A 70,284-nucleotide genomic window follows, 5' to 3' on the forward strand; every position below is an offset into this window, starting at 1 on the left:
TGGCCACGACTGGACCTAATGGTAAGGGGTCTCTTTACCTTTAACAACTTTTAAGACCCTTAAAAAACTGCAGTTCCCAGGTTTTTTGGGGGGGAACACCATGGCTGTTTAACATAATATGAACAAAAAAAATTCCTTCCAGTAGCACCTTAAAGACCAACTAAGTCAGTTCTTGGTATGAGCTTTCGTGTGCATGCACACTTCTTCAGATACACCTGACTTCCATTTCATGCGGCTCAATGTGGTGCCTTCCATAGTTCCAGTTACAGATAGGTAGCCGTGTTGGTCTGCCATAGTCAAAACAAAAAAATTCCTTCCAGTAGCACCTTAAAGACCAACTAAGTCAGTTCTTGGTATGAGCTTTCGTGTGCATGCACACTTCTACGAAAGCTCATACCAAGAACTGACTTAGTTGGTCTTTAAGGTGCTACTGGAAGGAATTTTTTTTGTTTTGACTATGGCAGACCAACACGGCTACCTATCTGTAACATAATATGACACTGCTTTAAATGAATTGTTTAGATGAGGCTCCGACAAACCCATACATTTAAAGCATGACTTCTCCACTCCCAAAGAATCCCTGGAGCTGCTGGTTGTTCAGGGTGCCAATACATAGTCTTTACCTCGCATTTGGTAGCTTCCTGTGTTTACTAAGGAAGACCTACAAGGCCATGAGGACTAGTTTCTTGCGTGCCAAACCACAATTTGGCAATCTGCCTTGTAACCTATTCACAGGATTTTATGCGAATGAACTCAGCTCCAGAACATCTGACAAAGATGACTGCAACTTCACACTTCAGGCATGAAAGTGCCAAGGTCTGGCCCCTCCCAGGAGCAGCCTCGGGTCATAAGTGTCCTCTCAGCTCTAAAACATTCAAATTAATTACCAGCTTCCTTGAGGAAGTGGTGGAGACTGTGGAATGCTTACACTTGAAGCAAACTAGTCCCAGCAGAACCCCTTCAGGGAGTGCAGAAGCACTGATTGGCATTGCCCTCTGCAGATCGCACAACTTCTGATTGCAGGGATGGGGGAGAGAAGAGAAGGCAGGCTGGTGCATGAATGCTCCCCGCATGGAAAGGCAATCTTCATGCAACAGGGAGAGGCTGAGGCAGAACCTTCCCCCCCATTGCACCCCCCCCCAATATCCCAGTTTGCCAAGTGTGCAGAATTTTTTTTATATGGAAAGTATTGATTCATTCTTTTAATTTATGCTAGTTTGAATGTATACACATGTTTTTTGCTTAAAATATTGTAAGATGCTTTGAGTTGCCATGGCAAAAAAGTGACCAATAAATTTAATTAATAATTATAATTGGAACAACAAGGGATGGGTGAATATGCCATAGTTGGTTTCTCCAGTTTTCTTTTTCCCTGTCTTAAACTCACTTCTCCACATTTCCACATGAGCTTGCAATTTATTTATTTACATTTAAAAGCCCTCATTTTAAAAACCCGACATTTTAATATTAATTCCTTCAACACACACACCCATTTCTTCATGAAACTTTGTCAAACTCATTATTCTTTTCTGCAAAGAATATTTCCCCATATATTTATATCCCCCTATATGATACATTTCCGCACATTATTTTTGTGAACATATGCATTTCTTTGCATGTTTCCCCCAGATGTGGGAATTTTTAGGCAGATTACCTGGCTGGGAAACTGCAAAAATGCAGAGATGTGCAGATTTCAAAGGACTGATGTGTTTTGGTTCCCATACTGTTTGTAAAACACACATTAGGTAGATTTGCCTTTTAAATGCAAACAGAATTGAAATTTCCCCCCATCCCTACTCTGAACCTGCTACCGTCCCATGCATGTTGAAGTAGCATATTTCCGAAAAACACCGCCAGCTGGTTTTACAAATTGGCCAAATACAGTTTATGCATTCAGTGCAGCAAGAGATGGTGCCTCTGAGTTATTTTCTAGCATTCTACATGTGGGGAAAGGCTAGGTTGGCTTGCAAGTTTTCTACAAGTGTGGGGCTCTGTGTGTGTGGGAGGGGGGAGCAACTAAATATGTAATCCCAACCAGCTCAAAGTTTTAGCCCTTAATTCTGTTCATTTTGTAACTCAGCCTCAGAGACAGAAGATGTGAGATGTCTTCAGACTGTGCTCAAAGACGGATGTTTTAAAGTATTTTCCCCACTCCAGGAGATTATGAGCTTTACAGAGAGTGTATAATAAAAAGCGAAGACTGCTTCTTCCCATTCCAACAGGCTTTTATCAGCATTTTGGGAGATTTAGTAGAACATTCCACCCAACGTCACTGGCTGCATGGCTGTGTCTGTGCCTGGTGATTTCCCACGACTGTCTCAAGTTTGTTGCACCACCTAATGCAAGGTGGCAGTCTCTTATGAATAAACCCCAGGTTGTGAAAGGAGTTCCATAAGCCATGCTCTTTAAAACATTCCAAAAGAATATTAAAACAACCACCACCTCCAATAAGTCCACAGCTTAAACTGCAGTAAAATCCTGTTTTTGGTATTCCAGTTACAGTCATCATTTTGGGTTTCTTAATTTGAAACAGTCAGGATTAGATTATTTCTGGTTGCTTTTTCATTAAAAGTTCCAGGCATTGCTCGCATCACAATTGCAGAGGTTTTGGCATTGGATCACTTCCAATTTCTTAAAAGATCCAGCACCTAATCCTTGATGTTGCAACGATCTGTTTTGAAAACGGAGAATGTACAGACCCTGTTTGGAAACTAGCAAGTGTCCATTGGAAGTCAGCTCACTATTTTGAATACAAGAATCTCAACTCCTTTCCAAGACATAGTTCTTTTAAAAGAATGATGACAAGCATGATTTTGAAAGCCTGGAGCCATCCAAGGCCATTGGCTGACCCTGGTTGACAATTGTCCAGATCCCCCTTCAAATCCCTGAAGGAGTTGTTTTGCAATTTGGGATTTTTCTAAAAATGAATTATAATGTGAATTATTGATGGATAATTTGCATCACTTTTAACATTTCAGGAAAGCACTTGAAACCTGGAGGGAGTGGTCAGATATCAAACAAAGAGTCTACTGAGAATGGACCCACTGAAATTAAGAGATCTAAGTTAGTCTAAGTTAGAAGGCTGATTGCCGAAGAATTGATGCTTTTGAATTATGGTGCTGGAGGAGACTCTTGAGAGTCCCATGGACTGCAAGAAGATCAAACATATCCATTCTTAAGGAAATCAGCCCTGAGTGCTCATTGGAAGGACAGATCGTGAAGCTGAGGCTCCAGTACTTTGGCCACCTCATGAGAAGAGAAGACTCCCTGGAAAAGACCCTGATGTTGGGAAAGATGAAGGAGAAGGGGACGACGGAGGACGAGATGGTTGGACAGTATTCTCAAAGCTACAAACATGAGTCTGACCAAACTGCGGGAGGCAGTGGAAGACAGGAGTGCCTGGCGTGCTCTGGTCCATGGGGTCACGAAGAGTCAGACACAACTAAATGACTAAACAACAAAAGTTAGTCATGGCCATTATCTTCAATGGGTCTACTCTAAGTAGGACTAGCATTGACCACAATCCCTGAAGTCTAAACTTCCCTTTCTCTCTGATGGGTGATGTTTTGCAGCCTGAAGGTCACATTCCCTCCTGGGCAATCTTCAGTGGGCTGCATACCTTTGGTGGGCCTGGACAGAGGGAAAAGTGGGTGCAGAGACTGACTTTCTTCAGTAGCCTAGGTTCAACTCACACAATTTTCAGAGACTTGTATATGCAAACACACATCACTCTCTTCAGCACCCACACAAAAGCAATACAGATTTATGGTTCCCCCACAATGAATACTGTATTGTTTTGGTGCGGGTGCAATAGGAATAATAGGAGATGGAAAAGATTGTCAGGAAAGACTGGGGGATGTCACCTGCTCCTCAGATATGTCCCTGTTACCCCAAAGACTGTTGGTATGGTGGGCTTCTGCCCACTCTCCACAGTGGAATTTTTGTGGGAACTCTGCCTCCTTTCCCTGGAAAACAGATCTCTCCATTTACTTGCATAGGGAAAGGGGTGTTGGGGTGAACCTTAGCCCCCCCCCAGCATAATCCACATGGGGGAGGGAATAGTTTTTAATCCCTCCACCGAATCATTAGGTGGAAAATAGTTCATTGTGATTAAAATCTAGAGCTGTTCATCAAACAGTTTTCTGCTTCACTACTCCTATTCTGGTTGAGCTCAGATAGCTTTCCCTAGTTAGCTTGGTTTTGTTATTACTGAAAACTAAAAATTAAATTTCAGACATCGCATAAAAATGGAACATTTGTTTTATCTCCTAGCTCTACAAAACAACTTTGGACCTTGGGGAGACACAATGCCTGGTTAATGGCTTGATCCAACTTTGACACACAGAAACCTCCACAAAATCTCCCTATTTGCTTTTTAATTTAGAAAATGGGCAGTTGCCCATGCACCCCCTCCCCCAACACTCAGTGCAGGTTTGGGCACCATCTGGAGTGGGTCCAAAAAGAGATCAACTGTGTTCTGGTTTGTTTTATTGCATCCTAGACAACCACCTATAACTGCAGAACACAGCAGTCAAGTTTTCTTTTTCCAAATAACAAGAAGTGAAAGCTAGATTTCCAAGAAGTACTTGAGAAGGCATTCCTTCCCTCTAGGGAACAGGAAAGAAACTACAGCTTTTTTAAAAAAAGAGAAAACAAACTCATTATTTTTAACATCACACAAACTTCCGCTAAGCAGAAGTCCCGCTAAGAACATCAGAATTATGGCCTGGATCAGGCTAGCAGCCCATCTAGCCAGCCACCTGCTCTCTCAGTGGCCAAAAAGATGTGCATTATGGGAAACCTACAAGCAGGACCCGAGCACAAGGAGGGCACTCTCCCCTTCTGTGGTTTCCAGCAACTGAGACAGAGAGAGACATACTGCAGCCCAAGGCAGCAGCAACAATTCTAGGCTGAATCAAGTCTAGTACAGTGGTACCTCTGGTTGCGAACGGGATCCGTTCCAGAGGCCCATTCGCAATATGAAAAGAACGCAAACCGCAGCGGCACTTCTGTGCACGCATGGATTGCGACTTGCTACTTCTGTGCATGCGCGTGGCATCATTTTGCGCTTCTGCGCATGCGCGAGCGGCGAAAGCAGGAAGTAACCCTTTCCAGTACTTCCAGGGCGCTGCGGGACATAACTTGAAAGAACATAACATGAAGCAAACGTAACATGAGGTATGACTGTATCCAGATCAAGGAAAGTAATAGTACTGCTCTATTCTGCCTTGATCAGCTCCGCTGCTCCCACTGGAATCTTGCGCCCAGTTCTGGGCAACACAATTTCAGAAAGATATTGACAAGCTGTGAGATGAGGCAGAGGAGGGCGACCAAGATGATAAAATGTCTAGAAACTAAGCCTTACAAGGAACATTGAGGAAGTTGGGTATGTTTAAACTGGAGAAGAGAAGACTGAGAGGTGACCCAATAGCTATCTTCAAATACAGTGGTACCTCATGTTACGTACTTAATCCATTCTGCAGGTCCGTTTGTAACAGGAAACGGCTCGTAACATGAGGCACGCTTCCTCTAATGGCACCTCCCGCTGCTGCTGTGCCGCTGCACCACGACTTCTGCTCGCATCCCGGGGCAAAGGTCACAACAAGGGGCATCTACTTCCGGGTTAGCGGAGCACGTAACCCGCAGCATTCGTAAGGGGGATGGTACATAACACGAGGTACCACTGTATCTGAAAGGCTGCCACATGGAAAATGGTTGAAGCTTGTTTTATGATGCTGCAGAGGGCAGGACCTGAACCAACAGCTTCAAATGATGAGAAAGGTGATTCCAACTAAACATTAGGAAGAACTTTCTGATGGCAAGAGCCATTTGAGGGTGGAACGGACTCCCTGGGAAGGTGGTGGACAATCCTCCATTGGAAGTTTTTACACAGAGGTTGGATAGCTGTCTGTCAAGGGTTTCTTTGGCTGCGAGTCCTGCATTGCCGGGTGTTGGACTAGATGACACTTGGGGAGTCCCCACGGTTCTATGATTCTATGATCTGTGCACAGGATAGTAAGGGTAAGGTAAAGGGATCCCTGACCATTAGGTCCAGCTTTCAATACTGCAAAGGTTTCAGGGTGGCCAGACTGCTTCATCCCCAGTCAATGCTAAATATCTAAAGAGTGCCCCTCCAAACATCAATAAAACTGCTGGGCAAGCATAGCAAAACAACTAATAAGGTAGAATGATGTGTAGACAGTCATTTCCCCCCTGCAAATTTCCTTTGTTAGTGTTATCATTACTACAACTGTAAAGGCATTTGAAATCCTCCTTCTTGGGGGGAAAAGAATGCGCACCACAGATGCTGTCTACCAAACTGGCTGAAGGAGTTAACTTTGCACAGCAATCAGAAGAAACATCACCCATTTAAGATTTGGAAGAGCTTTCAGCAATGCTTTTCTTCAGGCTGCTCACCACTACTCCGCCTTGGTCATCATTCTAAGGGGGCTGATTTATCTCTGCGTAAAGTTGTCTAGTGAACACAAAAACACATTCGGATTGTGTGGCTTCTACATTACTGGCAATTCTGTTCCAATGGAACAAAAATCAGATTGAAAACATGAGACCTGGTTCTAAATTAGTTACAGGAGTGTCAACTTCACCATATACTGGCAAATTAGTCACTTAAAATGCCTGCTACTAGATCCTTGACTAATTTTGAATCTACTGAATTGAATCAAGGACACAGAAGCAAAACACTGGTCTCTATTATTTATGAAGAGCTCCAGGTGCTCACCATTGGTCCCTTGGTGGGCCTTAAAAGTTACTGGAACAAGGATTTAAATATTCAAATAGAGGAATCTGAAAGATGGATCAGCTGTTCTTTTTTTATTTTAACACCTCAAAAAACCCCATCAAATTCCGATTGGGAAGTCTCTCATAAGAATTCCACAACCTGTTTAACATTTCTGGTTTCCCTTTTTCTTTTTTGCAAAGTGTGTTCAAAGCCCAGTTTTGGGGGAAATGTAAACAGATGCAAGTCAGAGAAAGCTAAACAGTAGCATCTATTAAATGCGCAAAATGAGATCCCAACTTGCTGCGAAATACCAAAAAGTTAAAGAGAACCATTTTCAAAAGCCACATGGAGGGTAAAAACTCCTTCTACAATCACACAAGTGCCTTTAAAAAAAAAAGGGGGGGGGGGGAGAATGACTTGCCTACCTTTTTGCGAAGCCTCACTTGCCCTGTTATGACGGCTATGGCATACATCTTTATGACCAAAAGGGTGCCAAAGAATATGAAAGACACGAAGGCTTCATTCTCCATCATTTTCTGCATGGGAAGCGAAGGATCGATGCTGTTTCCTGAGAGTGTGGGGTGGGGTGGAGAGAGAGAGAAACAGACAGAGAGACAGAGATCTGGAGCTCGTTTTTCCTTCTGAGGTCTGAAAACTAGTGCCAGATTATATCATGTAAGAAAGGGGTTGGATCAACATTAATCACCAGATCTACTCTTTGGATGGAGCCTTTACCAGTCAGCATTGCAACATGCAACCCTTTGGATTTATATTCAGAAGTTCCATTATTTGTTTATTTGTTCCTGCTGCTGCTGTTGTTCCCCACCCTTCACCATCAGGTGAATTTAAAATTCATTATTACAAACCGTTTAAAACAAGTTACAATCACAGGAAGGGGGTGGGTCCTGAAAACCTATATTCCAGATGAAATGGCTACAAGCCAGGATAACTATGCTCTGCTTCCACGATCAGAGGCAGGAATGCTTATGAATAGCAGTTGCTAGTCATAACACAGGAGCCGAGTGAGGGCTATTGTGCTCTGATCCTGCCTGCAGGTTTCCCATTGGGGCATCTCACTGGCTGCTGTGAGAACTGGATGCTGGACTAGATGGGCCATTGGCCTGAGCTAGTAAGGCTGCTCATATGGAAGTCTATTGTGATAGCAGAACCTCCATGCTCAAAGACAGTCTACCTTTGTATACCAGATAATGGGGAACAACAGTTGCACTCAGGTCTTGCTTGGGGACATCCCATAATGGGCATTTGGTTGGTCACTATGAGGACAGGATGCTGGACTCGATGGGCCATGGGCTTGATCCAGCAGGGCTCTTCTCATGTTCTTAGGTGTCCAAGGTTAGGGTAAAGAGGTAAAGAGTAAAGAGGGGTATTTTTGGCATGATGGACACTGTGATGCCAGATGCTAGATAAAGTTCCACAACTTAGGTGCTGCCACAAATAAGTTCCTCTCTGGGGCTGCCACCATCCTGAATGCCTCAGGACAGTGGAACTACCAAGAGGACCCCCTCTGCTGAGCTTAACACCCAAGAGGGTGGTGGTGGAGGAGAACTCTCAGATCTTTGCGGCCCAAGTTGTTTAGGGCTTTAAACACAAATGTGAACACCTTGAATCGGGCCCAGAAATAGACTGGCAATCAGGAAAAGAGAGCAGAGAATCACTACTTAAGGCAAGCACCCCCAAACTCAGCCCTCCAGATGTTTTGGGACTACAATTCCAGTAGCAATTCCAGTAGCAACTCCCAGGGATGATGGGAGTTGTAGTCCCAAAACATCTGCAGGGCTGAGTTTGGAGATGCCAGGCTTAAGGCAAACAAACCACACAGGTTTAAGATTAACCACCACATCCTTTAAGTGTCAGGGGGTTGGGCAAGATTTAGAGGCATGGCAGTTCTATAGCATACAGACCTTACAAGTGTCCCTTTTTCAGGGTAATCCCAGATTTACAGAAGCCATCCCGGTTTCTGATTTGATCCCAGAATGTCCCGCTTTTCATTAGGATGTCCCTATTTTCATAGGAGAAATGTTGGAGGGTATGGAGGTATCTGACCCTTCCAGCTATCCCTGTATAGGGAAGGTTTTTATTTTTAAAAATGTTTAATGTTTTATTATGTTTTTATATATGTTGAAAGCCTCCCCGAGTGGCAACCCAGTCAGATGCGTGGAATATAAATAGTAATTCCTCCCCCCCCCCTTATTTTTATGGAATAGGACTTTCCTATTTTCATCAGAGAAATGTTGGAGGGGAGGAACATGTTGCTTGCAAACAGCGATTCTCTTAAGAACGTTGTGGTTTTTTGAGAAACTCCAGGTTAATCACCGAGACTCATGAAATTCTGGCTAGACCATGGTTGCAGACATGCCAGTCACCTTTCTCTGAAATCTGTAACTGCAATGGCAATGGAGGGCATTGCGCAATTACGGTACATCATGCCCACAGAGAGAGCAACATCAGGTTAGCATTCCCAAGATGTTCCTTCAAACAGAGCTAAGGAACATTTAGACCTCAAGAAGTGGGTGGTACTCCATGCTCCCCGTCCCTTTTCTAAGAAGGAGCACCCCCTCCCCTTCATGCAAGAGATGCTCCTGCTTTAAAAAAGGCATTCCCTCATGGGGGGTGGGTGGGGGCGGGAAATGCCTCTTCTAAGGTGGCCCACCACATATTCATTGGAACCCAATTCCCATCAGCCCCAGCCACCATGGCAAACAGTCCAGGAATGATGGGAGTTTGAGTCCAAAGACACCTGGAGAGTCATAGCTTATCCTGTCCTGCCTGAAAATCCTCTGGAATGCATCGGGGCTTTGTGGCTGCAGTTAGGGGGCTCTTTAACAAGACAGGGCTTGTCATGGAACAACTTGCAAAGAATTCCCAGAAAATCAGCCAACACAGAAGTTCCTTAAATAAATCTGCATATAAGGTGTGGAGAGCCTCTGGCCCAAAATACGTTGCTGGACTGCAACTCCCATCAGCCCCAGGAGACATGGGTCCCCACACCAGTGGCAGACCTTGGGGTCTCAAATTTCAGTGCCCAGTACAGCTGACACCTGGCCTACAGGGACAGCCAGAAGCTCACCAGGATGTCAGGCAATAGTACTGTATCTCCTAAGCCCGGCTTCTTCTGCATGTAAAACACATTATCTGCCACTGAGCTATGACCCTTCCCATGAAAATAAGATTCTAGTCCTCATAACAGTGGCACCCCCAGAGTCTCTCACCACTCAGAGATCTGGAGCAGGCTACAATGTGATTTTATGGGAAAGGACCATAGCTGTGTGGTAGAGTATCTGCCTCGCATGCAGAAAGTCCATGATTCAGTCCCCGGCCTTGCCAGGTAGTTCCAGGAATGTTCCCTGCCTGAAATCCCAGACAGCTGCTGCCAGTCAGTGTAGACAATACTGAGCTAGATGAACCCAGCCATCTGACTCAGCTTCCTGTGCTGATTCAGCTTTTTATTCAGAACAACAGGGACTAGAATTTTACTTTATTTTTTTAAGAGGAAGTGCACAGCTCTGCGTTAGAGCACCTGCCTTGCTTGCAGAATGCCCCTGCTTCAGTCCCCTGTGGCATCTCCAGGTAGGGCTGGGAAACATTTTGCCCCATCAACTTCTGTCAGCCAGCACCAGACAGCCTCCTTGATTACAACCAATCAGGGAGCCACTCTATTAAGTAGTGGGTGGACATAGCAGATGACACAGAGCTTTCTCCAAGTAGTTCTTTATAAGTACAGTGGTACCTCGGGTTACATACGCTTCAGGTTACATACGCTTAGGTTACAGACTCCGCTAACCCAGAAATAGTGCTTCAGGTTAAGAACTTTGCTTCAGGATGAGAACAGAAATTGCATGGCGGCGGCAGCAGGAGGCCCCATTAGCTAAAGTGGTGCTTCAGGTTAAGAACAGTTTCAGGTTAAGTACGGACCTCCGGAACGAATTAAGTACTTAACCCGAGGTACCACTGTAAGCTGGAACTGAACTGAACAGCAAACAGCTCAGTCGGCCTGCTTTTATAGGCAGCCGCCTGTCAACATTGTAACAACAAAAACCCAGGGTTTCCTGCCTAAATTAACTTACGTGGACCTGAGTGAAAACTATATACAGTGGTACCTCTGGATGCGAACGGGATCCATTCCAGAGCTCCGTTTGCATCCTGAGCAGAACGCACCCCGCGTCTGCATGTGCGTTGGTCATGATTTGCCGCTTCTGCGCATGCACGTGCTGTCATTTAGAGCATCTGTACATGCATGAGCGGCGAAACCTGGAAGTAACCCGTTCCGTTACATCCAGGTCGCCGCAGAACACAACCTGAAAATGCTCAACCTGAAGCGTATTTAACCTGAGGTATGACTGTACACAATACCCCTGGTGGCTAGGGTGAGAACTTCAATTCATAACCCACTCTCCGTGTCATTGTCTCTGACTCTTCTTACTGGCCTGCTTTCCAGTCTACTGGTCCTGATGGGCACCAAGAGAGCCTCAGAGAGAGCCCACCCATAGGGCCCAAGTACCACAAACCTCACTTGGTGCAAGAACCCAACAGGCAATACAATCCTGACATGTTCTGCCATATAGTCAGCCAATCCTAAAAGGAAATGTCCCATAAGGAAAGGGGGGATATGGATGGAGGGAAAGAAATAGACAAGCTTAGATGTTGGTGGAAGGGTGGCAGCCAACAGCTGAGAGAGCTCCTGCCCCTTTAACAGATATGCAGAGGAAAACCTTACAGCAAGTGTGGCTTTCCACCTACTGAAAAAAAGTCCTGTTCTGCCCAGGTGTTAAAGGGGCAGGAGTGCTCTCTGCTTTTCACACCTGGCCAGTTTCCTTGATTGCATGCATGGACACCCCACTTGTTCCTCCAAGAAGCTCAAGGTGACACCCATGGTCCTCCTCATTTAATGCTCACACCAACCCTGCCAGGTATTGTAAAAAGTCATTGGAAGGGCAAGGTCCAAGTTTGGGGTGTGTGCTCTTTGGTGAGAGAACCCCGGCAGAGGTTTAACATGGCCAAGCATGCAGCAAAGAAAAGTATGGAAATATAAGCTGTAAAACCTTTAACACATGCCTTTAACATATTCCACTTGCCGAGCACAGATAGACCACATGTTTAGTCCTTTCCCTTCACTCGGACAAAGAGATGGAAGAGGCAAGCAACAGCAGCAGGTGGTTCCAGAGGGAAACAGGACAACATCTAACTAGCCCAGGGAACTTGGCAGTTGCTCAACAATGGAAAGCTCCACTGCCAGCCCCAGACTGAACTTCCAGAGGCCCCAAGGTATAAACTAAAACGCTGAAGCTTTACAATTCACACACCCATAAAGAACAATTTCTCTCTCTAAAAGAGAGAGGAGTCAGAAAATAGGGGGTGGCCCCTGGTCAACAAAAGGCAGTTATAAAACAGGGAGTGGGGGTGTTTGCAAGATTGCAGCATTTTGGAAAACACTGCCTTGCTTCCGGCTTGGAATGGAATGCTAATTTGTTTTGCAAATGAATTCCTGATGTGACATTCTGGAACAGAGAAAGCATCCCTTATGCTTGGCTCCCAGACAAAAGTTGCATTCCAAGACTGAGGGTTGGGGGGTGGGGGAGCAAGTGGATCCCAGCCAATAACACACTTACCACTAGAATGGATTGAGAGTAGGAACGACAGCAACTTTCCTATAAGAAGAACCACATCCCTGATTACTTCAGGATAAACACAGCTCAGCCATTCAGCAAAGGACTCCTCCAGCTGCTCTGATAGCAGGCTCTGATATAGGGGTGGGAAGCTGTCACGTGTACCTCTTCTCCAGCCAAACAGAAGAAGAGGGAGGGGCACCGCTGAGATACTTGTCATGCAAAGTTCCCATTTGCCTCTTCACAGGGGTGCCCCCCCCCCAAACCATAGTTAGTTTGGGGTATCGCCCATTTGCATAGCTCACGCAGGAGCCCCAGGTTCAGCACCCAAAGCATTTCCAGGTGGGGCAGGGAATGAACCCTCTATGAAACCCTGGAGAGCTGCTGCCAGTCAGTGTAGGTAATATAAAGCTAGATGGGGAAATTGTCCAACTTTGTGTAAGGCAGCTTCCTGTGCTCCTGTTTAAAGCAGCCTTTAAATCTGAACCATAAGGACTTTCTGCTTGGTGTACATAAAGTCTCAGGTTCAATCCCTGACAACATCTCCAGATAGGCCTGGGAATGATCCCTGCCTGAAACCACAGAGAGCCACTGCCAGTCAGTGTCGACAGTGCGGATCTAGATGTCATAACAACAGCAAGTGGACATTTTCACCTCTGCTCTTTAAAAGCAGGAAGAACATTGAACCTGGTACCTTCTACATCCATTCCAGATGCTCTATCACTGAACAGATCGAGCAAATTAGGTAGATTTCCACTCGTAGCTGTAAACTTTTCCTTTTTCTTGCAAGGAATCCTATTCGGAATAAGATAATTTACCTAAAAAAAGGGAAACGTTGACAGCTATGTTTCCACTAATTTAATCCCCCCCACCCACACCTAATACATTTAAGTGAAGATTGAACCTGGAACTTTTTGTATGCAAAGGCTATGCTGCACCACTGAGCTACAGTACTTAGAAAATTAAATAAGATTTTAGTCCTCATGTTTCTGAACCAAAGGCTGAATTGAATAGGAACATAGGAAGCCACCTGATACCAATTCAGAATATTGGTCCATCTGACTCAGTATTGTCTGCACTGAATGGCAATGGCTTTGGGGGGGGGTGTTAAAGCAGGGAGGGTTCTTCCAGACCTACCTGGGAGAGGTTCTAAGAGCTGAACCTGGGGCTTCTGCATGCACAGCTCAACAGCTGAACAGACTGGGGGTTTGACTCAGTACAAAGCGGCTTCCTTATCTGCTCATCTCTCAGTAGATCACAATCTAACTTCCGCCCCTCCCCTTCTGGATGGTGTTTGCCGCTTCACACACAGCAGCTGCTGGTGACTGTTTTGAATCCTGGCTAAACCTGTCCTGGGACCATGTTTTTCCAGCTTATCTTTAACAAAATGAACAATCACCCTCTTGGTGTTTATATCAAGGGAAGACAGGCTATTGGAGGGTGAATGAACAGAGGGGTCGTTAATTTGCTTTCAGCAAAAAGCCTTACTATTCTGTATATATACACACACCAACCCCTCTCTTGAATGCCTTGTTATTACTGCATTATGATGGATATCGATTTCAACGCTGCAAAAAAAGAATTGCCGCATTTTTCGCACCATAGGGCGCACCTGACCATAGGGCGCACCTAGTTTTTAGAGGAGGAAAACACACAAAAAATATTCTGAATCAAATGTTGCACTAAACTATTTAAAGCAGCAAAGCGGGCGGCTCCTGTCCGCTTTGCTGCTTTAAATTGAGCCTCAGAGGAGGGTAGGAAGGGGAACCATGGCTTGTCTAAGTCCAGTTAATAATGAATTGCCTGACTTATGGCCATCGTGATTAGCCTGGCCGTCTCAGTGGAAATCTGGGGAGGCTGAGGTGGACTTTCCAGTGGTCAAAGTGTGGTTGTGTCTTCCTGCCCTCTTTTCCCCCTGCACCCCCGCACCCTGCTTCGAGGGAAGGAAGCAGAGCCATGGATCCTCTGCTTGCAACTGCAGTGGATTCCCTCCACTTTGAAGCAGGAAAGTGGGAGAGGAGCTGCTTACAGGAGTGTAAGCTGCTCCCCTCCCACTTTGCTGCTTCAAAGGGAGCCCAGGAGGAGGGAATCCTCTGCAGCCGCAAGCAGAGCATCCTTGGTCCCCTTCCTTCCCTCCTCCATGATTGCTTTGAAGCAGGAAAGTGGGAGAGGAGCTGCTTACAGGAGTGTAAGCTGCTCCCCTCCCACTTTGCTGCTTCAAAGGGAGCCGGGGAAGAGGGAATCCGCTGCAGCTTCCCCCACCTCCCAGAGAGCCTGCAGAAGCCGTGAGCTCTTTAAAGGGGCTGCGCAGCTTCTCCTGGCTTTTCTACAAGGTGGGAGAAGGGACTGCACACACATTTTCACTTGCTTTTTAGGAGGGAAAAAGTGTGTCCTATAGAGCGAAAAATACAGTACAGTAAGCTACAGGAGGGGCCGTTCCTAAAACTGCATTCCTTAATGCTGCCACCTGTTGGAGAAAGCCCTCCTTTTTAAAATTGCATCCACTTCGGCTCCTACCTGTTAGGAAAAGGAAAGAGTAGGTAATCAGAACCTCAGGGTTCAGGAGAGCCTTGCCTGGGTTTATCCCCTCGCCACAGCTCCATTGAGGATGGGGGAGCAGGGCCCAAAATCATCCAGCCGAGTTGATATAGCTTTGCAGCTAACAGAGCGAGTTCCGCATCAATAAGTCCCTGTTTGAATATTGCTGCTTCTGTTCGCCTCGTCTTTGAAAGGATATTGCAGAGTTGGAAAATGTTCAGAGAAGGGCAAACAAAATGATTAAGGGGGTGGAGGGACTTCCCTATGAGGAAAGGAAGCAGAATTTGGGACTTTTTAGTTTAGAGCAAAGGCGAGTAAAAGGCAACATGACAGAAGTGTATAAAATTATGCATAATGTGGGAAAAGTGAATAGAGAAATTGTTTCCCCCGTTCTCTGATAACACTAGAATGGGTGGAGATCCCATACAGAGGAATGCTGGAAGATTCAGGACAGGTTTTTTAAAAAGCCCTCCACACAGCATAGAGGCACTCGCTCCCCCAGGAGGCAGTAATGGCCACCAACCTGGATGGCCACCAAGCTAGATGCCTACTGGTGACGGAGCCTCAAGAACATCTTATAGGACGCTTATGAAAGCCTATGAGATGGCTATGAAAGCTGCTAAGAAATCTTACTTTGCAGCTTCCATTGCATCCGCTAGCTCTCACCCGGCACAACTTTTTAAAATAATTAGGTCAATAACGTCCTTAGGAGGACAACCAAATTTAAGCACAAATTCGACCCACAGCTGTGAGGCATTCGCGAGTTTTTTTGCGGAGAAAGTCCTGTTGCTCCGCCGTGACCTCCCTGCCAATTTAGATACAGTGACTGAACTGGAGGCCCCTCGACTGACATCAGGTCCAGTGTTGGACCATTTCGATCGGATACTCCCTACTGATGTGGATAGATTCCTCCAAGTTGGTAGGCCCACCACCTGCCTCCTTGATCCGTGCCCGTCTTGGCTGATTAGGGAGTGTCCAGATGTTGTGCGGACCCCCCTGGTTGAAATTATCAATTTGTCCCTTGACACAGGGACATTCCCAGGGGAATGGAAGGAAGCAGTGGTGTGTCCACTCTTAAAAAAAACTTCATTAGATCCCTTAGACCTATCCAATTACCGCCCAGTTTCAAATCTTCCATACCTGGGTAAGGTAATTGAGAGAGCGGTTGCTGAACAGCTTGGTAGGTTTCTGGAGGAAACATCGGCATTAGATCCATTTCAGTCCGGTTTCCGTCCTGGTTTTGGGACGGAGACGGCTCTGGTTGCCCTAACAGATGATCTCCGTAGACAACTGGATTGAGGCGGGTCAGGACTGCTGATCCTTTTAGATTTGTCAGCAGCCTTTGACATGGTCGATCATGATCTTCTGGACCACCGCCTTGCAGACGTGGGGATACAGGGCATAGCCTGTAACTGGTTGTGCTCTTTTTATCTCTGGTCAGGGACAGAGGGTGGCACTAGGGAGGGAAATGTCGTCGCGCCACTCCTTGGTGTGTGGAGTGCCGCAGGGCGCAATTCTCTCCCCGATGCTTTTTAACATCTTTATGCGCCCCCTTGCCCAGATTATCCGGTGCTTTGGGCTGGGCTGTCACCAATATGCTGATGACACTCAGCTCTATCTGCTGATGGATGGCCACGCTGACTCGGCCCCGAACACACTGACCAGATGCTTGGAAGCTGTGGCTGGATGGTTTCGTGGGAGCCAATTGAAACTAAATCCTTCGAAGACAGAGGTCCTATGGCTAGGTCGGGATGGCATGGGGATGAGGGACCAACTCCCTTCTCTTGCGGGGGCCCAATTAGTGCCATTGCCTTCCGTTAAGAGTTTGGGTGTAATCCTTGATGCCTCCCTTTCCATGGAGGCGCAAGTTACAGCAACAGCCAAGGCAACATTTTTCCACCTTCGCCGCATCAAGCAGTTGGTCCCTTACCTTTCCCGCCCCGACCTGGCCACAGTGATCCACGCGACGGTTATCTCCAGGCTTGACTACTGTAATTCGCTCTATGCGGGGCTGCCCTTGAAGCTGTCCCAGAAACTCCAGCGGGTACAGAATGCTGCAGCGAAGCTCCTCACAGGGTCTCTGCCATGGGAGCATATTCACCCAGTGCTTTTCAAGCTGCACTGGCTCCCGGTGGAGTACAGGGTCAGATTTAAGGTGCTGCTTTTGACCTTTAAAGCCCTTCACGGCCTAGGACCCTCGTACCTACGGGACCGCCTCTCCTGGTATGCCCCACGGAGAGCCTCAAGGTCCATAAATAACAACACCCTAGTGGTCCCAGGCCCTAAAGAAGTTAGATTGGCTTCAACCAGAGCCAGGGCCTTTTCAACTCTGGCTCCGGCCTGGTGGAACGCTCTGCCTCATGAGACCAGGGCCCTGCAGGATCTGATTTCTTTCCGCAGGGCCTGTAAGACAGAGTTGTTCCGCCTGGCCTTTGGCTTGGAGCCAATTTGATTCCCTCCCTCTCTCTTATTTATTTATTTATTTATTTATTTATTTTTCCTTCTCCTGCGATGAGGCTACATTTTAATATTTTAATGTTGCATTATTTTAACGTTGTATTTTATTTTTGTTTTTAAGTTGTAATCATTCATCTTGTTTTTATTATTGCTTGTAAGCCGCTCTGAGCCCGGCCTTGGCTGGGGAGGGCGGGGTATAAATAAAAAATTATTATTATTATTATTATTATTATTATTATTATTATTATTATTATTATTGCTGGCTACTTTGCCAGGGGCAGCAATGCTTCTGAATACCACCTGCTGGAAACTGCAGGAGGGGTGGGGCTCTTGTGCTTGTGCCCTGCTTGTGGGCTTCCCGTTGGGGCATCTGGTTGGTAACTGGGAGAAGCGGATGCTGGATGAGATCAAAGGCGCCCTTTTGATTCAGTCAAGCTGCAGGGCTCTTTGTCCTTTGCCTTTGTCTTTTGCCCTTGCGTCCTAGGCTGTCATGTTGATCTTTGCCACTGTTGTAGTGGATGCAGAATCCAGAGGAGATGCAGTCACAGTTGGAACCTCTTCTTCTTCTTTGCAGCCATCTGAGAATGAAGAAATGGGCAACCCCTCAGAGGTGGGGTGGCGACAGCGAGGTTGGGCCTTGGAGAAACTGGAGAGTTCCAAGGAATCAGAAGCCACCGTCAGCTTGCTGGTCACATCCCAGACTTCTACCAAGGGGGAGCAGATGGCACTGCCCATCACAAGGTCCTAGGGGGCTATAAAGTGAGTGAGCAACTGCCCCAGGGGGGGTGACTCTAGTTGGGACCAAGTCCCCAGTGCTCCCTTTGCAGTTATGTGGGTCCAGGCAAGAGAAGCTCGTGCAATTTTATGCCACGTCAACAGAAGTTTAGAGTCCCAAGCAAGGGAAGTGATAGCACCACCCTATTCTGCCTTGGTCAGACTTCGCTTAGAGTACTGTGTCCAGTTCTGGGCACCTCAGTTTATGAAGGAGATTGACAAGCTGGAATGTGTTGCAGAGGAGGGTGGCCAAGGTGTGAAAAGGTCTGGAAACCAAGCCTTATGAGGAACAGCTGATGACTTTCGGGATGTTTATCCTGGAAAAAAGGAGACAGAGAGGAAATAGGATAGCCACCTTCAAATATATAAAGGGCTGTTGCATGGAAGATGGAGCAAGCTTGTTTTCTCATCCTCTGGAGGGTGGGACCTGAACCAATAGTTTCAAGTTAGAAGAAAGTAGATTCCGACCAAACATCAGGAAGAACTTTCTGGTAGTAAGAGCCGTTTGATGATGGAACTGTCTCCCTCAGGAGATGGTGGGCTCTCCTTCACTGGAGGTTTTGAAACAGAGATTGGGTGGCCATCTGTCAGGGATTCTTTAGCTGCGATTCTTGCCTTGCCCAAAGTTGGACTAGAGGACCTTTGGGGGTCCCTTTGAACTCTACAATTCTATGATTCTATGACTCCAAGGTCTCCTTCCAGGCCTGGAAAGGTCGTGCGAACGCACACCAACCTACATGACTGTGTGGAGATGATTCCAGACCAGGCATGTGGTGTCAAAGGCATGGAGACACTTCTTCCCCCGTGTCATTATTGATGACCTCCTCTTCCTTCTCACCTGCCTCTTTTGCTCAAGACCCTCAGGTCACCTTGCAGCACAAATCTGCATTGACACCACAGCCTGGATCCTGTCCTGAGGGGAAGCAGGCACACTCTGCCAAAACAGAGCAAGGTAGCAATTAGGAGTCGGGGTGCACAGATCAGAAACTGGTTACTTTCTCCTGGTGTGTTGCTGTCTCTTTTCCTGAAACCCAAGTAGGCAGGCTGGTTAAATCCACAAGACAGAATTCATTGCTCTGCTGAGGACGAGGTTAGCTACGATGCTGGCAGAAAAGGGCTGTCCTGTCCAGCTAGCACCTCCACTCACTGCCTCCACTCACTTTGGAGACCTGCAGAAACTGAGAGGTGTTTGTGAGAACAGAGGAAGTAGGAAGCTGCCTTATACAATCATACCTCGGGTTACAGATGCTTCAGGTTGCGTTTTTTTGGGTTATGGACCCGCTGAAACCTGGAAGTACCAGAACAAGTTACTTCCAGGTTTTGGGGGTCGTGCATGTACAGAAGTGCTAAATCGTGCTTTGCGCATGCGCAGAAGCGCTGAATCACAACCCACGCGTGCACAGATGCACCGCTGCGGGTTGCAAATGCTGTGGGTTGTGAACGTACATCCTGCACAGATCACGTTCGCAACCCGAGCGTCCACTGTATCAAGTTGGACTGCTGATCCACCTAGCTCAGTGTTGTCTACCCTGACTGGCAGAAGAAGCTTTCCAAGGTTTCAGGTAGGGGACATGCCCAGCCTTGCCTGGAAATGCTGGGGACTGAAGCTAGGATCTTCTGCATCCAAAGCTGATGCTCCAATACCAATCTGCAGCCTTTCCTCTAAAAGAAGAAGAAAGATGCCAGTTGCCATGGTTCTTAATAAATGTGCATGGGCAGAATTAAACAGGGACATGGAAAGCTGCTGTATGCTGAGCCAGACCCTTGGTCTGCCTAGCTCAGTATGCTCTACACCAACTGGCAGTGACTCTCTGTTTCAGGCATTGTGGGGATTGCCTTTGATATTATTCCACCCTCCACCAAGAAGTCTTAAGCATTTAAGGTGCCCCTTCCACAGGTTGCTTCTGCAGCATCTTCTCCCTCCCTCTTACCTGGCTCTTTAGCACAGCATCCATTCAACATGCAGAAAAATAGGCGGTGGCGGCTGCTTCGTATACCTGCATCCCAGTTTGCATGGCCCAGAGGTAAGCTGATCGCTGATTTGCATCCCTGGCCTGGGTGATGCTATCTGATATCCAAGCTATCAGCTTTCTTTGCAACATGAAATGCAGAGCCTACTGAAATTAGTTTCCCAGAATCAAGGAAACCCAAAAAAGTGTGCTGAGGACTGAAGTGTTAAAGTTAGGTACAGTGGTACCTCGGGTTACATACGCTTCAGGTTACAGATGCTGCTAACCCAGAAATACTTCCTTGGGTTAGGAACTTTGCTTCAGGATGAGAACAGAAATCATGCCGCGGTGACGCAGTGGCAGAGGGATGCCCTATTAGCTAAAATGGTACCTCAGATTAAGAACAGTTTCAAGTTAAGAATGGACCTCCAGAACGAATTAAGTTCTTAACCCAAGGTACCACTGTAATTTTACCTGACTCTGGAGTTCATCGTCAATACAATAATAATAATTATTACTCACTTGTTACTCAAAGACCCTAGGCGAATTACTAAACATAAAACCATTGATAAAAATGCATTGATACAATACTGTGCATGGTTCAGGTTGCCTTATCTCAAAAAGGCTATTGCAAAGTTGAAAACAGTTCAGAAATGGGCAACTGAAATTATTAAGGAGATGGAATGACTCCCCTGTGAGGAAAGGTTGTGGGATTTGGGACTGTAAAGAAAAGACGGGTAAGAGGTGATATGATAGAAGTTTATTAAATTAGGCATGTAATGGAGAAAGTGGAGAGAGACAAGCTTGTCTCCATCTCTCATAACACTAGAACTTGTGGATATCTAATGAAGCAGAAAGTTGGGAGATTCAGGAGAGATAAGAGAAAGCACTTCTTTACACAGTGCAGAGTCCAACCATGGAACTTGCCTCCACAGGAGGCAGTGATGACCACCAACTTGATTAATGTCTGTGAAAAAGGACTGGACATATTCATGTAGGAGGAGAAGGCTATCAACAGCTAGTAGCCATGGTGGGGACTGAACCTGGGACCTTCTGAATGCAACACAATATTTCTCCACCAAGCTATGACCATTCCCCAGCAGTTTTACAGGGCCCCCTCCCTAGATTATAATGCATGCTTCAGATTGTAGTATGTTGGCCCTTGTTGCCTTTGGGCCCATTTCTGTTTATTCTGTTGAGTGCCCCCTGCCCAAGTCCAGTCCTGATGGCATCAAAGCAGCTTTTCTGCAGTACTGACCCAGAATATACACTAAAGATTGTGACAGATAGGGAGCTGTCCAGAGTGCTGGAAGACAGCGCAGCCCCCCTCCCCAATCCATCCCTGTCCACCCCAGACCCTTCACGGCACTGAGGGCATTGCTCTTTGCTCAAAGGCATTTGGGTCAGGACTGGAAGATAAGAATTTTTTTTGGGGGGGGGAGGAGACGATGTGGGGCAGAATGGACTTTCGCCTTTGTGCTCTTCTTGCACAAGACCTGGCCTGGTGGCAAATGTCAGGATATTCCTTACCTTGTTTAGTTGGGGGCCAAATGGGTGGAGAAAGTCAAGTCCTTTTTCATGTGGTGCTGTCAGGTGGCAGTAAGCAACTCCCACGGCCGGTTGCCAGGAACGTATGAGACAAGGAAAAGTTATTACCACTTGCTTTTTATTCAATGTTTACAGAGAGAGGCTTGGAACATAGCCTCTTGGGATAATGGCGTTGTCCCGAATGACTCTCCACTCCCCCTTTCTCCCACTTCCTTATTCGTCATTATCATCATCATCTCCCCTACAGGTGGCTCTGAAGGACCTCTGCTTCTGAGCTCTTTGCTCTCCTGCTTTCAAGGCTTGCCAGGTTCTAGGAGGGAGGTGGGTCTGGAATGCTTTCTAAAGACAGTGGCCATCAGCTGTTGCCCTCCTGGCGTGTCCTCTTCCTCCTCCTCTCTCATTATTTCCCAGCTTTCCCCCTCTTCTGCCTCTGAGCTAAAACCCCTGTTGTAATTCTGAACTATCCTCTTCTCCTCTAGAAGGCTCAGGCTGGGGAGGTGGTCTCCACCATTCCTCCTCTGCCCAGTCCCTGACAGGTGTGGAGTTAAAACTATGGAACTCCCATCCTCAGGAGGTAGTGATTGTTATGTACTGAAGTTCTCTCCCTGGGCCAGCAGGGGGATACTGTAGATAGTTATGCAAGTAAGGGATCAAAAGTGACGTTCAGTGATTGGATAGTTTTAGAAAATTGTTACAGTTACATTGTACTGGAGCTCTATATAAGCAGGCTGACTGAACCCTTCAGTTCAGCTCTGTCCTGGCCTGTGAATAAACAAGAGCTGTTTGAAGAATCGCTGTGTCGTCTGATATGTTCACCCACAACTTAACAGTGATGGCCACCAATCAGATGGCTTTGAAAGAGGATTGGACAAATCCATGGAGGAGGAGAGGGCTATCAATGGATATTCATGGGAACGAGTTTCCATAGTTTGTGCAACATGAAGACGTCTTTCCTTTTATCTGACCTGGATCCTCCAACATTCAACTTTATTGGATGTCCATGACTTCTGGTAATGATGAGAGTGGGAAATGAACCTGATAACAGTTGATAACTCTTTCCTTCATATGAGATTGATGGTGGGGATGCCATTTTTCACTGTTAGCCATGGTGGCTGAAAGCTCAAAATGTCGATGGAGCCAGAGCCTGTCCAAGGCAGTGAATTCTTGCTTTGCCCCCATCTTCCTCCTCCCTGCTGAGTGAAGAAAGGTGGTTTTATTTCAGGTTAGGTTTTATGTTCCGCGTGTAGTATTTCTTTGGGAGGTTGGCAAATGCCCCTGCTGTTTTGGAGAGCTTCCTCAGTAGAGTTTACTTAGGGCTTTCTCAATATTTGCTTTTGGATGACAGAATTTGCACACTGCTTAAGGGTGAAACGTGCTTGGCGAGGGGGGAACAGGACCTTTGCTCCAGCTGGTTTGGTAGCAGGCCCAGTGAGATGAAAGAAGAAACACTAAAAACATGATCATTAATAATATTACATTAATATTTTCATTAATTTCAGTGGGGCTGCTTTGGGGAGAGCTTGGATACAATCCTGTTTATACTGTATATGGTCTGCATGCTAATAACGTTTAAATTAGCAAATTATATATATGTTTAATATACACACACATAAATACTACATATAATATACACAGGCATATATATTCAAATAGAATACATTAGATCTCTCTCTCTCTCTCTCTCTCTCTCTCTCTCTCTCTCTCTCTCCCCCTCTCCCTTCCCTCTCTCTGTTTCACCAGTGCTTTTCATCTAGGAAAAAGGCACCACTGCTGTGTACCCTTGAGTACCCCCAGAAAAAGCATTATTTCTCATGTGTTTCACTTACTTATTGATTGATTTTATATCCCTTCCTCTCCCAGGAGCCCAACAATGGCGGACAGATAGGAAATTTAAACCCAAAGCAAAAACCTTCTAAGACTATTACAATTAAAAGCATTTGAAAGCAATTACACTCTTGTCTGTCTCTCACTCACACACAGAGCATGCAGAGATGCACACACATGTGCATGTTAATAATGCCTTAACCATCACACATATTTACTTAAAATGTCTCTGTGTGTTTATCAACACATTATTTATTCCTTTGTTACATTTACACCCCATTTCCCCCCCAGTATGTGGGCCTCCTCCTCTTCATTGCACACCCCAGGGCCACCCTGTGAGGTAGGTCAGGCTGAGAGGCAGCTACTGCACCCCAAGGCCCCCTGATGAGTTTCATGGGCCAAATGTGTGTAGGACATTGTAACACTACTAGGCAATTGAAACCAGAATAGATAAATTTTATGATATGGTTACAGATTTTTTTCAATGAATCCGGGGACACTTTTTTTTTTTTTAAAGCTGAGTAGCAACAGGGAGTCAGTAGTGGGGATGGTGAGGCAAAAGACGCTGGGCACAAGCACACATGCATATTGTATAAAGGTGCAAAGCCCTTCTTTCGCACCCTGTGAAACATAAATGCCCGGAGTTTTTTAAAAACTGGGCAACGACTCCCAAGCCTCCACTGTTCAGTCAAAACAAAGGGGGAAGGGGGCAGGAGATCTGTACCGCCAGACGTCCCTGGTTCCCCCTCGGCAGTGGCGGTGGCAAAGGCAGTCAGCAGTCCGGAGCCAGCCAGGTAGCGCAGTTGTCTCTGGCTGGCTTCAAGAGCTGCTTGCTACCATGGCGCCTGCCATTTTTCCTCACCGGAAGCCCCACTATGATGTGTTGCGACAAGGAAATATGGCGGGCGCCACGGCAGCGGGCAGCGAGCAGCTCCTGAAGCCAGCCCAGAGACAACTGTGCTACCAGGCTGGCTCCGGGCTGCTGAGGCTGCCACTGCCTCATTTCCCAGGGACAGATTTGCAAATCTGGGGACATTCGGGGAATGGAATTTGTCTGGGGACAGATTTGCAAATCCAGGGACTGTCCCTAGGAACCAGGGAGGTCTGGTAACCCTATTTTATGAACCTCCTTCCATTGTCTGCCCAGCAGGACGGCGCTCAAGCCACCCTGCAAATAAAATGTTATTTCATTTGAGCATGCATTTCATAGTTGATTTCTCAGAAAAGAGAGGCTTTGGGTTTGGGGGGTTAGGTCGTGGTTGTGCGTAGGGTCAGGGTCATCGTCCTGGCTTTAGGTCGAGGCTGTGCTGGGGACTTTGGCGCCACTTCCGGGGTGTCACACCTCCTGCCCTGACCTTATCAACTCTAACCACTGTACTACACTGTTTATATATTTTAAACTTGCACGCGCACGCGCGCTTTATTATATTATATATTGTATTTACACACACGCACACGAAAGCAATCCACGTGCTTGTTCAGTAACTCCCCTAGCAGCAGCCAATGAAACCGGCTTAGCGGTTGCTAGGATGGAAACTCCGCCCCAAACAAAGATGGCGCCGGGGCTTACGGGAAAGGGAAGGGGTCCTTGCGGGGGCTGCTGGGAGTTGTAGTCCCCGCGTCGTGCTTGCGAAGGTGGGAGGTCGGACTTGCAAAAGTAGCCGCCAGCGCGGGACATTGCCGGCCCTTTTGCCGGCGCGGCGTCCACCATGCTGCGGCTCCGACTCCGCCTGCTTTTGCCGCCGCCGGTACTGCTCCTGCTGCTGGTGGCCGCCTTGGGGCCGCCTGGATCGGCGGGGCTGGAGCCCATCAGCACCGGCATCGCCATCGGGGCGGCCTCGGCTCTGACCGGTTACCTCTCCTCGCCCCGCTTCTACTGCGCCTTTGTGGAGTGCTGCCCCGGCGAGGAGGAGCGGCCCAACAGCACCGGTACCTGCAGGCAGGGAGGGTGGCTGGCTGGCCCCATAGGGGGCAAAAAGCGGGATGTAGCAGCCCTAGCCCCACCATAGAGAGGCAAGGAAACAGGGCAAAAAATAAGGCAGGGCTGCCCCCCTAGAGGGGACCCCCCCCTTATAGGGAAGTTGGAGTTTTTTTGTTGGGGGGTGGAGAGAGAGAAAGAGAGAGTGAAGTAGTTTTGGCCCTATAGAGTTGTTCAATTTGGTTGTGCTGTGTATTTAAGGAAAGAAGTTGCCTTAGAGTCCATCTAGCATAGTATTATCTACACTGCACTCCTGGATTTCTGAAGGATATTCCCAACTGTAGCTCGATAATGCCCAAGGTTTATTTATCTATTGCATTTATATCACACCTTTTTCTCCAAGGAGCTCAAGGTGGCATGGCACACACAGTTCACCTTTCCTAATTCAATCCTCACAACAACCCTGTGAGGTAGGTCACACTGAGAAGCTGTGACTGGCCCAAGGTCCCCCGGTGAGCTTCAAAGGCCAAGTGGGAATTTGAACCCTGGTCTCCTAGGTCCCAAGCCCAGCACTCTAATCCCTGGACCCACACTGAGGGTTGCAGGAGTGCCTCTCTGAAATCAACACTCTCCACCTTTGCCTCTCTGCAGCGCTCCGGCAGAATCTGGACAATAAGCTTTTCGGACAGCACCTGGCGAAGGACGTGATCCTGAAGGCGGTGACTGGCTTCGTCAACAACCCAAACCCTAAGAAGCCCCTGGCACTCTCCCTGCATGGTTGGGCAGGGACGGGCAAAAATTTTGTCAGCCAGATTGTTGCCGAAAACATCCACAAGGCCGGGCTGAAGAGCAAATACGTCCACCTTTTCCTTTCTACACTGCATTTCCCCCACGACCACCAGATCGCACTGTATAAGGTGAGGGTGTAATTGGTTGAGTGTTTTTGCAAGGCTTTATGTTGCTGATTCTAGGCTTATTTTGTCCTCGTTTTACAGAGTGGGCAAAGTGAGGCAGCTCTCAGTCTCAGCTGGAGCTGATGGGAGCTGTGGTTAAAAGCATTTGGCTATCATTGGGTTAGTGAAGGCATTATAGCCAAGAGCACTGAAATATCTGAATAGTAAAACTCAGTGGTGAAGCACATGCTGCCTCCACTCCAGATACCACCTGCTGGGAATCTCAAGGAGCTGCTGTTGTGGTTAGACCTTGCTGGTGCACCTCCCACAGGCATCTGGTGGGAACAGGATGCTGGACTAGGTGGGCCACTGGTCTCATCCTGCAGACTCCACTTATATTCTTAAGTTTTTTGCATGCAGAAGGTCCCAGGTTCAACCCCCAGTATCTCCCTTGCCTGAAAGCCTAGATAACCACTACCAGTTAGTGTTGACAGTACCGGGCAAAATTGGCAATATTGAATTCAGCTCTTCAATCAGAACTGTGAGGACTAGAATTTTACTACAGGGGAAGGCCTGTAGCTCGCTGGTACAACACCTGCGGGTGGCACTGTGGGTAAAACCACAGTGCCTAGGACTTGCCGATCGTATGGCCGGTGGTTCGAATCTCCGCGGCGGGGTGAGCTCCCGTCGTTCGGTCCCAGCTCCTGCCCACCTAGCAGTTCGAAAGCACGCTTAAAGTGCAAGTAGATAAATAGGTACCGCTTTATAGCGGGAAGGTAAACGGCGTTTCCGTGTGCTGCGCTGGTGCAGGCTCGCCAGAGCAGCAATGTCACACTGGCCATGTGACCCGGAAGCGTCTGCGGACTGCGCCGGCTCCCGGCCTCTAGAGTGAGATGAGCGCACAACCCTAGAGTCTGTCAAGACTGGCCCGTACGGGCAGGGGTACCTTTACCTTTACAACACCTGCTTTGCATGCAGAAGGTCCTGGGTTCAATCCCCAGTGGCATCTCCAGGTCTAGGAATGTCCTTGTCTGAAATCCTGGAAAGCCCCTGCCAGTCAGTGTTGACAGTACTGAGCTAGAGGGTCTGCTTCCTGTCTTCCTTTTCCAGGGTCCCTAGTCCCCTAAATAATTGAAAGCTTTTTTCCTGACCGTTCTTTAAAGCTTCTTTTTGCATCCATGAGCGCTAGAAACTTAAAAGTTACTCTAAATGAAACAGAGGTTCTCAGGAACATTGGGTTGTACACGGCGTGCTAAACAGTAAGCTTGTGGGGAATCCTAGCTTGCAGAGGGAAACTGAGGTCTCCAGGACTTGCACCAGGTAGAGGCTTTGTTCTTCATTTGGAAATGCTTTCAGTATTCTAGAAGAGCAGGAGAAGGACCACCCAGAAAAAGAAAACTTTGGATTTTTTGGATCCTATTGCTATGGCCTTTTGAGCACTCTCGAAAACCAGTAGTGGTCATTTGCCTTCCAGTAAAAGGAGTTAATATAGCAGAATAATGGAAAGTGAAAGCTGAGAGTTTGTGGAGCTGCTTCCTTTTTTAGGAATGGACGGAGCTGCCTTATACGACTGTAGTTAAGAAGCCCCCGTGTCTGAGAAATTGGTTAGTTGCCTACCCTGGATGAGGTTGCACTCCCCCCCCGAAGGAGAAAGTTTTCAGTTTGGGGGTGCTTCTGCATCCGGTTCTGTCACTGGAGGCGCAGCCAACTTCAGTGGACAGTTCAACAGCTACGGCCATCTCTGGACCAGGAAAGCCTTGCTACAGTAGTTCATGGTTTGGTTGCTTCAAGACCGAATTACAACAGTTTGCCCTGTGTGGAACTTCCCTCACACATGATCCAGAAGCTTCAGTTAGTGCAGGATGCTGCAGCTCAATTGCTGACAGGAGTGAGGCCTCGTCAACATTATAACACATGCGCTCAGAAAGCTTCAATGGTCACTCATTTGCTACCGGGCCATGTTCAAAGTGTTACAGTTTGGGAACACTTTATTCTACATCATCACCTTACCCCACATGTGACTGCTTTGATCAGCCAGATTGGCACTACTACAGGTACTATGTAATACCCATTCCACATTTTAAATAACTTGATCATTTAGTGGGGCAGCACCTGCACTTTGAAATTCCCTGCCTCTTGATATCAGGCAGGCACCTTCACTATACTCTTTTCAGTGCCTCCTAAAAACATTCCTGTTCAGCCTTCTCACATGCTTAGAAACTTGATGTGGATTTTAATTTTAGTTAACTTATTGTGTATCATAATGTATTGCATTCCCCCCCCTGTTTTTATGGTTTTATCTTTTTTGCAAACCACTTTAAAGTTGTTACTCTACAGTTCTGTGATCCTGTGAAAAAAATGTGTTGCAAGTCAAGCTCTGTTTTAAAGGGTGGTTTTACCCTCTGCCAGGCTCGGGCCAGCAGTAGCCCTCCTCCTGAATGCAGTTTGGAATTTACACCAGTTTACGTTAAAGCTCTCTTAGATTTAAGGATCACTCTGTCCGACTTTTGCTTTGGTTCTTTGGTCAATTACTCAAGTAGGGTGTCAGGGTTTTTTAAATATTAAAATCAGAGCATCCTCCATGATTGGGTTGATGCTGAAGAACTGTAAGATCAACCTTTTAACCTCCTTACTGCTTTGGTCCAGGAGCAATTGCAGAAGTGGATTCGGGGTAACGTCAGCGCCTGCGCCAAGTCGGTATTCATATTTGATGAGATGGACAAGCTTCACCCAGGACTGATAGATGCCATCAAGCCTTTCCTTGACTACTACGAGCAGATTGACGGTGTCTCCTACAGGAGGGCAATCTTCATTTTTCTCAGGTTGGGAAGCAACCACAAGCCCTTCATTTGATGGTTTCCATTTGAAATTAGATGAGTCCCACTGGATCAGGTCATCAGAGGCCCATCTAGTCTTTTAAACTGGAAGCTCAGAAGCAACTGAGTACAACAGCAACTCTCCCCTCCTGTGGTTTCCAGCAGCTGGCATTCAGAGGTGCTGTGCCTCTGACAGTGGAGGCAGAGCATAGCCAGCAATAGCATTAGGTAAAGGTAAAGGGACTCCTGACCATTAGATCGTCGTGATGTGCTTTCGAACTGCTAGGTTGGCAGGAGCAGGGACCGAGCAACAGGAGCTCACCCCGACGCAGGGATTTGAACCGCCGACCTTCTGATCAGCAAGTTCTAGGCTCCATGGTTTAACCCACAGTGCCACCCACATCGCTCCATCAATAGCATTACCTTCTCCTAATCCTATTTCAAAGCTGTGCAAGTTGGTGGCCACCACTACCCCCTGTGGGAGTGAGTTCCCTGGGTTTAATTATGTCCTGCATGAAGGAAGACTTTCTTTTATCTGTCCTGAATCTCCTGACATTCAGCTTCATGGGAAGTCCACAAGACTGAATGTCAGGAGAAAGGGAGAAATACTGTTTTATATCCTCTTTCTCTGTGCCATGCACAATTTTATAAACTTCTGTCATGTTACCTCCTACTGACCTTTTCTCTAAACTAGAACGTCCCAAATGCATCCATCATATAGGGGAATCGCTCCATCCGCTTTTGGCTGCCCTTTTCTGAAGCTTTTCCAGTATCCTTTTTGAAGCAAGGCAACCAGAACTGTTTGCGCTATTCCACGCAGAATCACACCATCAATTAATTTAATGGCTTTCCGATACCAGTGGTTTTATTTTCAAACCCTTTCCTAATGATTTCTAGCATTTTCCCTCTTCACCACTTTTTAATACATTCCTCAAGTGGGGGTAGGGGGGGCTTACCATATGCCAGCATTTTACATGTCTAGATAGGCTGAATATTTTTTTTAATGTTTTTAGCATCTGACTGATGTCAATAGGCAGGGAGTTCCAAAGTTTAAGTAAGATTGGTTTCTTACAAAATCAGGATGTGTATTGCTGGTTCTGTTATGAAGCATATGGATTCCTAACATGCATCCCACCCACCCCTTTGGCTTTTCTGGCAGTAACGCTGGGGGAGACCTCATCACCAGGGTGACCTTAGACTTCTGGCACAATGGGCGGGACAGGGAGGAGATCCAGCTGAAGGACCTGGAGCCTGTGTTATCCGTGGGCGTCTTCAACAACAAGAACAGTGAGTTTCATTCTTTGCCCTCTGCCTTCCTCGTCAAGCTAGAGATTTTTAAATTCTTCCTAACTCAAAGTTCTGTCTCCCATCTGTGGCCCTTTGTTGTTGGACTCCAACTCCCATCAGCCCCTGCAACCTGCATGGGAAGTGGTCAGGCACGATTAGAGTTGAAGTCCAACAACATATGGGAGGCACCGCAGTGGCTGCCCCTGCCTAGAGAGCCACTGCCGGTCATTGTAAGCAATCCTGAGCTAGATGTATTCTTTAGAATTTATATACTTCTCAGTTTAAAAAGCAAATTCAACCATTAGCCAACCAGAGTATATTGAGAAGCAAAGCAGATAGTAAGCCTCATCTTCTCATCTTAATTTAACTGTTGCAACAGGGTCCCCACTCACCACATGCAGGAGGGAGGAGAAAACCCTGAACAATGGTATGCAAGGCCTTGCATAGACTTTTGAAACTGCCCACCCAGTAGCTCAAGACCATCGCCCCCAACATTCATACATTACAAAAGGAGGCAGTCTACAGCAGTAATCCTGTCTGCCAGGATACCTGATAATGATCACTGATTGCATTACCTGGGCAGTCTGGCCATTCTTTTGTTATGGTTAATAGTTTAGTTCCTGAGTCCCAGGTCACAGGCTCACCCTGTTCATACACAAATAGGCCCTTAAGACAGGATTTGCAAGCAAAAGAGAATGGGAAGGCTTTCCCATTTCCTTACTCCTTGCAGAGAAATGTTTGAGGTCAATTTGGGAGAGTAAAAATGGCTTCAGGATTGCTCTTCTGTACTATTTCAGACACATGGTTTATATACTTATGTATGTGTTTGCCTTGTACATTTATGAACATTTAATTTATATTTGAGACCTTAGAATTCTTATAGCAATATAGAATTGGAAGGGACTCAAATGGTCCTCTAGTGCAGGGGTCAGCAACCTTTTTCAGCCATGAGCTGGTCCACCGTCCCTCAGACCATGTGATGGGCCAGACTATATGTTGGAAAAAAAAAATGAACGAATTCCTATGCCCCACATATAACCCAGAGATGCATTTTAAATAAAAGGACACATTCTACTCATGTAAAAACACGCTGATTCCCGGACCATCCACGGGCCGGATTGAGAAGGTGATTGGGCTGCATCTGGCCCCTGGGCCTTAGGTTGCCTACCCCTGCTCTAGTGCAACCCCCCTGCAAGGCAGGACTCACAGCTCAGTTACCATATTATGCAGTCAGAGGCAACAATATCTCCCAGTTCCCAAATCCACTCATTTTCTCAATTTTGCCCTTCCCCAGGCGGCCTCTGGCACAGCAGTCTTATCGACCGGAACCTCATTGATTACTTCGTGCCATTCCTTCCCCTGGAGTACAAGCATGTGAAAATGTGTATCCGGGCAGAGATAGTCTCCCGCGGCAACCCTGTTGATGAGTCAGTGGTTCAGAAGGTGGCCGATGAGATGACTTTCTTCCCAAAGGACGAACGGATCTACTCCACCAAGGGGTGCAAGACTGTACAGACCAAGTTGGACTTGGTGGATATTTGATTTTTTAAAAAATGCCATTAAACCAGAAAGAGGAGGATGGTGAAGGGTTTCTTAAATCTGTTATCCTCTCTTTCTCCAAAGCACTTTTTTTAAAAAATGAAAGAAAAACTCTGGGTGTGCACAAAAAACTCTGGGTGTGCACAAAATATTGTGTGGGGCTCTTAGCAGCTGTTGGCTTTTTGTGGTCACATCTTAGGCATTTCCTCTCGCAATGTGCCACCAAGGAAACAGGTACCACTCTTGGCTTTAGGTAGAAATCACAAGTGTAAGACCAGGAGGGCAAACTTGTGGACCACCAGATATTGATGGAGTACATCAGGTGTAGGGAACCTTTGGCCCTGCAGGTGTTGCTGAACTACAACTCCCATCATCCCTGGCTACTGGCCCTGCTTGTTGGGCACCGATGGGAGTTGTAGTTCAGCAACAACTGGAGGGCTGAAAGGTCTTCACACCTGGTTGTAGCTCCCTGACTGTTCACAATGGTGCCTGCTTCAAGCCTCAGTAACAATTGGAGATCCACAGGTTGCCCACCCATGATGTAAGACAAGCCCACAACTATGGACCATAAAGCATTAGCGTTCAACAGCTGGGATTTGCTAGGAGTGACTTTGCCTCTCCTCTCCACATTCCTCTAGACCAGTGTATCTCAAATTTAGGTCCCCAGATGTTGTTGGACTACAACTCCTATAATCCTTAGATGGCAGAACTAGTGGACGGGGATGATGGATGTTGTAGTTCAACATCAGCTGGGGACACAGATTTGAAAAAAAACTGCTCTAGACTATGACACTCGGTCTGAAATGAAGGATGGCTAATGCTGTTGTGGCATCTGTACCAGCTCCCGGGTATCATTTTGGGAATTTCAGCTCATGGGGGCATTGGGAAGCAAAGTGCTTTTCTCCATCTGTTGGCTAAAGCATTGCAAATTGTGCAAGGGCATCTTTCTAGGGAAGCTTGAAGTTATTCAGTGTGCAAGTAACCAGTGGCATGACCAGCTCTCCCTATGGATGGAAGAAAAGGTGGGGTCCTCTCTGTATATGGGACTCTAAAGCTGATCCACCTTGGCTGTAACAATGCAGTTAGGTGTCAGATTGAGCATAGGGAAACTGGCTATAATAGGCCATGAATTTGTATGTCTTTGCCCCTTAAATCTTGACAGTCATCCTTCCAGGAACAAAACACTGTCCCTAAAGGAGTGGGGAGTGTTGTGTGTATGTATAATTTGCCTGTTGATGGGCTGGAACATTACCCTAGAGTTTTTGACGAGGTTTGCAGCTTTGGTATAAGTCTGAAAGGGGATTTAACTTTGGGTTCACTGTTACACATAGCCTGATTGGTTTGTTCTTCCCCAAACTGATATGCCTTCCCACCTGATGATGTTGGATTCCCAGTTCCAATCAGTGCACCCACACCCCAGCAAGTGTGGCCAGGAGTCAGGTATGATGGGGGTTGTAGTCCCCAGCTGTAACTTCTGGAGGACACCAGGGTCAGGCAGCCTGGTTTAAATCCAGGAGGACTAGAATCCTTCCTCTCCAAATAATGCCTCTCACTCATCCTACCTGTATATATTTTTAATGGAAATTAAGGAACATATTTTTTTAAGTATCTTTTATCCCTCTATCTTTCAAAATGGTGATAAAAAATCTATTAAAGCTACAGAGGTTTGGGGATGGTGGGGAGAATTGGGTCAATTAACTACTTCCCACTGCAGCAATAAATATGTTTAGCACTATTTGCCAACCTGGGGCCCTCTAGATGCTTGACTAGGGGTGATGGAAGTTGTGGTCCGAAACATTTGAGGGTCGCAGGATGGTGAAGGCTATTGTAAGGCTTAATTAAGCAGCATTTATTTAAAGGAATGAGAACATGAATGTGTGAAATGCAATTGGGATGTGTATGTGCACCGCAGCAAACAAGTAACTCCCGATGCATCTGAACAGACAGAATAGGCTACTCTGCAACTTCCTGTTTGATGGAGTTTTAGGAAAAGTAGACCCGTTGAAATTAACTATGATTCAAGTTGGTCCTTTTCATTTCAATGGGTCTGTCCTTGAGTGTGACTGATATTGGCTATAACCCTGCGTGTCGCTGTAGAGAGAATCCTGTTTAAGCAGGAGCTGCCAACTGAGCTCTGTCTAGGTGTAGCGGTACAATAAAAGGCCACTGAGCATTAGGGCAAATCGCTTAGGCTCCTGCTGCGGTAAAAAGTCGTTGCAAGGGACTAGGCATGAAAGAGGTTGGTTGCATAGTCCCTATTCTCCTGTAGCCTGGACACCACCTCATCAGATATTTTGCCAAGAGACAGAAGTGTGCTGGTTGAGTGTGTACTCACTTTATCTCACCATGAGGTTATGATGTTCCTTCTCATTCTTCACGGGGTTGCCCCACAGCCCTGTGGTGAAATACAGTGACTTCTTCGCCACTTGGGAATGCAACAGCCAGAAAAATCACCAAAGGATAAATTGACAGTCTCACAACACAAGTTCAGAGTGTGAGGTTTGATTCTGTGTTTCCCCTTTTAAGAATCCAGAGGAACAGCTCATATGTGGCTGAGAAAGATCAGAATCAGTGGTTATGAAAAAATTGAAACTTTTAATTCATTTTAAAGATGGCCAGTGTGGGCTAAGTTTTGTAACTTCTATGGAGTGATTGTAGGTCAGTTGCTGCTATCTGTATTAAATCTTTTACAAAAGTACCATAAAACAGGTCTCTTGCCTTTCCTTATTTGCCCAGGTGTTCAAAACTGCAGCAGTTCTGATACTCTGGATACAAGAATAAGCTTCAACTGCCATAAGCTGCTGTAGTAAAAGGTTTTCATCTCCGCTCTCCTGTTGTCTTTCTGCCTCCTTAATCTTCCCTGTGGTTTTGTTCATTGTCCAGGGAGCCCGATTTGTCAAAAAAGCCAGTTTCTAGGAGATGAGAAACTTTATTGAAAGTTCATTGAAAGACCAGGATCCTGTGACCAATCAGATGACCCCAACAGCAGCAAACCCCCCCCCCATTTGTAATACCCAGCAACTGGCATTCAGAGGCAAAATGTGCCTCCAGCAACAAGAGAGTGCAATATCTGGTCAAATTATGCTGGCAATGCCTTTCACTTATTTGCATGGCAGGGAAGGGGGTGGTGACTGTAAAAGTATCCTACCGTACAATTAGTCTCATTTACATTAACTTGCTCACCCACCAGCAGCATTTTACAACACTCCCCTCCCCCCCGGGAAAGTGGTCCATGGTCTGTGAAAAAGGTTACTTGCCCTTGTTTTAAATCAATAGATGCAGGACAAAGAGACATTTGACCAATTATTTTACAATTTTATTTAAAAAAATCAGTTGCAGGAGGGAATAATCGGGTAGTTCTAAATCAAAAAATCACAAAGCTGCAGTCTTCTCCTAACAGCACCTAGTTCAATTTGCTCCATGTCTTTTGGCTGATTCTGGGTTTGAGGCAGACCAATAAGAGCACAATCCTCTGTGTGCACTTAGAAGCAAGTCCCCCTGAGTTCGACAGGGCCTCCTCCCACCACAGAATATGCCTAAGTGATGTGTTGCACTTAAAATTGGTGTGAAGAAGTTGGTTGTGACAAACTCTTTCACATGTAGTTCACAGCAAGGAAGTTTCACCATCTCCCCACTCTGCAAACACACTTTGTTCAGTTCTTCACTCCTACAGAGCTTTTGAAAAAATGCGAGTGGGAGTTGGGTAGAAGGAAGGGACAGGGGACTTTCTTAACTAATCTAAGCTTGAATTCAAGAGGACCAAAGTGCAATTTGACTTTATGTAGGCTTAATCCAATGCCTCAGTTGACACATCAAAATGTGTGGGGTTTTTTTACTTATGGTTGCTTAAAACAATAATTTGAACTTCTTGGCTGGCAAAGTATGTTACAGTGATACTGCCCTGCTACTCAATCTTGTTTCTACATTATAGCAGTTGTTTTGCAGCCATCACTGTGACAGCTGTTACCCCCGGTTTTGTCCTGCCAAGCCATAGTGAAAAGTGTCCCTGTCCATGGTTTGGTGAGTTACGTGCAAAAGTGAGCCATGAAGAAACATTTCTTCACAAATGCACAGACTTGACACAAAAATGCCCAGTTAAGGGCAGCTGTTAACTTTGCTATACCAAACAGATTCCTCCAGGAGAATTTTCTTGGGTTGTGTGCCAACAGCAGGATATGACCAAACTCAAAAGTGTGTGTGGCAACCTTTATATTTTTCTCTCTTCCACACTCCTTCCTGCCACCAATGTGAAATTAGGCCTCGGGCTGACTGCCTATGAGCTAGATGCTGCCAAGTTTTGAAATGGGGACCTCTTGACACAAAACTGCATAATCCAACAGCAGCACTTGTGCTCTTCGTAAGATTCACTCTCACCCTTTGACAAGTGCCTTTTTAACATTAGATGCACTGGCTTTTCTTGAAGCTAGGCTGTTAAAGTAAAAAGATACACAGAGAGGTTACAGAAGATAATGCTGAGAACTTGGGAGTTGTGTTCAGTAAGATCAAGAAAAGCTGTTTTCCTTCTGCCCTACGTGAGCTTTTGATTTATCAGCTGCTCTTCTCCAGCACAAGATGGCTTTATTGGGATGAAAATCCAACATGGTTTCCCCACCACTCAAAATCAGCCCCTGGAAAGCTGCCACAACCCACAAAACAACAGGAGTGGAAGTTGTCCCACCTGTACTTTAAACCATCCTGGAAACCCCTGCCTGTTTTTGCCTCAGTGGTGCCAAGAGAAGTGGGAATTAAGGCAGGTAAAAAATAGGAACCCCTCTCTCCCTGTTAGTGCCACCATACTCCTTTTGATGGAGAGTGCTGTTTTCAAAATGCCTTTCTGAATTTCATTATTTTTTGTACATATAAATTAGTTTGAATATCAAAATCTTTCACAACCCCCTGCATTCTGAGATTTAAGGCAGTGGTTTTTAAGGTTTTGAGGGTGAGGGAATCTTTTGTGTCACACCTTGCACATTGCAAAGGATTCTGGGAGTGGCCTAGAGGGCCACCTCTGCTGACACAGGACAGTGGGTAAGTTACACTCCTCACATGGATAAGGGTGCAAATATTCTGCTGCTGAATGGAGATGGGGGCCAAGGCGGAAGCCAGTCTGACCCCCACAAGTATTCCCTCACTGAGGTTTTTCCACCCATACAGGCCAGTTTGTTGATGAACTGCCCCACCCCCCAAACACTTTCAAAGAACAGAAAGCCACCCCTGCAAACAGTTTGAAAATACCATGTTACATAGCTCTCTCTGCCGTTACTACTGAAACCATTTAAGAAAGAGTTGGCGCTCATGGAAAGCTGCACGTCTTTTCCTAAGCTGCCTCAAGAACATTCCTTCATTCCTTGGGAGAAGTCATAATTTTTAAGAAGATTGGGAGGTGGTTCCAACATCAGAGATCTCATTAGAACTCAGTCACAGACATAGTCACTCTCTAGAATACTGGTCCATAAAGCAGATGTGGAAAAATTCAGGTGGTTTTCACAGGACAGGCATCAGTAAAAGATGCTCTGGAGTGGACCAAACCACAACACAAGGCCACAAGACTGAGTCATTTGTAGGATCAGGTTCGTCATTCCTTCCACTCTGAGAAACTATTGAGCTGTCTCCTCTCTTTACATAATTTAAAATCTTTTAAAAAAAGATTCAGTTTCTCAAAGTTCTGTGATTGGGTTCATTTTCTTTGAAAATCAGGTAATCATAAATATATGCATTACAGGTAGAAATCCAGCTTTGTACAAACAGTCTTGCATCCCTTATCAGAGTAGATCCGCTCTTCTTTTGGGAAGTAAGTCATCTCGTCGGCGACCTGGGTCACAATGTCCTCATCCACCTCATAGTCGCGGGATTCAAGCTCGACCCGAATGCACATTTTCACATGCTTGTACTCCAGGGGCAGGAATGGTACAAAATAATCAATGAGGTGTTTGTCGATCAGGCTGCTGTGCCAGAAACCACCTGCAAAGGAAGGTAGCGATCTTGTTTGGTATGGGGTGGGGAAATATTTTTCTTTCATATATTAATTTTCTTTTTGATTTTATCATTTTGTCCAGAATTGCTTAAGGTACAAATACAATAAAATAAAGCCCAATACGGTACACTCCAGGCCCCAAATACAATAATTTAAGCTTGATGAGGGACTTACCACATACTACAGGAAATTATGGCCAAAATCATAACATAATCATAATCAGGCCTATGGGCCACTTAGTCCAGCATCCTGTTCTCACAGTGGCCAACCAGATGCCCCAACATAAAACTCTCAAGCAGTACCCAAGCACAAGAGGAGCCCTCTCTCCTCCCGTGGTTTCCAGCAAGTGCTATTCAGAGGCATTTTCTGCCTTCAGTCGTGGAGGCAGAACATATATAGCAAGTAGGCTAGCCCTCTCTTCTGTGAATTTGTTTAATCCCCTCTTAAAGCCATCTATGTTGGAGGCAATCACTGCTTCCTGCAAGTTCCATAGTTTTAACTATGTGCTGGACCACAAATGGTTTGGTAAAAAGCCAAACAATAATGATTTTGTGTCGCTAGAGGTTTCATTTGCCCTACTTGCTGAGCTGGGATGTTCTTCGTGTGATCCATGGAGACTTTTTCAGTCAGGGGGGCCACATTCCCACTAGGGCAACCCTCCAGGGGCCACATGCCAGTGGAGGGTAAGACCAGAGGTAAAAGTAGGCAGAGCCAGTGGAGGAACAATGGATGGGACTCTTAACTTTTGTACATGCTAGTTTCACCAAACAAAAGCCAGGTTCGCACACCCCAAGGTGCTGGTATTGTATACTCTTGAGTACCCCCAGAAAAAAGCACTGCACCACCCATCTTTCATCAAGATAAGTAAGAGTCACTTTTCAAGGAAATATTCCAGGCAGCCAAAAGTAGCTCAAGCTGGCCACAGGGTTAGGCTGCGTGGGGGGAAGCGAGCTTGGGAAGCCTACTGAGGGCCAGAGAGATGAGGCCTGAGAGCCTCATTTGGTCCCAGGCTACAGATTCCGACCCCCGTGTTAGGCAGCATTGATTTATCTTATCTGCATGCTGCTAATTCACACAAGGTAACCTGGCAGTGTACAGCAGCATATACACAGCACCACCTTGTTTTATTTTTCACAAAAGTATGGTTTACAAATATTTCAATCAATAAAAAAGGACTGCAGGTTTAATACCCCTGATTACTCACTGTTTTTGTTATTGAAAACAGACAAGGTCAGGTCCAGGTCCCGTAAGCTCAGGTCCTCCCTCCTCTTTCCCCTCCTCCAGAAGTCCAGCGCCACCTCGGTGATCTTTTCAGCCCCTGCATTACTGAAGTGAGAAAGGAAGGCGTTTTTTCAACAAGTGCCAGCTTTTAAAACCTTCCTTGCAAAATTTGCACCAGTTGCCAGTTTGATACGAGCCCAGGTTCAAGATACTCGTACAGTGGTGCCTCGCAAGACGAAATTAATTCGTACCGCAAGTTTTTTCGTCTTGCGAGGTTTTCGTCTTGCGAAGCACGGTTTCCCATAGGAATGCATTAAAAATCAATTAATGCATTCCTATGGAGACCGCTTGCCAGGCTGGTGGTGCGGAGAAGGGCTTTTCTCCCCACCGCAAGCCTTCAGCACAGGTACGGGAACAGAGGGGAAGGCGCACAGCGCTTCTCCTCTGTTCCCGGGGCTTGTGGTTGGAGGAGGGTTTTTCCTCCCCACCGCCAACATTCAGAACAGCATTCTGAATGTTGGCGGTGGGAAGAAAAACCCTCCTCCCACCGCCAGCCTTCGGAGCAGCCTTCCGAAGGCTGCTGGTGGGGCGGAGAGACCTCCTCCCGCCGCCAGCCTTCGGAGGAGCCTTCCGAAGCCTGGCGGGGGGAGGAGGGCTCTCCACCCCATCGCCAGCCTTCGGAGGAGCCCTCCGAAGCCTGGCGGGGGGAGGAGGGCTCTCCGCCCCATCGCCAGCCTTCGGAGGAGCCCTCCGAAGCCTGGCGGGGGGAGGAGGGCTCTCCGCCCCATCGCCAGCCTTCGGAGCCTTCGGAGCCAGCCTTCGGAGGAGACCTCCAGCCTTTGGAGGAGGTCCGAGGACAATGGGGAAGACGTGCTGCGCTTCCCTGCTGTCCCTGGAGATTTCCCTATGGGCTTTCGTCTTGCGAAGGAAGCCCATAGGGAAATTCGTTTTGTGAAGCGCCTCCAAAACGGAAAACCCTTTCGTCTAGCGGGTTTTCCGTCTTGCGAGGCGTTCGTCTTGCGGGGCACCACTGTACTGATATGTAAATCCCTATACAGCTTAGGATCATGTTAACTAACAGCAGCCTGCTGGATCAGGACAATGGTCATCAAGTCCAGCATCCTGCTCTCACAGTGGCCAACCAGATTTCTGTGGGAGTCCCACAAGTAGCATTCCTGGTTCCAACTGTGGAGACACAGCATAATCATCATGGCTGGTAGTCACTGATAGCCCTCTCCTCCAAAAAGCTGTCTAATTCTCCTTTAAAGCTATATAGATTGGTGGCCACCATTCAAGGTTACTTGTGCGAACACCTTATCCCTTACATGCCCTGTAGATCCCTGTGGTGAAGTGTCTCCTGCAAGTTCCAGAGATCTCAGAAGCCCATTCTGTAGTAACTGGGAGCAGGGCCTTCTGTGTGGCTGCCCCAGTTTTGCAGATATGGCAGGTGCCCACCATCTGCACTTTCTGAAAACAATTGAAGACATATTTGTTCTGACAAACTTTCCCAGCTGGATAAATGGATCTTTACTATGAGTGCTCAGTGCTTGAAGTTTTTTCTTTTTGTTTTAAATGTATTAGCTGCTTTTCTGTCTTTTCACTGTTTTTGATTGCTATTTTGATTGATTGTGTAAATTGCCTTGAAATAGCCGTTTAGAAAGCAATTAGTAAATTAATGATAGTAGAACAAGAAGCTAAGCTGGAAGAAGAAAATTCCCTGCCACCAGATGATCAATAATTTAATGCCTTAGGCTAAGGTAATGAAATCTTTCTTCAGGACATATCCCAAAGATGGAGACAAGAGCTTTTAGCGCCGGCTCCTAAATTTAGAAGTACTTTTGCAGCTTCACATCCAGGCTTGTTCCTAACCTGAGGAAGATGAAGATAGCTTTCCGGTAAGACACACCATCCAGCTCCTCGTAGTAGTCCAGGAAAGGCTTGATGGAGTCGATGAGGCCAGCGTGCATCTTGTCCATCTCGTCAAATATGAAGACAGATCTTGGGCAGCTGCTCACATTGCCCCGGATCCACATCTGCAACTGGTCCTTGTTATTTCAAAAGAACATGTTCTGTTTATTGACAATATTGCTAACCCTGCCTTCTCAGCTTGTGGGGAGGGCTCTAAAGATAGCAGGGGGTTGCTTCGGGGGGTGTAGGCTTGGAGCGGGGAAATGGTGGTTCTGGCGAAGTCCCCACCCACCTTCCCTCCCTTCTGTCACTCAAAAGTAGGAACACTTCAGCTCAGTGGGAAACTTTTTTCAGACAAAGAGACACATACCCTTCCAGACAACCTCCTGAGGGCCTCATGCTAGTGATAGGCAAGGGCCAGAAGCAAGAGCGAGCAATTAATGCACATTGTACTTTTGTAGGGTAGGCTAGTTCCTAGTTCCTGCTCCCCTCTCTGTTCTCCATCTAGGCAAGCAGGAGTCACTTTCAGAATTCAAGGACATGTTGCAGCCCTTCCCCAGAACCACAGCTGTAAGGAAATAGTTACATCTAGTCTTAAAATGCAATCAATCTTTTTACCTTGTACTGGGAAATGTTCTGCTGATGAGGAAAATGCAGAGTGGATACAAACTGATGTACAAATTTGCTGTTGAGGCCTCCTTCAAAAAGGCTCTCCACGATTATCCTACTAGCAAAGTTTTTGCCAGTCCCAGTCCAGCCATGTAAGGAGAGTGCCAGAGGCTTCTTCGGATTTGGATTATTCAAAAATCCAGTAAGCGATTTCACAATCACCTTCTTCGCCAGATGCTGCCCAAAGAGTCGTTCATCCAAACCCTCTTGAAGCACTGGGGGGGGGGGGGAATAAAAGGAGTAACTGATTAAAAGAGCATTTTGGAAATCTGAAGTCTTTCTGTGCAAGCATATAATTTTTTGCCTGGCAAAGACTAGTGTGGGGAACCCAACCTGTATGAAAAAGCACTACTCCAGTAAGCCACAAAGTAAGACGAATAATAGAATTCTAGTGCTGGAAGTGACCCTAAGGGTTATCTAGCCCAAACCCCTTAAAATTCCCTGAGAAAGGCTCGGCTTCTTGATTTGTGAGCAGAGTCACAATTTCTTGGCTCTTTCAACCTTTATGTCCAGTCGTTAGTCGGGGCAGGGGTTCCGTGGTCAAAGTGCCTAACAGAGCAAATAAAAAAGGAGGGAAAAGGATACCCACAGCTTAGTAATAAAGTAGGCAATGCTCATGCAGAAGGTCCAAGGTTCAGTCCTCAGTGACACCTCCAGGTAGGGCTGGGAAAGATCCCTGTCTGAAACCCTGGAGAGAGATGCTGCCTGTTGGTGTGAGCAATACTGAGCTGTTTGGACCAAAAGGTTCTCCTTCCCTGACAACTGCACACTCTTTCCTTTCATCATCTTCTTGCGATATCACAGCAGTCATCTCCTGATCCACAGAAACACTTAGGCGGACCCTGCACTGCCACTCCCCACCCCTTCCCTGGCACCAGTGGGAGCGTCTGGTCTCCACCTTCCTTCTCTGATGTCAGAGCATGCACACCACTCACCTCTGAGCAGACCTGGGCTGCTGCACTCTGACGTCACAGAACCCGAACGCGAAATTCTCCCCCCGCCCCCCCACTAGCTCACCTGTCCCGCTGCGGGCGCCAGGCTTGTGGAGGCAGCAGTGGGCGAAGTAGCAGTAGAGCTTCGGATAGGAGATGATTCCTGTGAGGGCGGAGGCGGCGGCGCCGGCTATGGCCAAACCCAGGCTGATGGGCTCCACCGCCTGGGCGGTCGCGCTCAGCTGCCACAGCAGCACGACGGCGCCCAGCACGAAACGCCTCCCCGCCCGGCGCGGGGGAAGAAGCTTCATCGCCGCCGCCGGAGGACGAGGAGCGGGGCCCGGGAGGAGCAGGACCCCGCTGCTTCCCCGCTGCCCAGTTTGCCTCAGAGCTGGCACTTCCGGTTCCTGGAAAAGCAGGGAAGTTAAATTTCCGGCTCCACGCGCGCCATCGTGGTGCCGGGCAGGGGCAAGGGCAAAGGCAAATGATTGGCGGAGCGCAGAGCCAGTGGGAAGCGGCGGAGAGAGTATCACGCGGGTTCGACTTTCTCCCTCCGCCTCCTTCTTCCTCTGCAAGGACGACGGAGCCGTCTTCGTTGTTATTGTCATCTGTTAATTCGCCACGTGGGTTACTCGGAAGCAAGCCCCATGCGCTTTGCATTTTTTTAATTTTTATTTTGCTACTTTGCATGTTTGCAAGGGAGGCTACTGAGAGAGATAACTGAAGGGTGAAAAGCTAGTTTAAATATATTTTCCATTTCATTATGTATCATTTCCCAAAAGCCTTTAGCTTTTTCATATTTTTTTTATATGTATTTTTTCGTATGTCCACATCATATGAAAAAACGCCCCTTCATTATGTTTACACTTCCAGCATTTATTTGACACAGGCTTGCACATATTTGCCAATTTATTTGGTGTTAATATCATTTTCCTATCATTTTCCTTGAAAATAAAACAGGCTGTAAATTTCATAACCACTTGCCACAGTTTTTCCTATGAGACCATGTCAATAAAAGGTAAAGGGACCCCTGACTATTATGTCCAGTCGTGGCTGACTCTGGGGTTGCAGCGCTCATCTTGCCTTATTGGCCGAGGGAGCCGGCGTACAGCTTCTGGGTCATGTGGCCAGCATGACTAAGCCGCTTCTGGTGAACCAGAGCAGCGCACGGAAACACCGTTTACCTTCCCGCCGGAGCAGTAGTACCTATTTATCTACTTGCACTTTGATGTGCTTTCGAACTGCTAGGTTGGCAGGAGCTGGGAGCTCACCCCATCGCAGGGATTTGAACTGCTGACCTTCTGATTGGCAAGCCCTAGGTTCTGTGGTTTAGACCACAGTGCCACCCGCGTCGCCTAAATCTGCTTTTTAACGTTTACATTGGTTTTCTATTATCTTACTATGTTATGGAAAACTTTAATAAAAAAAAGTTCTGCAAAAGAAAGGAAACAAGAAATTCCTCTCTGTCCCCTACCCATAGGCACAGTCAGAGTTCAAAGACACATTTCAGCCATGCATGGCTTTTGAGTGCTGAATAGAAACCACCACCCCCAAATAACAACAGATCCCACAGAGGCAAAATATATATGATCTGGCAATTCTAATGTTTGTCCAGCAGAGGGCAATAGATGCATTCACAGCATTTCATCCTGGTTCATAAAAAACCCAAAACTTTCCCCCGGTACAGCAGACTTGAGTGATTAGATTGCAAAACTTGATTCCTATTTAGAATCATCCAGGCTGCCCTGCTAGGTAGGAAATCCCCATACACTCTTTCAATAATGCTAGAACTTGGGTCACCCAATGATTGTCAGGAGGTTTCGGGCAGAAAAAAGGAAGGCTTGTCTTCACACAACCAATTAATTAGAAACCAAGGAAGGTGTTTTATTTATTTATGCCACTGAGCTATAGTCCTAATAAATATGCTGGCATATATTGAGTCAGATTCTTGGCCCATTCAGCTCAATACTGTCTACACTGACTGGCAGAGGTTCTTCAGGGTTTTGGGAAGGGGACATTATCAGCCCTGTCAATACTAAGATGGGCCAAGGGTCTAACTCAGAATAAAACAGCTTGTTGTGTTTTTGTTTCTGAACTGGGATAGCTCAGTTGGTAGAGCATAAGCCTCTTCATCTCAGGGTTGTGATTTCGTGCCCCACATTGCATAAAAGATTACTGTACTGCAGGGGGTTTGACTACATGATCCCCAAGATCCCTTCAAACTCTACAATTCTATGATTCTAAGATTAATACTACTTGCTTTCCATTAGCAAAAAAGGGGAGAGCTCATGACTTGCTGGTTGTAATGGATGATACTGACCTCCTAGAGGACGGTATGATAATTTAAAACACATATTCAAGGCTACTAACTAATCAGAAACTTCAGGCAATATTTAAAAACATGTCACATTCCCCATTCTGAATGGCAATCGCAGAATCAAAATGCTAACAAAGGCCAAATGCAGTAATAATGTCTAAAAGCAGTATTGAAACTCAAAACACTGTCAGAAACGAACCAGAAGCCTTTGGAAACAGCTACTTCTTCAAACACACCTCACTAAAAACAACAGAGTGACCTCAACTGGGGTCAAGGGACCCAGAGTAGGGCCTCGTCTGAAAACTGGCACATGCCAGAACTACTACTTAACAATTGGTGCCTGCGGTTGCTTCAGTCTCTCCCTTTTTCCTCGTGTGTCATGTCTTTCCGATTGTAATCCTGTGGGTGTAGGCTGTCTCCTTGTAATTTTAATGTGTGCCTCCAGGTGCCTTTTCGGCTGGAGAGCAGGGTGCAAATGCTCTAAAGAATTTTTTTTAAAAAATAATAATATCAGGTATGAAATTTCAGAAAGAGGTGCTCTCCTTTAAAATGCACAGGTCCAACTAACATACCTGGGTGCCACTTGCCAGCAATGTGTGGAGCCAGAGGTGAAACTGGGCAGAGAAATATATGTAAATATTGTTGTTGTCCAGTTGGTTGGTTTCTGCAAACACACGCAAACACCCCCTAACTATTCTTCATCCAGGTGAGTGAGTCGTTGTCGCAGTTCAAGGAGACATCCCACGCAAGGAGGAGTGGTCTGGCTCGAGAGGGTATGTGACGCTGGGGAGAGTCCTAAGGGCTACATGAAGAGGGCTGGGGGAGCACATTCTTCCACAGGACCTTAAAAGTTTACATCCCTGGTACTTGGCAACACCGTATTTTGCCCTGAACTGCCCTGATCTTCCCAAATCCTTTCTGATTGTACAATGTAACTTTAAAAGGTTCTCCTATATTTGTTCTATCTCTTCATTTTGTGTCTGAAGTGGAACTGACTGATCTCTATTCAGCCTTGTTCAGACCCCACTAGAAGTCCTGTGTGTCTAGTTCTGGACACCACCATTTAAGAAGGATATAAACAAGCTGGAATGTGTGCAGAGGAATGCAACAGAGCTGATCAAAGGTCTGGAAACCAAGCCTTATGAGGAACGGTTGAAGGAGTTGGGTGTGCTTAGCCTGGAAAAGAGGAGACAGAGGAGATATAATAACCATCTTCAAATATCTGAAGGGTTGTCATCTGGAAAATGGAGCAAGCTTGTTTTCTGCTGCTCCGGAGCGTAGAACACGAACCAGTGGATTTAAATGACAAGAAAGGAGGTTCTGACTAAACATTAGGAAGAACTTTTTGATGGTGAGAGCTGTTCAGCAGTGGAACGGACTCCCTCAGAAGGTGGTAGACTCTCCTTCCTTGGAGGTTTTTCAAGAGAGGTTGGGCAGCCACCTTCAGGAATTCTTCAGCTGTGATTCCTGTAAGGGGTGGACTAAATGACCCTTGGGGTCTCTCTGAAATCCATAATACAGTGGTACCTCGGGTTAAGTACTTAATTCGTTCCGGAGGTCCGTTCTTAACCTGAAACTGTTCTTAACCTGAAGCACCACTTTAGCGAATGGGGCCTCCTGCTGCCGCCGCTCTGTTGGAGCACGATTTCTGTTCTCATCCTGAAGCAAAGTTATTAACCCGAGGTAATATTTCTGGGTTAGCGGAGTCTTTAACCTGAAGCGTATGTAACCTGAAGCGTATGTAACCCGAGGGACCACTGTACTGTGATATCCCTGACCAATGAAGGAGCCTGGAGCAGAAGAGGTGAAAAATGCAGAAAATATTCTTTTTGGGGGGCAGCGGTGGGAGGAAGGGGCATTTAAGCCAGTGGTGTTGGCCTGTCCTACAACGCTACCACTGGCAGAACAAGTAAGCAAAGATAAAGCATAAACCTCCCAGACTAAGAAATCTTTGTCCAGGTCCTTACAGGAGCTGGAAATGAGTGGCAATGAATGATGAGGTGTCCCAAAGCTCAGGTAGGGAGGCTTAATGGACTATGAAAACGGTAGAGCGGTCTTGTTTTGGGTTTCTAATAAAAAAAGTATCAGCCTAAGCAAAATTTATACCTGCTCGTGAAAGCTGTGCTGGAAACAAAAGAGGAGCAGATCCCCCCCCAAACCAAACACATAAGACTCCCTTCACTCCGTATTTGCCCAGAAAGTATTGAAATACTTGGCTTTAATAGGACACTTTCCTGCCCATGACCTGCAGTTTCCTGAGATGCAGAGTCAACTCTGTTGGGAAATGCCAGCTGCTACTGGTATTATGCAACATTTTAGCTGGATAGAATATCATAGTGCATACAAGTACAGTGGGAAATTTTAGGTGCTAAATGCACCACCAGGTTTGTGCTGTCTGAATCAACATGGTCTGGGTCATAAGATGTCTTTGTTCAGATCGTGTTCAAAGGTGGACTTGCTTAGCAGTTTCCCAAACAAAGTCCTTTGTGTAGTGTGCATTGTTAAACTGTGGAACTCACTTCTGCAGGAGGCAATGACTGACAACCACCAACCTAGGTGGCCTTAAAAGATGACCGGACAAATCCATGGGGAATAAGGCTACTAGCCATGGTGACCATGCTCTGTCTCAAGGATCAGAGGCAGGAATGTTAATAATAATAATAATAATAATAATAATAATAATAATAATAATATATTATTTATACCCTGCCCATCTGGCTGGGCTTCCCCAGCCACTCTGGCCAGCTTCCAAAAAATATAAAATACTGTAATACATCAAACATTAAAAGCTTCCCTAAACAGGGCTGCCTTCAGATGTCTTCTAAAAGTCTGGTAGTTGTTGTTCTCTTTGACATCTGCTGGGAGGGCGTTCCACAGGGAGGGCGCCACTACCGAGAAGGCCCTCTGCCTGGTTCCCTGTAACTTGGCTTCTTGCAGTGAGGGAACTGCCAGAAGGCCCTTGGTGCTAGACCTCCGGGTAGAATGATGGGGGTGGAGACGCTCCTTCAGGTATACTGGACCAAGGCCGTTTCTGAATACCGGTTGCTGGAAACTGCAGGAGGAGAGAGGGCTCTTGCACTCAGGCCCTGCTTGTGGTCTTCCCCTATTCAGGGCATCTGGATGGCGCACTTTGAGAACAGGATGCTGGCTAGTGGCCTGATCGAACAGGCTCTTCTTCTTTTTTTAAAGACAGACTGGAGAGAGTTGCAGAAGTTGGGAGATGCTGTGGCCAAGTCTGGGAAGCCTTCCAGGGCCCTTTCAGGCCACGGAACAAGTCGAGAAGCCACCCGGCCCCCCCATCCTCCCCCCTTGCCTGTTGTTTATTACAGCCCAGGTCCTCTAAGAGCCTTGCCTCTTGCCAGACCTTTGCCGAGGAATGTTAACACTTTTCTGCCTTCCTGTGGCTTATTCCTCAAGGCCTTTCAGCAAGTTGGCTCCTTCGCTCTGCCTGTTTCTGCTCTTAATTCCACCAGCCCTGATTGTGTTTTATGTTCCCTTTCATCGGCGGGTCAGATTGAAAGTTAAGATGTGTCAGGGCGAATAATAATAATAAAAAACCCCACTCCTTTCCAGGGTCCCTAAGGTCAGCTTCCTAGGCATACTCTTGCCTTCGTCACCACTCCATGGGGTGTCTTGGAGATACAGAGCGGCTCTCTGGCCTGACCTTTAAGCCCGCCTGGGATGGAGAGCCGGCTGCCAAATTTTTCACCACTGGCTCTCTCCTCTGCCTTTAATTGCAGCCCAGCAGCGTAACCAGCATTGCCAACGTTTTGTTTCAAGATGATGGGCCCTCTGGCTGGGGCTCATGCTTGAAGCCAGCATCAAAAATAGCAATTATGGGGGCAGACCCATAACAGAATTTGTCAGGATCCATCCTGGTGCCTTCTCAGTGGAGCTTGATAGATCCTGGAATTTATTTCTTGGGCTTTCAGACCTGGGGTTATATCTGACATTAGTGCTGTTTGAAGACTGGTCACTGTTTGAAGACTATCCCTACCTGACTGGAAGGATACTGGAATCAGCAAGGGAGACCCACGTGACCTGAAGGTGCTGCTGTGCAATGCCAGGTCAATGATTCACAAGACCACTGCCATCCACAACTTGATCGTGGATGGAAGACTTGGCCTGGCATGTGTAACAGAGACTTGGTTGGATGAAGCAGATGGGCCTGTCCTTGCCGTTGCTTGTCCACTAGGTTTCTCTTACACACAGCAACCCAAGTCATGTGGGTGACGAGGGGGGTTTGCAGTAATTTTTACAAAGTCATTAACCTGCACCAGGCATCCTATTGGGATGACCCAGTTTTCTGAGTGCATGTTCTGGAAGTTGGGCAATAGGGGCAGTACAGGATTCCTTTTGGTGTACTGACTTCCCATTGCACCAAGGATTCCGTGCCTGAGCTGCTTCAGGTCGTGCCGGATGTTTTCCTGGAGACACCTAGTTTAGTTATCCTAGGGGATTTTAATGTCCATGCCAACATGACTTTACAAGGGGCTGCTTGGGACTTCGTGGAAAGCATGGCCTCCATGGGGTTGTCCCTGAATAGGTTTGGCTCAACTCATAGTCGCAGACATGTCTTAGACCTGGTGTTCACCTCTATGGATGTGGGTGATCTGGCACTAAGTAAAAGTGAAACAAAAGAAGTCCCATGGTCGGATCACTTCCTGGTGCAACTGGACTTCTCTGTGCCCCTACCCCTCTGTAGGGAGGTGGGACTGATTTGGATCCATTTAATGGATCCAAATGGTTTCCAGAGGGTAGTAGAGGATGTTTTATCTCATGTTGATGGCCTTTCAGCTGATTCCCTGGTGGCTTACTGGAATGCAGAGTTAACCAGGGCTCTTTACTGTCTGGCTCCGAAGTGCCCTCTCCAATTGCATGGAGCCTGGACGGCCCTGTGGTTTCCCCTGGAGCTGAGGGCGATGAAACAACCTCCCTCCAGGCGTCAAGGAAACAAACAACTATCTGACTTTTAGAAGACATCCAAGGGCAGCCCTGTTTAGGGTAGTTTCTAATGTCTGATATTTTTGTATGTTCTGATATATGCTATGAGCCACCCAGTGTGACTGGGAAAACCCAGCTAGATGGTGGGGTATAAATAATAAAATGATGATGACGATGCCCTATCACTTAACTATGACCCTTCCCCTAAAAATAAAGTAAGGTTCTACTCCTCATCGTTTTGAATAAAGAACGGAATTAAATAAAAACATTCTGAATTAATCAATTGGTTTGAGTGCCAGACTAAGACATGGGAGACCGGAGTTCCAATTTCCCACTCAGCCATAAAGTTATTTGGGTTTGACCTTAGGCCAGTTACTCAACCTCTTTCTCAGCCTAGCCTATTCCACAGGGTTGTTGTGAGGATAAAACTAACTCTCTCTCTCTCTCTCTCTCTCTCTCTCTCTCTCTCTGTGTGTGTGTGTGTGTGTGTGTGTGTGAAGAGCCACATAATCTCCATGAACTCCTTGCAGGAAAGGTAGGGATGTAAATGTAATAAATAAATTAATGAAAATCTATAGCACACACTGTAGATCAAAATAGCCCTGTGCTCAGAAAACCTTGCCCGTATGTATGTAAGCAGAGAGGTTGTTCTTTTCTAGCTAGAAGACTGCATTGGATTTTATTATTTCTGGGGCAGCTTGACATTTGCTTCCTGATGTTGCAAGCTATTCTCAACCATGACTTTTCTCCCTCTGTTGGCTACCCTTATTCATATACAGTATGCATTGCAAGGGGTGATAATGCTCGGACTTTTTCAGACCTATCATAAATACAGACAGCCCAAGCCCAATGCAATGGCCTACAGGGGAAAGTGGGGGGGGGGGGAGAGAATTCAGTCCCAGCTGAAATTTGAGAGTCAGACAGCAGTTTGTTTAACATTCCCCCTTGTTGTTCTTGGAAGGAGCAGGCCATCTTGACAGGTTACCAACGCCAAGAGCAATCGGCGGCGGCGGCAGCAACAGCAGCAGCAGCAGGGTGGGGGGGTTGACATCTTGTTTTGTGATGAGCTGCAAGGATGTCAGAATCTGGACGAGGTGGGGTGGGAGTCTCTTCCCACAAAGGCTGGAGGGGTGGGACAGAGCTTTGGGGGTTCCCCTGATGTTTTCGTTTTGGTCGCTTGCAGGATACAGGACAGACTGCTTTCCCGCTCAGACAAGAAAATATGTTTCTCTTTCTACCCGCCCCAAGCACTACAAAATGGCTCAAGGGCCCAGCCATGTGTTTTGAAAGGGCTGCAGAAGGTTTCTGGCTGGCTTTGACCTGCAGGCAGAGCTGGGAGTGATCCACCTGCTGGGAGGCCCCAGCTCAACTCTCCAGTTGGGGAAAGGTCATAGCTCAGTGGTAGAGCATCTGCTTTGCACATCCTTTTATTTAGCATCATGAGGACTAGAATCTTAACTTTATTTTTTTGACAGGAAATGCCCTAGCTCAATGGTAAAGCACGTGCTTTGCACCCGGAAGGTCCCATGTTCAATCTCAGGCATCTCCAAGTAGGGCTGGTAAAGACTTGCTGCCTAAAATCCTGGTGAGCTGCTGCCAGTCCGTGTAGACAAATCCAATGGTTTGACTCAGAATAAGGCTGTTTCCTATCTCCCTATGCTTCCTGTCTTCCAGCCCTTTATTCAGAACCACGAGGACTGGAATCTTAGTGGGTTTTTAAGGGCCACACTCCAGTCGCAGAGGACCTGCTTTGCATGCAAAATAGGGGTGATAGGGGTGGGAGAGACAGCTCTGTCTGAAATTCTCGAGCACTGCCACTAGTTAGGGTAGACAACAGTAGTGGCTGGTGTGTCTTGGGACTGCTTGGGCAGAAGGCATGGAAGCTGACAGTAGGTGATGCTAATGAGCAGAACCAACTCATTCTAGTTTTGATCCCATCCTCCTCCCTGTTGAGTTCTTAAAGGGTAATGCTGAAGCAGAGGAGGAGACGGAGGAGGAAGAGGAGGAGAAGGGAACTTACTGCCCATGACCCAAGCAAGTGGGAGCTGGTTTAGCAGACCACCTGCTACAGATGTCAGACTTGTGATCTGCAGTGCCTCTTCCTTGCCTGTGCTACTACATTCTCAACCTCCATCCTGCATAGGACATTCCTGTGTGCTTTGTGATTCGTCACAGCTTTCCAGGTGCAATGGGTTGGGCCCATGAGCAGCACAGGTCCTGTTCTTTACTTATTTCAGGGACTCTTTGAAAACCCTGAAAAACCAGATTGAAGCTTTACAGGCCAGTGTCATGCCCTGTGGTGGACCACCTCTTCCTTAAACACATTCCAAGCTCATGGAGCAGCTACCCCAAAAGCTAATGCTGTTCTAGGCTACATCAACAGCAGTTGAGTTTCCAAATCAAGGGAAATTCTTGTAACGCTCTAGTCTGCCTTGGTGAGATCCCCGCTTGAGTCCAGTGTCCAGTTCTGGGCAGCTCAGTTTAAGGCGGAGATTGACAAGCTGGAATGTGTGCAGAGGAGGGCGACCGATATGGTTCAGGAAGCCAACCTTATATATGAGGAACCATTGAGGGAGTTGGGGGTGCTTAGCATGGAGAAGGGAAGGCTGAAACGTGATAAAGATACCTGAAAAGCTGCCACATGGAAGATGGAGCAAGCTTGTTTTCCGTTGCTCTGGGAGGGGAGGACCTGAGTCAATGGGTTCAAACGACGAGAAAGGAGTTTCGAACTAAGCACCAGGAACAACGCTCTTTGACAGTAAGAACAGTGGAATGGACTCTCTTGGAACTCTGTGGTGTACTCACCTTCATTGGAGGTTTTGAAACAGAAGTTGGATGAGTCTTTAGCTTGATTCCTGGCTTTCAGGGGGTGGGACAAATAACCATTGTGGATTCCTTCTAACTCTACAATTCTATGATACTATGACTTTGGCACACACACAACCACCAGGATTTCTGATCAGAAGGGGAATTTAAGGCAGCCCTGGAGTTCTGCTTGGTTTCAACTTGGCCTTGCCAGCTTGCTTCCCACACATGGAAAACAGCTCAGAAATTAGCAAGGATTTAAGCTTCTGTTTCTACAAGGCTGAACAGCTGTGGCCAGATCAGAAGATTCAGGGGCTGGGATGTTTTAGGATTGGGCTCAGAGTAGCAGAGTTGTCAGATCAAGAGCATTCCAGACCCTGAGATTTCAGTGCCCAAACTTGACTCTTAAGGGTGGCCCTGGTGATAAGATAGGGGTGGACCCTGCAGAAGGAGGTTAATTGGGAGAGGGGAAGGGAGGAGTGCTGACTGGTGGATGGGCATGCACATCCCTGGGAGGGGGGCTCCTTCTGCGGACTCCCAGGGGAATCAACTTTCAGTTTCATTTTGGCAGGATTTCATTTGGGTTCTGGGATGCTGCTTATTAGGTGATTTGGATTTCTGTTCAAGGAGGACAGGAAGAAGAAGCAAACAGAGAATATACTTTGGGCTTATTTTTGCATCGTAACACTTAAGACTAATTTTTACATCACAATAGTTAGGACTTCTTTATGTATCGAGGCTACGTGGGATTGCCAGGTCAGGAGCATCCCAGACCCTGAGATATAAGGACCCGAACCTGAGATCGAGGGGCTGTCTCTTTGGTGATGTCACAGGAGGAACCCCCCTGGTGATGTCACAGGGGTGGGCCCTAGAGACGAAGGTTAATTGGGAGAAGGTAGTGAAGGAGGGCAGACCTCCCCAGAGTGTCTATGCTATAATTTGCAGCCAGTTCCTGTTAAGCTGAAGTTTGAAAGTTGCAAGCACAAATATTCATATCTACGTTTGTGTGTGTGTAATGATTGAAGGTACTCTTGCCCACATGGAAATTCAAGCCCTCCACCTGCCATCTGGATAATTCAGATAAGACCTTGAGGTCTGGCAACCTAACATGACAGCAGTGAGGAGGAGATTCCTTTGACCATTTCTCAATTGCTTATCCTTCTCCCACTTGGCTTCCATCTGGTGCTTTTTTGGTTCGTTAAGAAAAATCCAAAGTAAAGCTCACGTCATTGCAATGAGGGTTGGGGAAAGGTTGTTGTAGCAGCAGCCCAGCGGGGTGACATCACTGGGCCGCAGGGTCAGGGCTGAGTCGGCTCCAAACGTTTGACTTAACCTGGTCTGACTCCTCCAGACGAGCCGATGATTCATTGCTCTGGTTAATTCCTTCATTTTGGCTGACCTGCTTCATTAGACTACGTTTTGCCTGCCAGATAATTGGTTTGGTGCTTTGACCTCATGTCCATGGATATACAGGCATGCAACTTTTTTTAAAAGCACACCATAGAAGCCAGTCATTCATTTTTTCAAGTGGAGACTTAGACGGAGGGAGGTTGGACTGCTCCAGTTTGGTGGAAAGGTCCTGGCCTTGTTAAGAACATTTGAATAGTCCTTCTGGACCATGACCATCCACGTTGAAAAGCACTCTGTAAATATTGAAAGTAATCCCCACAGACGTATAGAATGGGTACCGCACCACAACAGGCAACAGATTTGATTTAATCTATGTGTAATTTCCGGGACGTGGGTGGCGCTGTGGGTTAAACCACAGAGCCTAGGACTTGCCAATCAGAAGGTTGGCGGTTCAAATCCCCGCGAAGGGGTGAGCTCCTGTTGCTCGGTCCCAGCTCCTGCCAACCTAGCAGTTCGAAAGCATATCAAAGTGTAAGTAGATAAATAGGTACCACTCCGGTGGGAAGGTAAATGGCGTTTCCGTGCACTGCTCTGGTTCGCCAGAAGCGGCTTAGTCATGCTGGCCACATGACCTGGAAGCTGTACACCGGCTCCCTCGGCCAATAAAGCAAGATGAGTGCCGCAACTCCAAAGTCGGTCACAACTGGACCTAATGGTCAGGGGTCTCTTTACCTTTTTTATGTGTAATTTCCAACAACCAAGATCATCTCAAAACAGTTCATGAAAACAACCAAGAAATCATGAAACATGCAACACATCCTATTGCAAAACATATATACAATAAATAAATGAATCAAAATAATATAAAGTACAACCTCTCCCCCCCCAAAAATCCTTCCAAAATGCCCATCAGTTGTGCCGGGTAAATGTTAAGAACACTAATAAGCCCTGACAGATGGTAGGCCTGTAATGCTGGAACTTGTGGACGTCCAGCGAAGTTTATGTTCAGGACAGATAGAACATTAGATGTTCAGGACAGATAGAAGAGTCAGTCATGTGTTGCAGAGTCAATCATGTGATGCAGCAGCGAAAAAGGTGAATGCTATTCTAGTGTCCTGATCAAGGGAAGTCATAGTACTGCTCTATTCTGCCTTGGTCAGACCACACCTGGAGACCCATTCCCAGTTCTGGGCGCCACAATTTAATAAGGATACTACCAAGCTGGAACATGTGCAGAGGAGGTGGGTGACCAAGATGATCAAGGGTCTGGAAACTCAGCCTTATGAGGAACGCTTGAAAGAGCTGAGTATGTTTAGCCTGGAAAAGAGGAGACTGAGAGATATCTAAGATATCTCTAAATATCTTAAGGGTTGTCACATGGAGGAGGGAGCATGTTTGTTTTCTGCTCTGGAGAGTAGGACTCAAATCAATGGCTTCAAGTTACAAGAAAGGAGATTCTGACTAAACATCAGGAAGAACTTTCTGATAGTAAGACCTGATAAATGGTGGAATGGACTCCCTCAGAAGGTGGAGAACTCACCTTTGTTAAAGGTTTTGAAACAGAGGTTGGTTGGCCATGTCAGGGGTCCTTTAGCTGTGATTCAGGGGGTTGGACTAGATGACCCTCCATGGTTTTAGAAAAGGTTGGGGAATGGTTTTCTGAGATGGTGCACATTCATGTATATAGGCGTGAGAGTACCCAAATAGGAAAAATCCCAATGAGGAAAATTCTGCAAATGCAGCCAGAGGCAAGGCAATTTCTTATTTAATGTGCTGTTTTGCATTTATAATGGAAATTAAGAACCAACCACAAGAAGGGATTCTTTAGCTGTGATTCCTGTGTCGTGGGGGGTTTGGCTACATGACCTTTAGGGGTCCTTTCCGACTGTATTGTCCTATGATTCCATGAGGTCTGTACCACCCGTGGGTTTTATAGCTGCCTAGGTGTGGCCTATGCATGCACGGAGCATCGAGACGCAGCTCATCTTTCCTCAGATGTCCGCCATGTGTTTGGAAGTAGGACAGTGATTACAAGACGCAAGAAGCAGCTGGATCCCTCTTGAATATTTTCTGTACTTAATCTCTGAGGAATGCAGAAATGTCTGTCTGTGCATCGCAGCCAAGATCAACTCAGTGGAACCTGGAGCGGGGGGGGGGGGGGAAGAGCCAATATAAACCTTCATGTTCTGCGTCGCCGCGGTTTCCTTTGATGCTGTATCCCCGCCCCATGTAATTGCATAAGGAGAACTACTGTAGTGAAAATGTCAAAGATGGATTGCCATAGGTTCCTTTTCTTAAGTCTGCATGAACCAACTTGGGGCAGTTGTTGGTGGTTCCCTTCAACAGATCAGTGTTGGCTTGTTGATTTATGAGCATAGGAAGAGCCCTACTGGATCAGGGCAAGGGTCCATCTGGTTCAGTACCCTCTTCCCACTGTAACAACCAGATGCTTCTGAGTGTTAAAGTGGTGCAGATGTGGTGTGAGATGAGACTGTCACCTTCCTTGCTGAACTTTAGGCAGACAAGAAATACTTCCTTATTTCAGAAGGACATTTTAAGGTTGTATTGGGTTTTATTATAAATTTTTAAATTATTCTTATTCTTTGTATGAGGGTTTGTTTGTTTTTAAAAATAATGTACACTGCTTAGAATATTGTTAATGGTTTATTTGCAGGCAGCGACCATTTTAGGCATGTCCAGTTTGTGTGCAACCACGCACGTGCGCATTATGCCAAACCCAAAAGTGACCCCAAAACATCACAAAAAGAGGCTAAACATGGAGGGGGCAGAATGGTGTGTTTGCAGGCTTTTTCAATGGTGTTTCTAATATACACGATTTCACTTAAACATGTTGTGTGTTGGAATGTGTAATCCCACGTAAATTGGAAGTTGCCTGTAATAGAAATAAATAAAAATATAAATAAATTAGGACTGTCAAGTCTCTGGTCCTAAGAACATAAGGAGAGCCTACTGGATCAGGCCAAAGGGGCTCCATCTTGTCCAGATATTAAAAGGGTCTAACTGTGTTTCTCAGACTTTGGTCCCCAGCTTTTGTTGGACTACAACGCCCATAATCCCTAATTAGCAGGACCAGTGGTCAGGGATGGTGGGAGTTGTAGTCCAACAGCAACTGGAGAGTGTGTTTTAGTCCCACACTTTGAATCTAAGGATCCAATCAATCATTTTATTAATTAACCACATATGGGTGATGTCCACTATTTTCATTCCAACAGGGTCACCTAAAAACTCTCAGCACTCTCCACGAACAGCTCCCAGGATTTGGGGTGGGGGATCTGTTCCTCTTTGAAGTAGTGCTGCGGTGCTTTAAAAGTATGTAGAGTAGAAAAAGAATCCTGAAGCTGTTTGGGTTCCAAGGTTAAGAGTTATGGTGGAGTGGGTACAAGGGAAACCAGCCTTCTGCTGGTGCCAATCTCAGGAGGCCCCAGGTCCCCAGGCACCCACAACATTTTTGCTGTGGGTACCCTTGGGTGCCTGGCCTCTGACCCCGCCCGTCGACCCTGCCTGTTGCGGTGCAGCGAGTGCCCAACGTTGGGCACCCACAGTTTGTTGCCAAGTCGTCACCCCTGCTTTCTTCTGAAAATTTGCAGGGGAGTAGCTAGGATGCATGCTATTTTTCAGAATACAATTGCTGCCCAATTCCTAAAGCCACCTTAATGAAATGGTAGCTATGCCTGGTTGCAAGGATTTTTAAAACTTCAGTTCCAATGTGCCACAGTCAGGAGAGGAGCTCCCTTTGGAATCTGTCTCTGCACATTGGTTTTATTTCAATTTGGTGTCAAGCCTTAAAGTCCAGTCCCCTTCCTCTTCACTATCTCTGCAGCTGAGGTCCCTTGCTAGAGGACCAGTGTGGCTTTTTCAACAGCCTTTCTCAGCCACTCTGTTCTATCAGATTCTTATTGATTTGCAAAATAATTTTCTGGTTATCAGATTATGTTTTTTTTTTAAAAAAATCTGTATAACAAAACCTCTGTCTGTAATAGTCTGGGTAAACCTGCCCCCAAATCCCTTCCAGATGTGAGGCTGCAATGTGATACCATCTGTAGCCCATAAAAGGGTAGATCTCCCCCCTCCCAAACACACACACATTTTCATGCACATAGTCAGAAAGGTGGAAGGTAGATTCCTCATTCACCATCCCTTTTCACTCATGTCTCTCTGAACATTTCTTACAGCTCAAGACATCCATCCCTAATGTCCGAATTAAATTTAGATACCTAGTTAATATTTCTTAATTACTGGAGGCTTAATGTGGGTAGCTGATTTAGCTAAGGCAAGGAGGAAGCAGGGAAATGGACTTGTGGGTTTGGTTCTGGATCTCCTACGTCCCCCCCCACACGTTAGTGTGTGGGGATAAGAATGGACCACTTCTTGTGTCTCTGTATGAGTCATTCCTGACTGGAAGGATGCAAATCTGGTAGGCAGCATCTGGTAGGCAGCATCGTCTGAGGTTAGGAAATTCCACTTCTTCCCTGAATCAGGAGCATTTGACTGCTACAATCACACCTTGATGCAACATAATTACTCTCTGTCCCTACTGAGCCTGCCTGGAAAGAAGGTATGCCAAATCTGTGCCTCCTAGAATGGCAATAGTGCCCACCTGAGAGGTGCCGAAACCCACCTGAAAGGTGCAGGAACGGAGTTCCTGTGAGTTCCCCCTGAAAAAGCCCTGATTATTATTATTGCATTTATATCCCACCTTTTCCTCCAAGGCGCTCAATAGTCCCCCCCCTCCCCATTCGATCATCACAACAACCCTGTGAGGTCAGTTAGGCTGAGAGGCACTGACTGTCCCAACGTCACACCCAGTGATCTACATGGACAAGTGGAGATTTGAACCCTGGTCTCTCCCAGTCCAGGGCAGGCACTCTAGCCCCCATTCTTGCTCTGCGTTGATCCAAACGCCTCCCATCTGCAGACCCAGATTCCCTGCAGCGACCCCCACACCACTTAATCTTTCTCAAGTCTTCGAGCTCCCTCCTATTCTCTTCTCCTCCCTTCCCCTCTCTTTCCTTTTGGACTCTGCTGAGATCTGCAATGCCTTTTGCAGCCCCGAAATTCTGGTCCTCCTAAGTGATATCCCAGCCCTGGAGAACAACGCAGTATATGGAGTAGTCTGGGAACTATAAAGGCACTTTAAAAGGGGCAATAAACGTTTTGGGTTTCATATCACCTTACTGAAGAGGAGAATAACAGAGAGGCAGGAAATTTCAGTAGCAGACCCAGAGAAGGTCACCCGTCTCAGACACTACCTTAGACAAAAACAGCTCCTTTTATGAAGGCAGCTGGGGCTGCTGGCAGAGGCCCAAAACCTCCTTACAGGCTCAACTCCTGGCAGCGCTGAAAGGTGAGAAGAGGCTGTTTTGTCTGCATTCCCCGTAGATGTTTGAGAATTATTCCTTGGCGTTCGCTGTCCAGGAAGGCTTGGCGAGCATCGGTGCCCAACTGCACCACACTGATGCTGCTCAGGCTTATGGGGGCTGTGCCTGGCGAGGTGCATGGCGGCCACTGACTTCCTCACGCGCCTGCATTCCTGGATCAGCACCAAGAACTTTATTTCATTAAACTAATAGACCGCTTCATTGTAAGAAACCTCAAAGCGGTTTACAAAAGAATAAAACGGCAAGATTATTAGTATAAACAATTTAAAAGTTCAAAACAGTAAAACTAGCAGTAAACTAAAAACATGTCCGCGTTCTGGACAGGCTTGCCTAAGCAAAAAGTGTTTTTAACAGGTTCCATTGGCACAGCTGGCTAGGCTGATGGTTTCTGTAGTCCAACAACATTTAAGGACCCCAAACTGAAGAGCACTGGTGTAGGCAGTACTGAGCCACTTGGACCAATGTAAGCAAGCTTCCTATGCTCCTATTTAATTCATTGTGTTTGTCAAAATGATGAGGACTAGAATCTTACTTTTAGCAGAAGGGCTCTAGCTCAGTAGCAGAACATAGACATTGCATGCAGAAGGACCCAGACTCAATCCCCAGTGGTTTTCCCATGTAGGGTTGGGGATGTCCTGATGTCTCAGAGGGCTGCTGCCTGTCAGGGTTCTGAGCTTACTGAGCAATATGGACCAATGGGTCTGAGTTGGTATAAGGCTGCTTTTTATGTTCCTATTTAATTCAGACCTTTATTTGAAACTGTGTGGTTGTAGAGGAGCCGTGGGTGACAGGGTGGAGTTGCTGTCAAGACAGCCGACCTGCCTGCCATCCCTCCCGGAGGTGAGAGTGAAAGCAAGTCTCATTCTTGAGGAGGGTTCAGAGAGTCTGTCAATTTCAGTTTGTCTCACTTTTACATTTTTCCTCTTTTAAGTTCCATTCTCCACATTCCCACACCTGCTTGCTGCGTTTGATTTCTAAAAAAAGTACTCATGAAAATTTGCATTACCTGCAAATTTCTCCTAATACACACATTTGGGTGTGCAGTTTCCCCTAATGCACACATTTCTGCAAAGCGATTTCCCCTTAATGTAATGCAATTTTGCATGCAGCTTTCACCAATAAATTCCATTTAAAAATAAAATAAAATAAAAAACACACACTCAGCTGAAGAGCTGTATTGCAAAATCTGGAGAAGCACAGATTTTGAAGGGTGGCTACAGCCATTTCAGTCCACATATTATTTCACAAAGGTATGCCTTTTCTTTCATTACATCGTTATTGTATCCCACTTCTTCCTCCAAGGAGCTCAAGGGAGTCTACGTGGTTCTTCACCCCCCCCCTTAAACTCCACAACAACCCTGTGAGGTAGGTTAGGCTGAGAGGTAGTGATTGGCCCAAGGTCATCCAGTGAGCTTCATGACCAAGTGGGGGATTTGAACCCTGGTCTCCCAGGTCCTAGTCAGGGCACTCTAACCACTACATCACACTGGCGTTCTCTTTATATGCAAATTGAATTGAATTTCTGTATCCCATCCATAGTCCTGAGTCTATGGCTTTATTGCTGTATATTACACCCCTGTTTTTTGCTATGCAAGAACTGCACTGCTGTTTTGTATCCTAATTCTGTTTGCTCAGCTGTAACTTCGCTGAGTAACCACCCCCCACCCTTGATTACAGTTGACTGTACTTTCCAAATAAACAAGGAAGCAGGGAGGTTGCAGCTGAAATGAAATTCGCTCTGGTTTCTTCTGCTGTTGGTGGCGAGCGAGCTTTAAGTCAGCACCAATGGGCAAGCTTAGGACGGTCATTGATAATAGCTGGATTCCAGCCAGATTCTAGTGCACTGTTGAATGTAAAGCAAGTGAGAGAAACATCTGCAAATCTTGGTTCATGTCACAGTCTGTTGCTGTATGACGTCACTGGAAATATAGCCAACTAAAGAGTGTCCATGTCAAAACAGAATCGCCCACACCCCAGTCAAGTACCGTATTTTTTGCACCATAACATTCACTTTTTTCCTCCTAAAAAGTAAGGGGAAATGTCTGTGCATGTTATGGAGGGAATGCCTACAGGTGGCATGCCTACCGATTTCCCTCCTCTAAAAACTATGTGCGTGTTATGGTCGGATGCGTGTTATAGAGCGAAAAATACGGTAGTTTGGGGGATTTATTTTTTTTGCAGCCTGAGGACCACATTTCCTTCTGCACAACTTTATGGAGGCCACATGACACAACTATGAGGACTAGAACCATACTTTGGGGGGAGGCTGCAGCTCAGTGTCAGAGCACATGACATACACATCTAAGATCTCAGGTTCAATCCCCATCAGGAAGGGCTGGGAAGAGACCCCCTGCCTGAAACCCTGGAGAAGCTGCTGCCAGTCAGTGTAGACAATGCTGAGCTAGATGGACCAGTGGTCTGATTGGTTTAAGGCAGCTTCCTACCTAGCACCAATGGGTCATCCAGTGTGTAGAAAATGCATGCCCCTGTTTGTTGTTCAAGGTGATGTTCTTACTTTTAGTGTGTGTGTGTGTTTGTGTGTGTGTGGTTTGTTTTGTTTTGTTTTCTGTGCTTAGCCAGGAGTGTGTCGAGATAGACGGCAGTGGTGCAAATGCATTGCAGATACTGAGCAAAGATTAATGTTGGCCTTCAGCGAATGTTGGTGGACATCCATCCTCCTCTAATTGTCCGTGACAGAGAGCCCCTGGCTTCCTTCCCAGACAGGATAAATAAATCATCCGCTCGGCAACACTAAACAGTCTGTTTAAGTTGGGATGGCGGTGCAGACGTTTTGAGCCGCGCCCCGCTTTCGGGAGCTGGGTCCTTCACCTCTAAATTTCCCGTGAATGTGGCAGGCGCTAATGAGGGCCTGGCTGAGTACACCTGCTGGACGTTTTCGGGTGGTGGAGAATTGAGCAGGTGGACATCACAAAGCAGGCACTGTTAGGGCCAGTCCTGCAAGGCACAGAGCACACCTGAGGAAGGCTTGGGAGCAGAAGGCATGAATGGAGCAAGCGGCTCTTTAATTCCAGTTGCCTGCTGACCTAGCATTTAATTTCTAAAAGGAGGAGTGATGGGACTGCCCTCCACTTTATCAGTCATTCCTTTTTTACCTGCAAGTTCAGAAACTGCCCTGTGCTGAGAAGTCAGATCATCATTTCATGGACCTCAGTATTGCCAGCAGTGCTCCAGGGTTTCAGGCAAATAGTCTTCTCTTAGTCCCAACTGGAGATGCCAGGCATTGAACCTGGGATCTATCTAAAACCCTGGAGATCTGCTGCCAGTCTGTGTCGACAGCTCTGAGAAAGGTGGGGCGATGAAGGCAGCTCCTTTTTCCTAACAATTCTTTTTAAATCCTCCCCCCCTCTAATTATCCCCCTGGTTACTTTTTTCTTCATTCTGAAATCCACGCTCTCCTCCACTGCTCTCTTATCTTGGCTTTGCCTTATTTAGTCAGCAGAACTCTTTCTGCTCCCCTTTGCTGAATAAACATCTGGATTGTGACATCACGGATGACTACAGGATTGTGGGATCTGCAGGCCAGTTTAAAACCATGCCACGTCCAGAAACATGTATTGCAAAAGCTGTAGGTTAAATAAAGATGTTTATTTGGGTGAGGAAGCATAAATAGAAGAGGAAGTAAAGAAAAACACAAACTCTCCCTCCGCCTGCTCCTAATGTACAGACAGAAAGACAATGGCTGCACCTTTGGATCAGTAGTGAGTGGGGGAAATACTTCAATTTTTAGTTTTATGGAATTATAGTAAGGACTCTGGTCTCTCAATTTGCTCCCCCCCCCAATAAAAAGTCCTCATGAAAGCTCATCAGCATTCTGATCTGAATTTTAACTGATCTACAACATGTTTTCATTAAGTTTTACTTAATGTGCACCTTTTTGTAAAATGATTTCACTAAAATAATGCATATTTTCATGCCATCTTCACAAACACATGTGTTTTTATAGACACTTTGCCCCCTACGATATTCCTCTTTGAACCCATTACTCAACTGGAGAGTTGCAGTGCAAGATTTAGAGCGGTGCAGATTCTGGAGGATGGCTGTGTTTCAGTTGGCAACTGGATTCATCCCTTCAATGCAAACTGACTCTTAATTTCTCCCCCATTCCCGTTAAGGATCTGGCTGGTAGGGCTAGGCAACACATTCAGCTTGGCTGGCCACCAGTTGCACATGGGATGCATCGGACCTGCCCTGCAGCTAGGGGGGGTGGGGTGCACAGGTGCAGGTGCTCTATCCGTTCCACCAGCAGCAGCAGCCACACACACACAAACACACACACACACCACATTCTCAGACACAGCAGCAGAGGGTTGAACAGTCCAGTTTGGCCGGAGCACCTCCATTGCCGGCCTTCTTGTTCACTTTGGGGAGCAGGAGGACAAAGGACATGGCCAAGGCACAGTGGTAGAAGCTGTGGACGTACGTGTAATCCCACTCCTGGAACAAGAAAAAGCAAATGAGATTCTTCAATGTGTGTAATGGTTTCTAGTTATTCAGTGGTGTAGTAGTTGTGAGTGTTGGATTAGGACCTGAGAAACCAGGGTTTGAAACCCCGCTCAGCCATGAAGCTCACTGGGTGACCTTGGGTCAGTCACTGCCTCTTAGCCTCCCCTACCTCACAGGGTTGTTGTGGAGATTAAATGAGAAGCAGGGGAAGAACCATGTATGGTACCTTGAGCTCCTTGGAGGGGGAAAAAGTGGAATATAAATGAAGTAAAATAAATAAGAATAATTTAAAAACGGTCCTCTCTTGCTCATTATGAAAACTGTGACAAACCCAACAGGGTGGCATGAGCGATATTCCATTTTTGTTTCTCATTATAATCTGAATATTGATCTAATGTGAGATCACAATGGAGAGGCTTTAACATGGATATGGATGGAAGAATTTAGTATTATGCAATATGGGGTAATGGTGGTCAGAATTAATAAAGAGAGCTTATCTTGGACTTTTTGTAGGGGAAAAACAGGACACCCTGATTTAAAAGAAATATTGGTTAACAGAAAGTGGAGAAGGCAGATATTTGTATGGACTGAAGGTTTTAAATGATTTTATATATGCATTGCAGGCACTAGATGAGATGACCCTTTGGATCCATTCCAGCTCTACAACTAAGATTCAGTGATTCAGGGGCTTTGGTCATGCAGAGACTGAGGTCTATGCCTTTTGGTAAAATTTTCATGTGTGTGTGTGTATGGAAAGGGAGAGAGGCCAAATGTCGACACACTGAGGGAAGTGACAAAGACAATAAAAACTGGGTGGGTGTTGCTCCCACAGCTGTGGGCTGAAGACCATTCCTGCAAGCCCACGTTCCGAGAGATAAGCCAACTCTCCCTTGGACATCTCATGAGTCAGATGCCAAGAACTTTGGAAGCTGGCTTTTCCACGCGGAGAATCTCAGGACCTCTTACCTAAAATGGTATCGTTGCTTCAGGCCTGTCGGAGTGTGATGGAGGGTTCATCCAGGAATTTTAAGATTTCAACCCTCCCCTTTTGCTGGGATGTGGAATATGTTTGGGCTCTGACTAATCTCCTGCCAGTGACATGCTTTCTACACAGGGTGATTTGCGGGGGGCGCGGGCAGGGGGGGCCATATAACCAGCTTACTCATGAAGCTGGCTCTGATTAGCCTCATAATTCTATCCCCCCTGTTCCCCCCCCCCCCAACACATGTGCTGGAAATGTTGGTTTATTTGCCACACATTCATTGGACTGAAATTGTTTACAGGCGAGGCTTGTTGCCATCTTTTCATCCATGGAACACTTCTTGCTACTGAGTTACTTTTCCCTCGTGTCAGAAAGAAGTTTTCTAAACAAGAAGGACCTCAGCACAAGGGCTGGGCGATATCTGGTTTTCAACATCACAATATAGCACCAGCTAAACACCGTGGTATACCAGTACAGTATATCACGATGTCTGGAATAAGGATGGAACTACGTAGAAATGAACAGTAGGGTTGGGCAACATCTTGATTTTAACATTGTGATATATAACTGGCTAAACATTGCAATATGCTGATATATCACAATCCCTGAAATAAGGATGGAGCTATGTAGAGGCATTGGCTGGCTTCATGGTTTTCCCTTCATCGTGATTTTTGTTGGCACCTGCTCTTGTGATTCGCTGTCCCTGCATGAGGCAGGGGAGACCTGAGCTGGTGAAGTTAACATGGGTTGCAGGAATCAAGAAAAGCGTTGGCTGGCTTCACAGTTTCTCCCACATTGTGTTTTTTTGCATCACACAAACACACACACACACACACAAAATGAGTCACGATATATTGCCAAGTCAAAAATTATGAAATAAATATCATGATATGGACTTCAAAGCGGTTTTGTACAATATATTGATATATCACCCAGCCCTACTGAGCACAAGAGTATTCTCCCTATCTGCAGTTCTCAACAACTGGCATTCAGATACTGCCTCCGAGGGAACAGGTCAAAGGGGTCCCATCTAGTACAGCATCCTGTTCTCACAGTGGCCAGCTACATACCCCATTGAGAAACCCACAAGCAGAACCCACATGTAGCAGCTTCCCACTTGCGCTTCCCAGAAACTTGCCTTTGACAGTGGAGGGAGAACATAGTGATTATGGCTAGTAGCTATGGACATCCTTATCCTCCACAAATTTGTCTAACACCCTCCTTTTCAAGGTCGTGACCATCACTACCTGTTCAGGTGGCAAATTTCAGAGTTGTGCATGGCTATCTAAAAGAGCAAGAGGGCATAAGACCATTAAGTATGCAGTTACCTGAATTCACCATTGCGGAAGGGGGAAGGAAGGTCTATCCATGGCTATGAAGCAGAAGAATGCCCTCACTGTTGCCTTTTGCACATTTCCCGGGGGCTCCTCAGAGGGCATTTAACTGGCCATTTGCCAGGATGCTGGACCCAGGTGGGCATCTGCTCAGATTCACCAGGGCAGATCTTAAGTTTTATGTTTTGCAAGGGGCAGTCTTACCTCAAAGAAGAACCTCAGCATCAAAGCAAGGGCCCCAAAACAGAACCCAGGACCAATCTGCTGGGTATAGACACTCTTGTCTGGATAGAGACCCTTCTTCTCCTTCATCTTTTGTAGCTGGGAGGAAAGAAGGCAACAGATGATAGATTTCGTTTGCCATGGCCTTTTGCAAAAAGAAAAGATGGCTTGCAAGGAGGTATGGAGTCTTCCACTGCCCCGCATGATGCTTCAAAGCTCTTCCCTTCCTTCAAAATTCCTTTGATATATATTTCTCAAATGAAGGAATCAAAAACCAAGGTGTGAGCCCAAGGTTCTCTGTTGGGGGTGGGGACAGAGGTGTGTTTTCTTAATAACCATCATTTCCCTCCAGGATGACACTTGTGAACTGGGTAGCATCTTTCCATAGGAGCTTACTAAGGTGGTGGACTGTCCTTCATTTAAACAGAGGTTGAATTATTGCCTGTCATGTATGTATTCTTTAATTGTGATTCCTGCATTTCAGGGGGTTGGAGTAGGTGACCCTTGGTGTCCCTAACTCTAAATTCTATTATTCTGTTATCTTGTTTGCTTTAGCTTGCAAACTGTCCTGGGCTGGATCTGTGGGAAACCAATTTCCCCCTTTCCCATAATCAGGTGGTGGAATGGGGGAGGAGGGCATCACACACACACACACACACACACACACACAAACTTTGACTTGTTATGGCTGGCAATACTTGCTTAATGCAACCAAGAAGGGGAATCTTACCCATTTTACAGTGATCATGAGAACTGCTGTCCCAATCGGTCCTGAGTAGACGCCGTAGCCCCACCGATCATGGTAGATTCTGACTGCGATGGTGAGCACTCCAAACATCACAAACGTTGACCGTTTAGGCTCATCAAACTCTGCCAGGGCTGAGCAACAGGTGACATACAGTGTAATTTGAAATGCTGTGTTGTTAGGGCAGCTTTAAATCTCCCTTGAAATGGATGTCTTTTTCCATTTCTACCTCATTTTTCCAATCTTGGATGCAGTTCTTCCACATTTCTTCAGCATTTTGTCCTCATGGAAATTCATTAGTATATTAATGTTCATTTTCTCTCATACATTTTTGTGTGCTGTTTGGGCAAATAGATACTCCCCCCCCAAATAAATCCCTAAAATAATGCATATTTGTACACATGGGTTGGTTGAAGAACCACAGTCCTTCAAAATTCAGACTTTCATTTGATTTGAACATTCCAGTGTTTGGCTTCTGTAATTCTAGTGTCAAGAGAAAGAGGGAAAACTTCTTTCTGCCCACCTTTCTCCGCAACATACATTGGTTTAAATATCTCTATCATATCTCCACTTACTTGAGTTTTCTCTGAAAAGCCCCAGATGTAACCTTTCCTGATAGGGGGAGTCACTCCACTCCCTTGATAATTTGGGTTGACCTTTTCTGAACCTTTCCCATCTCTGCACAATATCATCTTTGAAGCAACACAAGCAGAACTCTACCCAGCACACTAACGAAAACAAAACGTGGTGACGGCCACATTCACACCATATGCTGAAAGAGTTACAATACCAATACAATGATGGTTTCCTCCAGAGAATCCTGGGACCTGTAGTTTGTTCAGGGTGCCAAGAGTTCCCGAGTTCCCAGGGTGATTTAACAATCCCTCTTCCTTAGGGAACTCTGGGAGCTGAAGCTAAGTGAGGTGGAATGGGAGAAGAGTTCTTTATAGCTCTCAGCATCCTAAACAAACCACAGCTCCCAGAATTCTTTGGAGGAAGCCATCTTGGTTTAAAGTAGTTTAGAGTGTTTAAAGTGGTATGCACAGTGCAGACAGGGCCTTGGACTATACCTGTTTGCTGCTGACAATCTACTCTGATGGGTGTGGGTTAATGAACTATCTTGAATAAACTACAGTTCCCAGGATTCTTGGGTGTGTGGGTGTGTTGTTGGTATCCTAGTGCTTTAAATGTACAGTGTGAATGTGGCTGGTACCTGGGGACCTTGAGTTGCAAAGGGAAATACTAATGAAAAAGTTGAGTCAAATATGTTTTGGGGAGAACATCACCCCTTGTTCCCTCTATCTCCAATTCTCTGAGTCGTCCCAGGATGTTTTCAGACTGGGCTGAGGTTCCTCTCTAGTGTCATGCACCTGCCTGCAGCCCGCTAACTCACACTTCATCAATGAGGCTATGAATTATCAGAGACTGTCATTGCACGGGGAATGCGGTAATCGCTCGTAAAAATTATGGCTCCCGGAGGGCTCCATGAGTTCTCCAGATTACACAGCTGTAGCGTAGCTGTTTCAGATTTGCAGTCCCAGGAAATGTCCCTGCAAGGAGCTGAGCATGTTCAGCTCTTTGCAAAGCAAGATGGAGGAGAGGTTTTCTTCACGTCCCAGACACTACATGTCCATGTGTCCTTGGATTACATTATTATTATTATTATTCAATGGAGGTTTGTTTGTTTTTTTGGCTAAGGAATAACATCCAGTTTTTAATCTGTTCTGCTTGTCTGCTGACTTGATATCCCCTCCCCCATCAGATAGATCCAGTCCTGTGAAATTATGGGGATTTCCCATGGAAGTACAGGGATTAAAAATGGCAGCCAGCACCACAGAAAGACGTGCCAGCAGGTTTTCTTCACCCTTACCCTGAGGATTCTAGCAGTGAGGCCACCCTAAATTGCAAAGCTTTTTTCATATTCAAAAACTCACTCTAGGCTCTGGTAATTTATTTACATAGCATTATCAAGGTATATGGTGCTTTGCGGAGTAGTTGGTAGGAGAGAAATTTGGCTTTGGTTGGCATTTTAATGTGGACCTATTTTTAATGCCCACAGTTTAAGAATGGTGTTGACAAGAAAGGAGATTCTAACTAAACATCAGGAAGAGCTTTCTGATGGTAAGAACAGTGGAACGGACTCTCTTGGAAGGTGGTGGACTTTCCTTCTTTGGAAGTTTATAAGCAGAGGTTGGATGGCCACTTGCCGTGGATAGTTTAGATGGTATTCCTGCATTGCATGGGGTTGGACTAGATGACCCTTGGGTGTACCAACTCTACAATTTTATGATTCTATAAATTCACACATCCCAAAACAAGCTTTGCACTGAAACACAGCCTTCCCTCAAAAAGCTGCACTTCTCCAAATTTTGTATTGCTATTCTCCAGTCAAGTCGCATGGCCCCCTATAATGCACATATCAAAATCCATGTCTTAGCAAAAATAACACAGAAATGCATTATACTGTATTAAGAGAAATTGTTTGCCGTAATTGTATATTAGGAGGTATGTGTAATTAATAAGCTGCTGGGTTTTGCGAGGACTTTAAAAAGAAATGCAAACTGGTTTGGAAATGTGCAAACTGTCTAGAAAAATCAGGAATGGAGAGAAACTGAAGTTGATAGGGCTGCCCATCTCTGTTACAGAATAGCATAAATATAGAAGACTTCTCCCTCAACAGAGGAATTTCTCAATATTATTCTATTTCTGAAACTTCTACTTTTTGTTGTTGTTGTTGTTGTTAAAAAACAATCTGCGACTAGGCATTGCTTGTTTTCCTCTAGGTCAAATATTTGCCTTAACTCCCTCAAAGTATCTTAGCATGAGAAACCATCCCAAAGAATGACTTGCTCTTACCCATCAGGGACACCCACATTGATAAAGCTGTCCCAAATATACTGAAATATTCCAAGATGTCATACTGCATGAAGCACAGGATGGATAAACCGGGGCCGTCACATGCGTGGTAAATCTGTTGGGGAAACATAAGAACGTATGAACGTAAGGAGGGTCTGCAGGATCAATCCAGTGGGCCCCCTATTCCAGCATCCTATTCTCCCAGTGACCAACCAGATGTCTGTAAGAAACCTGGAAGCAGGACCTGAGCCCAAGA

General features: G+C 46.3%; 4 protein-coding genes and 1 long non-coding RNA gene across 8 annotated transcripts in view; 2 read left to right on the forward strand and 3 right to left on the reverse strand.

Moving 5' to 3' along the window:
• The window catches only part of PTGES (prostaglandin E synthase), a 27,865-nt gene extending 14,310 nt beyond the window's left edge, over window positions 1-13,555 (reverse strand). Inside the window, exons 1-3 of one of the 4 annotated variants that reach the window (XM_083722560.1) lie at window positions 13,501-13,555; window positions 12,367-12,405; window positions 7,165-7,307 (exon numbers count right to left, since the gene is read on the reverse strand). In XM_083722560.1, the coding sequence (XP_083578686.1) occupies window positions 7,165-7,307; window positions 12,367-12,405; window positions 13,501-13,540 (222 nt within the window). In that variant the 5' untranslated portion in view covers window positions 13,541-13,555. Of the gene's footprint in view, window positions 1-7,164; window positions 7,308-12,366; window positions 12,599-13,057; window positions 13,086-13,500 lie in introns of those variants that run through there. The other 3 variants (XM_083722561.1, XM_083722562.1, XM_083722559.1) reach the window with 3 other exon arrangements.
• An 11,443-nt stretch (window positions 13,556-24,998) lies between these two features.
• On the forward strand, window positions 24,999-34,612 carry TOR1B (torsin family 1 member B). The gene is made up of 5 exons (XM_083722445.1): window positions 24,999-25,382; window positions 26,023-26,288; window positions 28,911-29,086; window positions 30,240-30,367; window positions 31,662-34,612. The coding sequence occupies exons 1-5, from the start codon at window positions 25,163-25,165 to the stop codon at window positions 31,907-31,909; spliced, it is 1,038 nt and encodes a 345-aa protein (XP_083578571.1). The 5' UTR covers window positions 24,999-25,162; the 3' UTR covers window positions 31,910-34,612.
• Window positions 34,613-35,200: 588 nt separating this feature from the next.
• On the reverse strand, window positions 35,201-43,072 carry LOC310836720 (torsin-1A-like). Its single transcript, XM_083722450.1, has 5 exons — window positions 42,696-43,072; window positions 41,628-41,893; window positions 40,971-41,146; window positions 39,085-39,206; window positions 35,201-37,867 (listed from the first exon to the last, which is right to left on the reverse strand). The coding sequence occupies exons 1-5, from the start codon at window positions 42,919-42,921 to the stop codon at window positions 37,623-37,625; spliced, it is 1,035 nt and encodes a 344-aa protein (XP_083578576.1). The 5' UTR covers window positions 42,922-43,072; the 3' UTR covers window positions 35,201-37,622.
• Window positions 43,073-45,579: 2,507 nt separating this feature from the next.
• On the forward strand, window positions 45,580-54,201 carry LOC310836857. Its single transcript, XR_014560273.1, has 3 exons — window positions 45,580-45,700; window positions 51,347-51,421; window positions 53,702-54,201. It is a non-coding gene; the product is annotated as an uncharacterized lncRNA (long non-coding RNA).
• An 8,812-nt stretch (window positions 54,202-63,013) lies between these two features.
• The window catches only part of MYMK (myomaker, myoblast fusion factor), a 9,947-nt gene continuing 2,676 nt past the window's right edge, over window positions 63,014-70,284 (reverse strand). Inside the window, exons 2-5 of the mRNA XM_083721938.1 lie at window positions 70,029-70,143; window positions 67,158-67,306; window positions 66,410-66,526; window positions 63,014-63,880 (exon numbers count right to left, since the gene is read on the reverse strand). Of these exons, the coding sequence (XP_083578064.1) occupies window positions 63,734-63,880; window positions 66,410-66,526; window positions 67,158-67,306; window positions 70,029-70,143 (528 nt within the window). The 3' untranslated portion in view covers window positions 63,014-63,733. The remainder of the gene's footprint in view (window positions 63,881-66,409; window positions 66,527-67,157; window positions 67,307-70,028; window positions 70,144-70,284) is intronic.

The sequence above is a fragment of the Podarcis gaigeae genome (genome assembly GCF_964106915.1).
Source record: "Podarcis gaigeae genome assembly, chromosome: Z".
Lineage (NCBI taxonomy): Eukaryota > Metazoa > Chordata > Lepidosauria > Squamata > Lacertidae > Podarcis > Podarcis gaigeae.

What these genes read in the sequence shown, in the direction of transcription:
- TOR1B (XM_083722445.1), top strand. Translation starts at nt 25,163, where the DNA reads ATGCTGCGGCTCCGACTCCGCCTGCTTTTGCCGCCGCCGGTACTGCTC. An exon ending in GGAGCGGCCCAACAGCACCG is followed by an intron (nt 25,383 to 26,022) that starts GTACCTGCAGGC and finishes GCCTCTCTGCAG; the next exon opens with CGCTCCGGCAGAATCTGGAC. An exon ending in CGTCTTCAACAACAAGAACA is followed by an intron (nt 30,368 to 31,661) that starts GTGAGTTTCATT and finishes GCCCTTCCCCAG; the next exon opens with GCGGCCTCTGGCACAGCAGT.
- LOC310836720 (XM_083722450.1), bottom strand. Translation starts at nt 42,921, where the DNA reads ATGAAGCTTCTTCCCCCGCGCCGGGCGGGGAGGCGTTTCGTGCTGGGC. An exon ending in GCTATCTTCATCTTCCTCAG is followed by an intron (nt 39,207 to 40,970) that starts GTTAGGAACAAG and finishes TTCTCACTTCAG; the next exon opens with TAATGCAGGGGCTGAAAAGA. An exon ending in TGTTTTCAATAACAAAAACA is followed by an intron (nt 37,868 to 39,084) that starts GTGAGTAATCAG and finishes CTTCCTTTGCAG; the next exon opens with GTGGTTTCTGGCACAGCAGC.